The sequence below is a fragment of the Cherax quadricarinatus genome, chromosome 38 (genome assembly GCF_038502225.1).
Source record: "Cherax quadricarinatus isolate ZL_2023a chromosome 38, ASM3850222v1, whole genome shotgun sequence".
Lineage (NCBI taxonomy): Eukaryota > Metazoa > Arthropoda > Malacostraca > Decapoda > Parastacidae > Cherax > Cherax quadricarinatus.
This window is the reverse complement of record NC_091329.1, coordinates 17,840,250-17,912,338: the sequence shown is the minus strand read 5'-3', so window position 1 is coordinate 17,912,338 and position 72,089 is coordinate 17,840,250. Positions and strand designations below refer to the sequence as shown.

The 72,089-nt window shown below is 37.9% G+C and overlaps 1 protein-coding gene across 1 annotated transcript; it reads left to right on the top strand.

Moving 5' to 3' along the window:
• Nucleotides 1–28,196: 28,196 nt before the first annotated feature.
• On the top strand, nt 28,197–62,299 carry LOC128692855 (uncharacterized). The gene is made up of 5 exons (XM_053782180.2): nt 28,197–28,359; nt 40,800–41,207; nt 55,638–55,834; nt 59,261–59,408; nt 60,177–62,299. The coding sequence occupies exons 1-5, from the start codon at nt 28,290–28,292 to the stop codon at nt 60,671–60,673; spliced, it is 1,320 nt and encodes a 439-aa protein (XP_053638155.2). The 5' UTR covers nt 28,197–28,289; the 3' UTR covers nt 60,674–62,299.
• Nucleotides 62,300–72,089: the final 9,790 nt, after the last annotated feature.

Sequence of the window (72,089 nt, the reverse complement as noted above, 5' to 3'; positions counted from 1 at the left end):
TTAGCAAGAACTCATTTAAAATTAAGTCCTATAATTTTTCTGTTATACGCTTAAAGATACATTTTTTCATTAATGTTAATGTAAAAATTAATAATATTGTACAAAAATAACCTTAGGTAACTTACCTAACCTTAATATAAAAGGCGCAATTTAATTTAGCCTTATCCAGCTAAATATACATTAGATAAGCTTACAATAATAAACCAACACAATGAAATATATTTTTTCGTTATGTTCAGAATGACTTTTGCGAAATTATTGCATATACAAATTTTCGCTTCCCTTATTTGGCAAGAAGAGCGTTGCTGTTTAAGTAAAAATCGCAAGTTTTACCTTTTCGGCACGACATACACCCATGCAAACATACATATTTATATACATTCACGCAAGCATATATATTTGAATATTGCACTGTATTTGCGTGCATTGTTGTAGGGGGGCTGGGCTTAAAGAATACGGGGATCATTTTCTTCTGATAGTGCAACAACCTAAATGCGCTTGAGTGTGTATTTAACATCTGAAGGAGAAGTAATCGAAAAAACAATGTCTGAAAAGGGTACCCAAATCAAAGTTTCTCTAGTTTTATTAGTGATAAAACCGGCATTATTCTCACCCATGGTAATGATGTACAGCGTCCACTAAAAGGAGGGGTGTATGCACCCTGGGTTAATAAGCATGGTATTAGGTAAATCAGCATAAAATTATTTAGTTTAAGGTAAACGGCAGTTCGAATACCTACAATAGCATGACAGTCCCAGACAGCATTTAACAATCAGCATTTTTTCTTTATGCTTGGCGTGAGAACGGACAGAGATGTGGATTGAAGTCAAACTCATTACCTTTTCTGTATGCAATCTGTAACACAGACATCACGTATATTGCCACTACTTCGATGTAAACATCACCCGCAATCACCCTGATTATATTTGCACAATCACTCAATGTAGAAAACTAGTCGCTGTCCACTGGCGGGATGTAAATATGCCATGCAATCACCTTGATTATATTTGCACAATCACTCAATGTAGAAAACTAGTCGCTGTCCACTGTCGGGATGTAAATGTGCCATGCAATCACCTTGATTATATTTGCACAATCACTCAATGTAGAAAACTAGTCGCTGTCCACTGGCGGGATGTAAATATGCCACGCAATCACCTTGATTACACCTACATAGTCACTCAACATGGTAGACATGTTTTCAACCACAGTTTTAATGCAGACAGACTTTCAATAAAATAAAAATCAAACGTACATGCCATAGTGCATTCCCTGGCGGATGCTTTTACCTTTCACTCAAACTTTCCCTTCAGTTAAAAGGTTTTCTATGTTTAAAAATGGAATATCTGCTGCCAGTTCCTTTTCAGATTTATCACCTTTGGCACATTTATATTTCCTTCTGATTTTTTTGCTCTTCATGTTTATCCATTTTACATAATTTTACATAATTGTGGTAACGCGGGATAGGAGGAAAAGAAGTAAATGGAAGAATAGAAGTAACTGGTAATTAAGGAATACTTAAAGAATTTCCAGGACGTGGGAGTAACTGGAGTAGAGTACAAGGAGTAACTGGAGTAGAATACATGGAGTAACTGGGGTAGAATACATGGAGTAACTGGGGTAGAGTACGTGGAGTAACTGGGGTAGAGTACAAGGAGTAACTGGAGTAGAGTACAAGGGATAACTGGAGTAGAACACATGGAGTAACTGGGGTAGAATACATGGAGTAACTGGGGTAGAGTACATGGAGTAACTGGGGTAGAGTACAAGGAGTAACTGGAGTAGAATACATGGAGTAACTGGGGTAGAATACATGGAGTAACTGGGGTAGAGTACATGGAGTAACTGGGGTAGAGTACAAGGAGTAACTGGAGTAGAATACATGGAGTAACTGGGGTAGAATACATGGAGTAACTGGGGTAGAGTACATGGAGTAACTGGGGTAGAGTACAAGGAGTAACTGGAGTAGAGTACAAGGGATAACTTGAGTAGAATACATGGAGTAACTGGGGTAGAATACATGGAGTACCTGGGGTAGAGTACATGAAGTAACTAAGGTAGAGTACATGGAGTAATTGGAGTAGAGTACATGGAGTAACTGGAGTAGAGTACATGGAGTAACTGGAGTAGAGTACATGGAGTAACTGGAGTACATGGGAATAACTGAGCGCAACTATTACCCTAGCTTACATAACAGTAACTGGAGAACATGGCGTAATTGGAGCACATGGGATTAACATTGTACATGAAATAATTGGGGTAGGTGGTAGTAACGAGCGTACCTGTAGTAATTGGAGAATATGAAGGAACAAATGAAAGTCAAATAACAGAACATTACAATATTGGAAATATTACACTGCTGTTGCATATTTTTCGTTTTTAGGAGGATGTAGAAGAGGAGGAAGAGGAGAAGAAGGAGGAGGACGAAGAAGAGGTGGAGGAGGACGAAAAGGAGGAGGAGGAGGAGCAAGAAGGCGAAAGCGAATAAGGAGAAAAACGAAGAGGTGAGAGGAGGAAGAGGAGGGGAAAAGAGGCGAGGGCAAATATTGAGAAAAAAGAAGTGAGAGGAGGAGGAGGAGGAGGAGGGGAAAAAAGGCGAGGGCAACTAAATAGAAAAAATGGAAGTGAGAGAAGGAGGAGGAGGAGGAAGGAGAAAAAGAAAAAGTAGAAGAAAGCAACAATGAAAGATATTTACCTCATGATTGCATGTTCTTTATAATTACACTTTATATACAAGAATAACGAGAAAAAGGGGATAATGAGATAAAGGAAGAAAAAAATCATAGGACTAAATAGCGCAAAAAATATAAGAAAAGTTGAAGAGGGACGCAAAGAGGAAGAGGAGTCAAAAAGCTTTGTGGTCTTTAAGGTGCTCACCAAGGTGCTCATCAAGGTGCTCACCAAGGTGTTCACCAAGGTGTTCACCAAGGTGTTCACCAAGGTGTTCACCAAGGTGTTCATCAAGGTGCTCACCAAGGTGCTCACCAAGGTGCTCACCAAGGTGCTCACCAAGATGCTCACCAAGGTGCTCACCAAGGTGTTCAAGGTGTTCACCAAGGTGCTCATCAAGGTGCTCACCAAGGTGTTCACCAAGGTGCTCAGCAAGGTGCTCAGCAAGGTGCTCATCAAGGTGCTCATCAAGGTGCTCATCAAGGTGCTCACCAAGGTGCTCACCAAGGTGCTCACCAAGGTGCTCACCAAGGTGCTCACCAAGGTGCTCATCAAGGTGTTCACCAAGGCATCCTGCAAGTTGGTGCGTCAGAAGTGGAAGGGAGACTTAGTATCAAAGTGTCATTACCAGACCCTGGCACGTCGTGGCCCTGCTTCCACTGCCCCCTTCCCCAGCTCCGAGTGCATCTTCAGGTTGGTAATCTGCATTCCACCATCTTCCAGTCTCTCTCTCTCTCTCTCTTCTCCTTCTACTAATGTATCAGCTTTATCGCTTGTTCTACCTACAAGAGTCTTATCATTCATAAGGAGTAGAGAGAATTTCTCAATATGTCTTAAAATGATCTAAAATAAGGGCAAAAAATACCCAAAGCAACGCAGAAAATGTTCAACAATAGTGGGGAAAATAAGGCAAAATAATGTGGGAAGATGATAAAAGTGGACATTTACCTAAAATTTTGGATAAAATTTAAAAAAAACGTGGAGAAAATTACCCAAAACACTGAAAACAATGACAAAAAATCAGTTGAGATAAAGTAATTGCACAATGAATAATATATGAACCAAAAATATATTGAATTTCGTCAGTAAAAGAATTTTTTTTTTTTAAGGATTTTTACTATATGCATATTTTTAGATTTTGTGGGCTATGCCAATCTCTAGCAGGGGTTAATCAGCAGTATTCAGGAGCGTCATTTCAATATCTAGTCGAGTCAGCTTAGTATCTTTCAGTCAGACACGACGCAGATGCCTCCCTTCTTGAGGACACCCAGAAAACAATAACTGATAATGATACAGTGATACTGGCGAGATAGAGATTTGATCATTAGACTGTTGTGTACTTTTTATTGTGAATAGATTTCATTGTTGGGTAGGTAATATTATGGGTGGAATCGGTTGTAGATAGATGTGGTTGAAGATAAGCATAGTTATTGATGGGCAAGAACGTTGATTATACTGGTAGAGGAATATCGCAAATGTAGATGGACTCTTGTCTTCATTTTCGCTAAATGATGTTCCTGTGAAGAAACAACAATAATGGCAGAGTGGGTAATTGCAGCTAGAAGTGCACTTGGATATTGTAAGTCTAAAAGATCCCTTTATGGCCTCAGAAAATATATTTGTCAGAAATATTCTTATAACTTTGTTTTTTTTCTCATATTTCTCTCTAATAGAACTACATATTTCTATATAGAACCTTCTACCATCCATCATTGTATTACCTTCTTCATTCATCTTCTTTCGTGTCTTATTAAACGTTTCTTATCTTATAAATGTTGTGTTTTTTCCCATAAATCTTTCCAGCAATTCTTTTTCCAAGGAATAATGAAGCGGAAAGATAGTCTTCAGTCCGCGAGATATACTTTTTCTCCAGGAGAAGTTTATAATTCTCAAGAAACACAAACTTGTACAGAAAACAGACACACATACTGTTATCTCGTCCAGCCAAGACCCAGTTGATATAAAGTTGTGAAAAACTGCAAGTTTTTCCAAGGGTAATGCTGAGTACGGTGACGAGTATTTACTCCGAACGGTGGATCAGTGCATGTGAAAGTTTAGGTCTCATAGTGGTGGCGGTGGTGGGGTTAAAGGGGGTAAGGAAGGGGGGAATGAGGAAGGAGGGAAGGGAAAAGATGAAGAGGAGTCTGATGGTGAATGGGGTAGAGGGGGAGGGAAGGAGGATTCTTATGAGTCGTCAGCGGAAGACGAGTTAAAAAAGAAACATTTTTAAGTTTTCCTCTTAACTTTTTTGTTGAAAGGTTGCTCCTCAGAGTTCTAAAATTCAGGTAATTTTTCATGTTTGTCGTGAGAGACTTGTCAAAGGTGTCTTCGAGAGCTTGCAGTTGGTCCACCACGAGGGTCCTGCGCAGTGTTGAAAGGCACAAGCTGCTGCTTCTCTTCTCCTCCAGACTGACTTATGGAATGCTACCAAGGGATTCCAAAGTATGTTTTATTAAAATCTTCGATATATAAAGTTAAAGGTTACTAAATATTTCTCATAGTGTCAACAGCCAGTGCAAAATGTTAGAGATAATGGACTGTTGTATAATGCTACCTCTTTTGTCCCCGTAACAAAATATTAGTGTTACATATAGCGGCTTCAAAGCTTTTGCTTCACACAATGATCCTTCCTAGTGGCCCATGGTGACACATTGTTAAGTCTCACTGCTATTAATGTATCAAACTCAATCAGGTTCTTGCAGTTTTATAGGTTTTTGCCTTCGCATCTTCAGGTGAACCACACGCTGTTTCTGATCTTACTTGTGTCCTTTTTTCTATATGAATAAAGTAATCGGAAAGCAGAAGTATAATCAAAATATCTTGTATAAATATTTAGTTTACACTGTTTTGGACTGGCATCAAACCAGATTTTTCCATAAAAAAAATATATTGGCTAGTGGTTGACACAAAGGAGATCCCATGACTCACGAGATGGTATGACACAACTGCAAACAAACCATACCACGGGTGGGGTTTGAACCTCCCACGGTCAGAGAGTCTCAAAACTCCAGATCCATATCTGTTTGCATGGATACAAACCATATTAGACTGTTAAATTTGAAGAAAATAACATTGTTAGATGTTTTATATTTAAAGAATACATGAAACCAAAAAATATCTGCTCTTAAGCTCACGTATTATACGTGATATCATGGGAGAGTTAAACATTATGGGTTCTTTATGTTCTTGCAAGCTCTGTAGATTTCCAGCTCATAATTCATAGACAAGGAAATATTGAAGCTTATGAAACAGCATACAATATAAAATATCCATAGTGTTCCATTAACAAAACTTTTAAATTTGCCAGAAATACATTATACACACACACACACACACACACACACAGATATATATATATATATATATATATATCTATATATATATATATATATATATATATATATATATATGTCGTGCCGAATATGTAAAATTGGTCAATTAGCAAGAACTCATTTAAAATTAAACCCTTTCGAAAATTTTCTCTTATACGTTTAAAGATATATTTTTTTCATTAATGTTAATGCAAAAATTTTTAATTTTGCACCAAAAGAATCTTAGAAAACTTACCTAACCTTATTATAACAAGAGTAATTTATTTTAGCCTAACCGAACTAAATATATTTTAGATTTGTTTACAATAATTTAATACTAAACAAACTCAGTGAAATATATTTTTTTCGTTAGGTTCAGAATGATTTTGGCGACATTATTGCATAGACAAATTTTCACTTGTCTTATATGGCAAGATGAGCGTTGCTATTTAAGCCAAGATCGCAAATTCTGCCTATTCGGCACGACATATATATATATATATATATATATATATATATATATATATATATATATATATATATATATATATATTTATTTATCACACTGGCCGATTCCCACCAAGGCAAGGTGGCCCGAAAAAGAAGAACTTTCACCATCATTCACTCCATCACTGTCTTGCCAGAAGGGTGCTTTACACTACAGTTTTTAAACTGCAACATTAACACCCCTCCTTCAGAGTGCAGGCACTGTACTTCCCATCTCCAGGACTCAAGTCCGGCCTGCCGGTTTCCCTGAACCCCTTCATAAATGTTACTTTGCTCACACTCCAACAGCACGTCAAGTATTAAAAACCATTTGTCTCCATTCACTCCTATCAAACACGCTCACGCATGCCTGCTGGAAGTCCAAGCCCCTCGCACACAAAACCTCCTTTACCCCCTCTCTCCAACCTTTCCTAGGCCGACCCCTACCCCGCCTTCCTTCCACTACAGACTGATACACTCTTGAAGTCATTCTGTTTCGCTCCATTCTCTCTACTTGTCCGAACCACCTCAACAACCCTTCCTCAGCCCTCTGGACAACAGTTTTGGTAATCCTGCACCTCCTCCTAACTTCCAAACTACGAATTCTCTGCATTATATTCACACCACACATTGCCCTCAGACATGACGTCTCCACTGCCTCCAGCCTTCTCCTCGCTGCAACATTCATTACCCATGCTTCACACCCATATAAGAGCGTTGGTAAAACTATACTTTCATACATTCCCCTCTTTGCCTCCTAGGGCAAAGTTCTTTGTCTCCACAGACTCCTAAGTGCACCACTCACTCTTTTCCCCTCATCAATTCTATGATTCACCTCATCTTTCATAGACCCATCCGCTGACACGTCCACTCCCAAATATCTGAATACATTCACCTCCTCCATAATCTCTCCCTCCAATCTGATATTCAATCTTTCATCACCTAATCTTTTTGTTATCCTCATAACCTTACTCTTTCCTGTATTCACCTTTAATTTTCTTCTTTTGCACACCCTACCAAATTCATCCACCAATCTCTGCAACTTCTCTTCAGAATCTCCCAAGAGCACAGTGTCATCAGCAAAGAGCAGCTGTGACAACTCCCACTTTGTGTGTGATTCTTTATCTTTTAACTCCACGCCTCTTGCCAAGACCCTCGCATTTACTTCTCTTACAACCCCATCTATAAATATATTAAACAACCACGGTGACATCACACATCCTTGTCTAAGGCCTACTTTTACTGGGAAATAATTTCCCTCTTTCCTACATACTCTAACTTGAGCCTCACTATCCTCGTAAAAACTCTTCACTGCTTTCAGTAACCTACCTCCTACACCATACACTTGCAACATCTGCCACATTACCCCCCTATCCACCCTGTCATACGCCTTTTCCAAATCCATAAATGCCACAAAGACCTCTTTAGCCTTATCTAAATACTGCTCTCTTATATGTTTCACTGTAAACACCTGGTCCACACACCCCCTACCTTTCCTATTCCTATCTGCTATCCTATTCTCCGTCTTACTCTTAATTCTTTCAATAATAACTCTACCATACACTTTACCAGGTATACTCAGCAGACTTATCCCCCTATAATTTTTGCACTCTCTTTTATCCCCCTTGCCTTTATACAAAGGAACTATGCATGCTCTCTGCCAATCCCTAGGTACCTTACCCTCTTCCATACATTTATTAAATAATTGCACCAACCACTCCAAAACTATATCCCCACCTGCTTTTAACATTTCTATCTTTATCCCATCAATCCCGGCTGCCTTACCCCCTTTCATTTTACCTACTGCCTCACGAACTTCCTGCACACTCACTGGCTCTTCCTCACTCCTACAAGATGTTATTCCTCCTTGTCCTATACACGAAATCACAGCTTCCCTATCTTCATCAACATTTAACACTTCCTCAAAATATTCCCTCCATCTTCCCAATACCTCTAACTCTCCATTTAATAACTCTCCTCTCCTATTTTTAACTGACAAATCCATTTGTTCTCTAGGCTTTCTTAACTTGTTAATCTCACTCCAAAACTTTTTCTTATTTTCAACAAAATTTGTTGATAACATCTCACCCACTCTCTCATTTGCTCTCTTTTTACATTGCTTCACCACTCTCTTAACCTCTCTCTTTTTCTCCATATACTCTTCCCTCCTTGCATCACTTCTACTTTGTAAAAATTTCTCATATGCTAACTTTTTCTCTAACTTTTTCTCTTTACATCATCATTCCACCAATCGCTCCTCTTCCCTCCCGCACCCACTTTCCTGTAACCACAAACTTCTGCTGAACACTCTAACACTACATTTTTAAACCTACCCCATACCTCTTCGACCCCATTGCCTATGCTCTCATTAGCCCATCTATCCTCCAATAGCTGTTTATATCTTACCCCAACTGCCTCCTCTTTTAGTTTATAAACCTTCACCTCTCTCTTCCTTGATGCTTCTATTCTCCTTGTATCCCATCTAACTTTTACTCTCAGTGTAGCTACAACTAGAAAGTGATCTGATATATCTGTGGCCCCTCTATAAACATGTACATCCTGAAGTCTACTCAACAGTCTTTTATCTACCAATACATAATCCAACAAACTACTGTCATTTCGCCCTTCATCATATCTTGTATACTTATTTATCCTCTTTTTCTTAAAATATGTATTACCTATAACTAAACCCCTTTCTATACAAAGTTCAATCAAAGGGCTCCCATTATCATTTACATCTGGCACCCCAAACTTACCTACCACACCCTCTCTAAAAGTTTCTCCTACTTTAGCATTCATGTCCCCTACCACAATTACTCTCTCTCACTTGGTTCAAAGGCTCCTATACATTCACTTAACATCTCCCAAAATCTCTCTCTCTCCTCTGCATTCCTCTCTTCTCCAGGTGCATACACGCTTATTATGACCCACTTCTCGCATCCAACCTTTACTTTATATATATATATATATATATATATATATATATATATATATATATATATATATATATATATATATATATATATATATATATATATATATGCATGCAAATTTTAGAGCACACTTGCCCCATGCTCCAAGGGTCTCCGGCCCTATTGGGATGAAGTTATAGCAAGGGAGAAGGCCTTCATATTTCTGGGTCTTCTGGGTTTCCCTGTGGCTGGCAGCTCCACCCCCTTCAGCTACGGAGTATGACAAGTAGGTGTCTGCCAATGTGGCAGCACAAGTGTAGTCCCAGGCACTCTGTTTACCATCCTTCCAGGGTAGCATAGTGGCTCCATCAGGACGCTTTTGACTTCCGTCAGACCTCTGTACTTGAGGTTCTCGTTGGGCTGGGCAACGGGCTATGGCGATCTCCTCATGTCTATCATACTTCCCTTCTGATATGTGACACATGAGATCACGAAGTCCGAATTGATCAGCCGTAGCCCTGCCGCTTAAGCAGCTATGTTCGGTGACTATGGGGGCGGCTAGCGGAAGAGCAACATCAATCCGAATGGTCTGTGGGTTGAGTCGAGTGCCCATGGAGGAACTGGGAACAGCTAGAAGGAAATCTCTTGAGTGGTGTCTTCACCTCTAGGAGACGAGCTTTGTCCTTTCCTGAAGCACTGATGAGCATTGTGTTGGCGATTTTTTCCATGATCGGTTTCTCCCAGTGGGACTGTTTGTGTTCTTTGGGAGGAGTTGGTCTACTGGAAGAGTCTGCAAGGGTGTCCCACCGCACTTCAATGAACCTGGGGTCTTGAGCTCCTACCGCGTCTCTCAAGCGTTCGGGGACAATCTTCTTGACTAATCCACTGGAAGCCAAACACGAAGACAGAAATGCAGGTAAAGCTACCTGCGTTGCTTTGCGTACCCCTATACCTCCCAGTCGCACTGGGAGGGTTGTCTGATCCAATTGCTGATCTTCAGGTGACAGATTCAGTACCTTCTAAAAGATTAATCTCACGAGTGCGTCATATTCGTTGAGTGTTGGGTTGTCAAAAGAGGGTGCGCACCTCAGGAAGTGAGTCTTGGCAGAGTAAGACACCTTGTGAGGAGATACAGGGCATCATGGGCGTCAAGATCACTTATTCTCTCCTGCATTCTCTTCAGGTCATTCAGTTTGTCCTTCAGGACCGTGTCGAGAACCTGGTGACCCAGCGGTGGTCCCAAGAGGGCGCTGTTAGATGGAGTGATAGTAGAGACTTCAGGGAGGATTGTTCGCACAGCATTGATTATTTCCTGATTCGTTGTTATGATTTCACACTTGGAGGGTTTAAGGATATATATATATATATATATATATATATATATATATATATATATATATATATATGTCGTGCCGAATATGTAAAACTGGTCAATTAGCAAGAGCTCATTTAAAATTAAGTCCTTTCTAAAATTTTCTCTTTTACGTTTAAAGATATATTTTTTTCATTAATGTTGATGTAAAAATTTATAATTTTGCACCAAAAAAAACTTAGAAAACTTACCTAACCTTATTATAACAAGCGCAATTCATTTTAGCCTAACCCAACTAAATATATTTTAGATTTGTTTACAATAATTTAATACTAAACAAACACAGTGAAATATATTTTTTTCGTTAGGTTCAGAATGGTTTTGGCGAAATTATTGCATACACAAATTTTCACTTGTCCTATATGGCAAGATGAGCGTTGCTATTTAAGCCAAGATCGCAAGTTCTGCCTATTCGGCACGACATATATATATATATATATATATATATATATATATATATCTTGCCTAATAGGTAAAACTGATCAATTAGGAAGAATTCATTTAAAATTAAGTCCTTAAATTTTCTCTTATACGTTTAAAGATATATTTTTTTCATTAATGTTAATGTGAAAGTTTATAATTTTGCACCAAAAGAATCTTAGAAAACTTACCTAACCTTATTATAAAAAGCGCAATTTATGTTAGCCTAATCCAACAAAATATATTTTAGAAACGTTTACAATAATTTAATACTAAGCAAAAACAATGAAATATATATTTTTCGTTAGGTTCAGAATGATTTTGGCGAAATTATCGCATTCACAAATTTTCACTTGTCCTATATGGCAAGATGAACGTTGCTATTTAAGCCAAGATCGCAAGTTTTACATATTCGGCAAGACATATATATATATATATATATATATATATATATATATATATATATATATATATATATATATATATATATATATATATATATATATATATAATGTCGTGCTGAATAGGCAGAACTTGCGATCTTGGCTTAAATAGCAACGTTCATCTTGCCATATAGGACAAGTGAAAATTTGTGAATGCGATAATTTCGCCAAAATCATTCTGAACCTAACGAAAAATATATATTTCATTGTTTTTGCTTAGTATTAAATTATTGTAAACAAATCTAAAATATATTTAGTTGGATTAGGTTAAAATAAACTATTCTTCTTATAATAAGGTTAGGTAAGTTTTCTAAGATTCTTTTGGAGCAAAATTAAATTTTTTTACATTAACATTAATGAAAAAAATATATCTTTAAACGTATAAGAGAAAATTTTCGAAAGGACTTAATTTTAAATGAGTTCTTGCTAATTGACCAGTTTTACATATTCGGCACGACATATATATATATATATATATAGATATATATATATATATATATATATATATGTCGTGCCGAATAGGCAGAACTTGCGATCTTGGCTTAAATAGCAACGCTCATCTTGCCATATAGGACAAGTGAAAATTTGTGTAAGCAATAATTTCGCCAAAATCATTCTGAACCTAACGAAAAAAATATATTTGATTGTGTTTGTTTAGTATTAAATTACTGTAAACGTATTTAAAATATATTTAGTTGGGTTATGCTAAAATAAATTGCTCTTGTTATAATAAGGTTAGGTAAGTTTTCTAAGTTTCTTTTGGTGCAAAATTAAAAATTTTTGCATTAACATTAATGAAAAAAATATATCTTTAAACGTATAAGAGAAAATTTCAGAAAGGACTTAATTTTAAATGAGTTTTGGCTAATTGACCAGTTTTACATATTCGGCACGACATATATATATATATATATATATATATATATATATATATATATATATATATATATATATATATATAAGATCACAGTAAACACATGATATCACAAAATGCAGAACAACCACTGTGAAAAAATAATGAAATTCCAAGCGCTTTCGTGATTTCTCATATTATCACAGTTCCTTGATAATATGAGAAGTAATGAAAGCACTTTCCAACATAGTTACTATTCAACATAGCTTCTAGACTAAGATATCCTAGCGATTTTGCTGAGAAGGCGTTATTGACAGCCAAGAAGATTCTACAGGACTGAACCTAGGGAAGTACCTTCCAGGAAAAATATACTTGTTTTGCCTTACAATGAGCACATGGCCAGCCTGCGTGATGTATTAATAAAGCTCAGTATAAATATTGTCAACAAAAATATCTGGACAGTGAAGGAGAAGTTGATTACAAATGCACCATCTAACACTTTTGGTTGTGTTTACAAGGTCCCATAAAAATTACGCTCTCTGTTGTAGACTGGGCAGACAAAGTAATTGGAATCAGATTAGCCCACTATCAATCCTCGGTAAGGAGGGTTGAGCAGTCAAAGGCAATCTGTAATCCCATTAGTACTTGTAATCATCTGCCAGGGTGGGTAGCAGCTAGTTTTGTCATGGAAAGCAACATAATTGAATTTTTTTCATCAAACATGATAGGAATGCCTTATATAATTCAAGTGATGGAATGTACAAACTCGATAGCTATTTAGTAAAGTCGTGCACATCCTTAAGCAAGGATGCTATACAAAAATCTCCAGATTTCTTATTATGCACGGGTCCTCGTGAGGATTTGGTGATGTTAGACCAGCACCTCCACACCTGTCATACACATTTAGCCCGTCGGGAATCCCTTCTATATGGCCACATTACGTACTAGAGAATACGAGGAGGTATAATATGCCTAAGCTGAGCAGTGGAGACTATGCCATTAAAGCGCTCATTTTCTCTGGTTTCGTTTTGAGGATAGACTATGATAGACTTCCACACATTTTAACCAGTGGAGATTTCGGTCCACTTCCGGTAATTGAGTTGCACCTGCGGTAGTGCTGTATATGGGGAATTCCACAGTATTAGTAAGTCTGCTTAAGCCCTGCATATGACTACAGTTACACAAGTGCATACAAGTATACACTTATACACGTTTATGCGACTACAACTCACATAATACCGTACATGTGAGTTTCTTAGGATATTCAGGGGAAGGCTGTGTTAAAGTGATGTATCGCCTCTAGGGTCCTAGTATTAAGAAAGTGCAATTATCATGGTAAATATGTTGTTATAGGTAAATAATTTCCCTACCTGCACTTTCTGGAGCATTCTAACGTATGATAGCATAGGCTGACAACTAGTTAATCAAATTCGTTTAATAATGCGATGCTACATGCTCCTTGAGTTTGAAGGTATATTAACCACTTGGGTAAAATGGGCTGACTACTGCGTTTTCCTAATTTTCTGTAACTTTTTTTCTGTGAAGCTCTGACTTACCTCCACCTCCCTTTACACCGGAAGGGTTTGAGGGGTCGGGGGTGGAAGCTGAGTGGGTCGGTGATGGCTCTCTCACTCTGGGATATGGGATGCCACTGATACCTTCTGCCTTGGTTCAGAGAATGTCTCCTACCTCTTGATGTCTTGCAACATTGCATAGTTCCTGACAAAGTACGAGAGTGCGAAAGATCTAGAACTAAAGATTTCCATCCCCATTTGGCTTGGTCTGCATTGTTAAGATGGCCTGTCCGCGATTGCATTGAATATATATATATATATATATATATATATATATATATATATATATATATATATATATATATATATATATTAAGAGAAAAACTCTTTTCTCCCTCGTACGTTATATAAAACTTTATAACATAAAAGAAAACTGAAATTGCCTGTGTCTTCTTGATTGTATAATAAGGTGGAAACTTAATCTATCTTCACTCCCCTTCACCATTCTTTCGGATTTCCATATAAGATTATCGGCTTCCCCTGCATTTGACATATTGATTATTCCTCGTTGCTTCACTCACCTTGTATTATATTTTATTGGAGACGCCAGAAAAATATTTAAATAATAATAAAATTGGAATTAAAATATTTAGTAACTAAAAAAATGCAATATGCATTAGTATTTTTAAGTAAGGAAAAATAGTGATTATTATAATAAAGCATCATTAATAAAGAGAAATTATTTGTTTTCCTATGCCATAAGAGAATATAGACCTTGAGGTCTCTCTCTCTCTCTCTCTCTCTCTTTCTCTCTCTCTCTCTCTCTCTCTCTCTCTCTCTCTCTCTCTATATATATATATATATATATATATATATATATATATATATATATATATATATATATATATTTGTGCCTTATAGGTAAAACTGGTCAATTAACAAGAACTCATTTAAAATTAAGTCCTTTCTAAAAATTTCTCTTATATGTTTAAAGGTATATTTCGTTCATTAATGTTAACGTAATTTTTTTTAATTTTGCACCAACAGAATCTTAGTAAACTTACCTAACCTTATTATAACAAGCACAGTTTATTTTAGCCTAATCCAACTAAATATATTTTAGATACGTTTACAATAATTTAATACCAAACAAACATATTGAAATATGTACATATTTTTTTCGTTAGGTTCAGAATGATTTTTGGGAAACTATTGCATTATCGCTTGTCTTATATGGCGAGATGAGCGTTGCTATTTAAGCCAAGATCGCAAGTTTTACATATTCGGCACGACATATACATATATTTGTATATAATGAGAGAGAATGAGGGAGAGAGAGAGAGAGGAAAGTTCTTTTATGTACGTGGAGGCATGTAGAGTGAGCCATACGGCTGATTCCACACCACCCGCCCCCTCACCATCCCACGTGGGTAAGGTGGAAAAGAGATCCTCTGAGGTTTACGGAAAGCAAGTTACAGGATGATGTGGAAAAGTGAAAACCAGCCCAAATGCGCATCTTCTGGAATCACTATCAAGTTGTTTAGTGTAATTATGAAATAAACGCTCCAATTTTATGTAAATCTTTGTATTCTAATGGGCTCGTTGTCACCTAATATGACCATACGAAACAGAATGTTCGAGAAGGTATTCAGATGATTCCCTATACTCTAGTGAATATTGCCTAAAGACCTGTACTTCACTCGTGTACCAGGAGAGGTGCACCTCAGTCAGAGACCAGGAGGATTGTACCTCACCCAGAAACCAGGAGGGTTGTACCTCACTCTTATGCCAGGAGAGCTGTACCTCACTCAGAGATCAGGAGGGCTGTACCTTACTCATAAACAAGGATGAATATTCCTCACTCATATAGTAGGATGAATATTGCTCACTCATTCACTACGAGGGTTGTACCTCACTCAGGAGGAGGGTTGAAATTCCCGAAGAGGGCTTAACCCCACTCATATACTAGGAGGGCTCTACCTGACTCAGATACCAGGAGGGCTGTATCATACTGAAAGAGAAGGAGACATGTACCATACCCATAGATCAAGAGGGCTGTACCTACCCCATTAACCAGGAAGTCTGTACCTTAGTAATAAATCTGGGATGATCAACCGTACTTCAAATGAGTCCGACCAACACCTGGTTTTTGCTTGGAGGCTGGCGAAGGGATCTTGTTGCACTGAATTAGAACTATCCTTCCTTCCTCTGATCAAACTGATGATCTACCATATCTCCGGGTTTTGCACTTCCCATGAGTATTGCGTTACACTTTCACCGATATATAAGCAATATTCATTCGATTTCAGTCGTTATCGTAAACTTCTCATTTCAATACCGGCGAACATATCTGGCTGAGTGTGCACTGATATACACGCAACTATATTCCACGTATCCCACCGTCAAATTAAAATGCATTAATGAAACACTAAAATAACAACGTGTTTTCGTGTGCTTCTTTTGTATAGACATGCGCGTGCGGCGCGTGCGCACACACACACACACACACACACACACACTATGATATGTTATTCCCAGATGTGCTGCCACTTGCCGTCAGGTGTCCTAAGCAGGCAGAGGTGTTGCTACCTCCTTTCGGGTATAATAGACGGAGGTTCTGTCACCTCTCCTTCGGGTGTCTTGAACAGGATGTGCTGCTATCACCATGACGTCGGGTGTTTTACTCCCTTAACAGAGTTCATATGTCGGACGTCTTCAGCAGGAAGAGGTACTGGCACCTTGCCACAGGGCGTCCAGGATGGAAGTGCTGCTATCTAGTGGTGGGAGTCTTACATAGGTGAAGACGCTACAATTGGTAATCAGACATCTTAACTAGTAGGGGCCGTGGTGTCTTCTTGTAGTTAGTAAATTCGTGACAAGAAATGACTTACTGAATGCGTTATTCATCGTTAACAACGTTTCTTTCAAATAGGATGGGCGATAAATCTTGATCATAGTAAACACGAATCTTCAGATCAAAGTATTATAATTTCCACAAAATTAAAAAGACATGCGTAACACCTGGGTATAGAGAGAGACTCATCGCCCACCTGAGGATTTATTAATCTAATACGCATGAAACATTCTCTTGTCTCTTGATTAGACTGATAAATCCTCCGGCAGGAGAAACGTTTTTCAATACGTATACCAGGTGTTGCTTGTGTGTTTTATTCATTGATGTAAACACGTTAAAAATGAAATATATGTTAGGAATTATTAACATATTTTACGTATAGTTAACCACTAATAATAAAATAATATAAACAGACGAATTATGTATGAAATCATAAGACAATGTACAGTAAGTCGTGGAATTAGCTAGGCATGTACTGTTAGGTAACAAGTCTATGTTGCTGTGGAAAATTGCATTTATCTGAATGCATTATTATATACATAACAGTAAATGAACATTGATGATTATTATTTATCAGTTAGACAAGATACCTACCACTGTCGTATCCACAATTTGCTCTGGACATATTAATTAAATGAAATATACATACAAAAGGAATACTGGTAAATATATAAATTTGTGGACTGTATATTAAAAAATGATTATATATAAATTCACATATACATAACAGAAGGAAAATATATCTTAATATCACTCACCAATTTGACTGGATATTAAGTTGTATCATACTCGGAAAAACCTCACTAGCTAAATTTATGAAAACACTGGCCCGAATTATACACAAATCTAGAGAGCTTATCTGAGGTTCCTGTAGCTGTCTTGTCCAGTCGTCTGATATCTCAAGTTATGCAGGAATGCACGTCCAACAATTTCGCCTCCTATTTGAGAGGTGTCAATCCAATTTTAACCTCTAGAGCACGAAAAATTCTTCCCATTATATTAACGTTGTATTCAATTCAAAACCAAGATGGCGAGTCCCCTCCTGCGCAGGCGCAGGTCCAGTTTCCCATTTTCGATAACATACTTCTTTTAAAAATACAATATAAGGCATCTATTTAATTATAAATTACCGCATTTCCGGAAAATATACAGTATTTTCCACAGTTGCATTAAGAGGAATGAGGATCGAGTTGACTCACGAAATCGTAATGACACGATTGCAAACAAACCATACCACGGGTGGGGTTAGAACCCGCGATCAGAGAGTCATAAAACTCCTAACCGACTCGCTAGCCAGTTAGCCCAGTGGCTAGCACGTCAGTCTGGGGTTGTATGACTTTATGATTTCGGGTTCTATTCCCGCTCGTGCTATGGTTTGAGGATCGAGAATCCACCACTCCCTTTGTTGAATGACCCCCCACAGGTTTATTGCTTCACGTTGATAATAATACTAGAAATAATATAATTATTATAATGTTCCTTTGAGCGTTAGTATCCTAACTCTCTATGAGGGTTATTCCTAGCACTTGGGCAATCATGAGGGATATTTTACCAAATAGATAAATAAAACATCAATGCTGTAGGATCCTTCATGACGGTATGGGAACCTAACGACAGTACGGGGAGACAATACCATTTAACAGAACACGATATAAATAAACACACGTAGGAAAGAAATAGACTGGAAAAAGTATATCGAAAAACTAAAAGAGGGAGACCGATTGTGCTATAAAAATCCACACAGACTGTAACAAAGAAGAGTTATGCATACGAGTCTTCTGGGCCCAGGGACGTGAGCAGCGTTACCATGCCTGCCTCCTTACCTCTCTTTCTTAAATTTTCACTCTTGGGACACATGGAGCCTAGTCGAGACCCGCAAAAACTTCCTCCAGCTCCCCTCCCACACCTTTTTCTCCTCTTTAATTAAAGAGTAAGGCCTCCCATTAAAGTAATTAGTATACTGAGTTAGTGCCCGAAGAACCTACTAGTAAAATACAGGAGGGAAAAGTACGTTAAATGTCTCAAGTTTGTAGATTTAAAAAAGTCGGGATGTTCACAGGGAAGTCTCCACTTGTGGTAATACTGTAATATGGGAATTAGAGTATTTCCCAGAGGTGCTTTCTTCCCCTCCCCACCTCCCTTCCCTTCCCCTACCGCCTGGAGCGAGGGGGAGCAGAGGGAAGGGGAGAGATAGAGAAGGGAAGGTGTAAGGGAGTTCTCACCTCCACTGCCGTAAGAGAGGCAAGTGGGAAAAAAGTGAGAGAGAGAGAGAGAGAGAGAGATGGATGGACGGAAAGATAGATGAATGTGTTGGTGGTATATACCTCTTCTATTCCTCTCCCAGGTCCAAATGGTGTATCTAAAAGCCTGTCAGTGCGTTCTGATAAACTAAAATTGACAAAATAATGATGAGTGAAAACTGCCATGATCATATCGTTGAACTTGCAAATTTTAAACAAGAAGGTATTCCTTAATATGAATTTAGAAAAGGACTAATAGAAGAATTCTTTAAATGATCTGTTTATTTCTAAAATAATTATTTGTACCCAAGGGAAAAAATGATATGATCAAATGATATTCTCATTATTTACTAGGTAACAAGAAGCGTTTTATATATTGATTATTATGTTGTATAAACAAAGCCCCGAAAATTAACTATTTATTTTCAATAGTCACAGGTGGACGGTACAAGAAATGTATTTGTGTGTGTGTATGTGTACGTATATATGTATATATATATCGTGCCGAATATGTAAAACTGGTCAGTTAGCAAGAACTCATTTAAAATTAAGCCCTTTCCAAAATTTTCTTTTATACGTTTAAAGATACATTTTTTTCATTAATGTCAATGTCAAATTTTTTAATTTTGCACCAAAAGAAACTTAGAAAACTTACCTAACCTTGTTATAACAAGAGCAATTTATTTTAGCCTAACCCAACTAAATATATTTTAGATTTGTTTACAGTAATTTAATACTAAACAAACACAATGAAATATATTTTTTTCGTTAGGTTCAGAATGATTTTGGCGAAATTATTGCATACACAAATTTACGCTTGTCATATATGGCAAGATGAGCGTTGCTATTTAAGCCAAGATCGCAAGTTCTGCCTATTCGGCACGACATATATATATATATATATATATATATATATATATATATATATATATATATATATATATATATATATATATATATATATATATATATTAAAAGTGTAATGAACACTTGTTAATGCTCAATAATAACTCACATTAAGGCAGACCCTTAGGAGATTAATTTATCTGTATATTTCATCCCCCTAAAAGTTATTGTGAAAGGAAATTACTGATCCTTGTGGGACCCCACTGGTAACATTTTAATTTTAAGCAAGAATTCTTTGTCTTATTGTTCTCTTATTTTTTTATTCCTTATTTTTAAAGAATATTGTTGCATGGCAGATTGTATCGATAGTTTCTAGAAATATAATTAAATTTAACCTGACTCCTTTGTCTCTGTCATGTATAATTTACCTCGTGTTTGTGTGTGTGTGTGTGTGTGTGTGTGTGTGTGTTTATATATGTACATATTTATCTGCGTGTGGGGGGGGGTTAGTTGTGGGTGTGTTTATACACGTTGAAATTTGAAACATATCAGCTCTGCCCTTGCCAAGATATCAGCGAAAACGTTAAGGTCAATGTTATCGTATTGGCACGATGGACTTTACATGTTTACCAACGTTTGTGATGTACGGTACTATTTACATACACTAGCGAGTGATAAGTTTAACTGGCGTTTGTGCTGGCCAGAATTGACAGTCGACCGTGCCAAGCTTGGCAGTTGACCGAATCAGGATTAAACGTTGTTGTCAAAGTTAGAAACGAGGGTTAACAGAGAAATAAATTGGGATAATTCAAAACAGAACTTGCGATTATCCGGGCCAGAAATTTCGACTACTGAGTTATACATCCAAACCACTATAACTCCAGACCATTATATATTCTGGTCACTATAACTTCAGACCACTTTACCATTAGATCTCTATACGTGTATTCACATCAACAATAACAATAAATGAAGTCATGACATCTTCAAGCAAAGACCACTCATACATCCTAGACCGTAATTCCTCAAAAATGCTTCAGCCCTGATAATCTTCACCAAGTGGAAGCGTCAGGTCAGAAAATTTGAGCCTAGTTATCGCTGTCTGCATAATGATGGGAATTTGGTGATCGTGTTTCTGAATTCATTACTAAAGGATCGATGCGACACTTTTCCCAATACAATGGCAGTTTATGTTGCAATTACAAGCAGCTCGTACATCCTCTTCTCATATTAAGGGACAGGTGGGCTTCGGTAGCGTAGTGACATAACGTATATGAGAAATCGTTTACGTGTTTGTATGGCAGCGAAATACCGAAACATCAAGATTCGTTGATCCTCGGCTATTGTATTATTTATTTTATTCAGGGGAAGCAGAAAATCCGCTTGAGAATTTGAGACAATCAGTTTAGATTCAGAAAGGGATGATAAGCTCAGTTCCTTAGATCAAGAGCCCCTCACTGGCATCAAGGCCCATGAAGAGCCGACTGTTGGAATTTACCGAGGTAATTATATTAGAGTGTTGTTACTGCGGGGTTTTCTGAGGTACACAGGACGGGTTCACCATGTGGTACACATTGGAAAAAAATAACTAAAAATATATATTTTTTAATTGTTCTGGCTGTTAAGTACGCTTATGTTGTTTTCTTAGATGTCATGTTTCATTTTGTTTTCTTGATGCAAAGATTATTTTCGTTGTTCAGAGAGGTCTTGGACCAGTCGTGTGTATCTAGAGTGGCGTTAATCTTTGACCCCCAAAAAGTGACTGAAGACCCATCAGACTTTCACTTAGGTGGGTTAATTGTTAAGTTAAATGTCTCCGTTTAGTGCGGATGTCAGTAGTGGACTCAGAGCAAGTGTACGACCAAAGTGATCTCATAACAACCGTGGATGGCCAAAGTGGCCTCAGAGAAACCATTGTGGTTATAGTGGGCCAGAGTAGCAATATGTGACCACATTGGATGTTACTCACAAAGCTTTCTTCCACCTCATTGATCCGCCAATAGTTGTTGTTCTGAAACTAGGCCGTGTTACCTACCCACTGCCTCCCCTACTCTCCTACAGAACACCTCCCACGTTACCCCAGACTGGCTACTACATCTTTGTCACCCTCCTCTAGCTGCTACACGTTTCTCACCCTCCCCGTAACTGGCCAGTACACCCTCATCTACTCCATTGGCCAGTAAACCCCTGTCTTTTATACTGGCCACTACACTGTCGTCTACTCCATTGGCCACTAAACCCATGTTTTTTATACTGGTCGCTACACTGTCGTCTACTTCACTGGCCACTAAACCCAGGTCTTTTATACTGGCCACTACACTGTCGTCTACTCCATTGGCCACTTAACCCATGTCTTTTATACTGGCCACTACACTGCCGTCTACTCCATTAGCTACTAAACCCACGTCTTTTATACTGGCCACTACACTGTCTTCTACTCCACTGGCCACTAAACCCATGTCTTTTATACTGATCACTACGCTGTCGTCTACTCCACTGGCCAATAAACCCATGTCTTTTATACTGGTCACTACACTCTCGTCTACTCCACTGGCCACTAAACCCACCTGCTTCATACTGGCCATCATACCCGCCTTCAAAAATGACCACTTCTTCCTCTTCTTCCCCACAGACCTCTACTCCCTTTACATTCCCTCCACAAACTGCAGAGATATCTTCATGTTAATTCCATTTCTCCTGTGCATGAGATAAGCTATTCTGAGAGATGGCAATTCCTAAGTGAAAGTAAGTCCTAATCTGCTGGACTTCCACTTGAAGCTTCCGTAGTTAATATATCCTTCTGGAATGCTTGACGGTATCCTCGTTTCCCCACTGAAGTCTCCCAGCTCAGGCTAACAGATTTCGATCCCTTGTATTAACTCCTTGCTGCGTGATGAAATAAGTCAGGGAAACATAATTAGCTTTTGTTCCCAGTGTGTAATTAAGAAAAAAATAATTGTGATGCAGCACATTGCTGATGCGTTCAAATTTGTTTGATAAAACTGTGAGAAGGAAGTATATGGTAAATATATGTTTGCTCATACCAGTAAGCCAGGGTAACTTTTTCAGAATACTAAGCCAGGGTAACTTTTTCAGAATACTAAGCCAGGTACAGAGACAAGTGTCTCTCTACCAAACGTATCATCAAGCTGTTTTTAATAATAAAAGAGGGGGTGGGGTGTTATAACCTTAATTTACAGTAATATACACAGTTATATATTCTCAGTCACAAAGCAATGAATCGCCTCATTTGTATCTGGAAAGTCAAATGTTATTCGTGCTTATTCTTAACTCAGCTAATTAAAACTCGCAAAATCGGAGAAAAATCCTTCTAATTTGACGTCCTAGATAACGTTTCCGTATTTCCGCTGTTAGATGAAGCCTTGAACGGGCATGTCCAAAATAAATGAAAAGTTTGGACTTAAGCTTTCACTTAAGTCACGCCTTAAATCTGAACGTAAGTCTCAACTTAAGTCTTGACATAAGCTTCGACATCAATTTCTACCTAAATAAAAGCTTAAGATAAAGCAAGCGATGTCTAAAGTCGACATTTTAATCAAGATATGATAGAAACTCGAATTTTTTATTCTACCTGAACAAGATAAGCAATAAACAGATAAATAAAATCATGAAGGCCAGCGGTGCAATAAATCATGTTCATATAACTTAGAATTACTACATAGCAGCAAATATTGTAATAAATTAAAGCTAAGTAAACATTCCCACTCAAACTAATTAACGATGTTTCACAACACACATACAACAGGCTGATTAACAACTTCGTTCGCTAATGGGAAGTGAGGTGCTGAAAATCATTAACATGCGAATCGTAGCATTTCGCCGTTGTGCGCAGAATTCCCTATTTGTAATTATCTGTTTGACTTTGCACGGGTTGAGAAGCAGCTCTTGGACCGCGAAGTAACTTTATGATTGACGTAAACCTGAGCTCTTGTATTTATTTGTTTGGGTGGTTGGTTAATGAGGTTTGAAGCCTATCTACTGCACGAAGGTCATCAGCTACTCTGCTCAATAATCTTTTCATCACCCGACCAGAACACTTTAATCCCTAAAATGGGGAATAATGTAAATTCTCAGCATATATAAGCAGAGAAATACACTCCTCAAGGTATATATATTTTGTGTATATTTGAAGCTCACACTGGATCCACAATATACGTGACGCTGTCTCTCTAGTTTCATTTATTTATGCTCTTACCACGAATATCACGAATAAATTTTTCTCTACTTCTTTGTAAATCACTTGCTAGTAACCCCTTCTCCTGTATATATTACTAAATGTAAAAAGAGAAACTTTTGTTTTTCTTTTTGGGCCACCCTGCCTCGGTGGGATATGGCCGGTTTGCTGAATATATATATATATATACATATATATATATATATATATATATATATATATATATATATATATATATATATATATATTGTGTGTATGTGTGTGTGTATTTATATATGTCGTCCGAATAGGTAAAACTGGTCAATTAGCAGGAACTCATTTAAAATTAAGTCCTTTCAAAAATTTTCTTTTATACGTTTAAATACATATTTTCATATAACGTAAAAATTTTAAATTTTGAATCAAAGGAACTTTAGTAAACTTACCTAGCCTTATTACAACAAGCGGAATTTAATTTACCCTAATCCAACTAAATATATTTTAGATAAGTTTACAATAATTTAATAATAAACAAACACATTGAAATATATTTTTCTCGTTATGTTCAGAATGACTTTTGCGAAATTATTGCATACACAAATTTTCGCTTGCCTTAAGGTGACGGTATTTTATTAATGTTAGTAATAAACAGGAATCGTAATGAGCATCCGTAAGAAATATAACAACTTTCAATAGGTGGATTGTGGTATGGTCGGAGACGCGTTAGGAATTTATGAGATCCCTGGCACTTCATGGTTTTAACGAGCTCCTCAAATCGGTGTGATTTAGATGACAGACTGCATCTTATGTCAGGGGTCTGGTTGTAGACGGCTTCTGTATTTTGTCTTTGTGCTGACAATCCTGCCTCACACAGCAACGTTGTAACAAAAAGAAAGAAAAGCTTCAGGGCTTCACCTTCAAGAGTTTGCTTTTCTTTGTAAGCTTTGATTCAGAATGAACTCAGTGATTCTTTTTGCCTTTTGAAATCGTTTCGAAGTGTTTCGTCATTCGGAATCTCGATGAACTGCTGCTGTATTTGCTGACGTTCAAAACATCGTCTGGTGGGACCTCAAGTTCAGTGCTGAAAGGGTTTCTTAGCCAGGTGTATTTTACCACATTCTTTGGAATATATTAATCAAACTCTGTGACCGGTTTTGTAAATATATCCCACGATGACGTTCTGGACCTGGATGAATGAAAATGTTTAATCCTGCAAAAATGCGTTCAATGATAGAAATAATGAAGTCTTTCCAGTCTCAGCTTTACTCTTCCAAAACTTTAATTTCCCCTAGAATGCTGTTACTTTCTCTGACAACCCAGCCAACTTCTGAACGCGACTTTGCACTGACATGTTCAAGTCATTCATCTCAACGTAAATAGCATTTCAAGTAATCGTTTGAGCACTTTCCTCGTGACAGCCACCGAACCTCAGTGATACAACAGATTCACAATTTCCTAATCAAAAGCACAGCACATCTGGATCAATATCCATAAGTTAAGAACCCTAAGGTTTAGTGAAATTATCGACCTGAATGACATCCTGCATCACATTCTGCATCGCACCTGACAACCTCTGAGCAGTTAGAGTTTCAGGGTGAACTAGATAGTGAGTTCAGGGATACAGCACACGCGGACGTGCTCTTCCTAACATTGCTGGTGCACTATCACAAACACTGATTCCACTAAGATCCTTCTTCCTTGAAGAATGAGTCCACAGTGTTAGAAATATCTTCTCCAGTAGTTGTGATGCTTAATAACTGGCAGAATAACAATTTTTATTCTGTATCTTCTGGACCTTGATACTGTACTCAAGCCATGAGATGGGCATCAGCATGATCGTCTGCAGACTCGTCCAGCGGTAGACTAAGTGTCCACAAATTTTCATGGCTGGAGTAACCTGGTCTTTTATGTTACTCGACATGTACGTGCCAGTTCTCTGCTTAAAATGGCAAGCATTTTCTTGTCCATTTTCCTTATTGCAACTTTCCTGATTTTCTCATCTGTATAAGAGAAACTTTCGGGTTTTTGCTTCTTAAGCATTTATTTATTTTCTCACAGAAGATGTACTTTGCTTCATACACTGTGGATTGATGTGTGCTTTGCCTCACTAACTTGAAACTTATGAACTTGGCTTTGATTTGGCTTTAATGTTCGTTTATTTTCACAGTAAAATGCTCCTAAATGCTTTTCCTTTAGTGGGTCACCTGTGGTACCAGATGAATGGTTCAGAGAACCAACACGTTGATAAATTAGACATGTGCAACTCTTGGGTATCTTTATTGAGGAAACGTTTCGCCACACAGTGGCTTCATCAGTCTACAAATAGGAGAAACTTGAAGAACAGGAGGAGAATGAGGTAATCAGTCCCTCAACCTTGAGTCGATGTGGTCAGTCCATCAATCTTGAATAGAATACGGCATAAGTGCGGACAAGCAGCTTATAAACCGTAGGCAGGAGAGGTGCAGCAGACGTAGGTGGTGTCACATTTGTTCAATGTGGAAGTAGGTCGTGCCCAAGGGTTAGGCAAGCGAAGAATTCCCAAGTATTAAGATTCCAAGAAGTTCTCCTCCTGTTCTTCAAGTTTCTCCTATGTATGGACTGATGAAGCCACTGTGTGGCGAAACGTTTCCTCAATAAAGATACCCAGGAGTTGCACATGTGTCTAATTTATCAACCTGTGGTACCATTTTGCTATTTCTAAGGTTAAAGCAAAACATCTGCTTTCATAAACTTTTAAAAGGACTTCGTAAATGTTGATACCATGTTTATGGTGATATCCATACTTGTCCTCATTGTCTCTACTTTGCTTCAAGGACGGGAGTTCCTTTTCAATTATAGTAGTACCCTCAACTTACTTATACAGAATAAATTTAAAACAATATGGGTATCGGAAAGTCCAATAAAAGTCTTAGTATAACATATTTACTTTATATAATGTGGGCCTTCCCGGGTTTCGGGAGTGAACGCCCCCACGGCCCGATCTGTGACCAGGCTCTCCCTGGCTGTACTGGCACCATACGAATGATATTATTTCATGTTACTTTGGAACAGATAAATTATTATACACAAAAGAATTTTAATTAAAAAATCCTACCCAGATAGGGTAAATGTATCTTTCAATAAATCATAAAATTTGAATAATTTTATCCGAAAATCACCAATTGCATTTTCTCGCTGTAAAAGCCCAGTGACATACAACAACATTGCCTAAATAGCAATCAGATCACGTTAATGATTATTTTCCACCGGAAGCGGGAGAAACCACAGGCAACATCCCCCCAATGAAAAGCAGGGGTGTCACTAGCACGTTAAGAGACCATACAATAAGTGTCAGGGGCCCGAGACTGTTCAACTGCCTCCCAGCATACATAAGGGGGATTACCAACAGACCCCTGGCAGTCTTCAAGCTGGCACTGGACAAGCACCTAAAGTCGGTTCCTGACCAGCCGGACTGTGGCTCGTACGTTGGTTTGCGTGCAGCCAGCAGTAACAGCCTGGTTGATCAGGCTCTGATCCACCAGGAGGCCTGGTCACAGACCGGGCCGCGGGGGCGTTGACCCCCGGAACTCTCTCCAGGTAAACTCCAGGTAATACACCACCCATATAGTAACAGAACGTAGATTTAATGAATACAGTGCATGTAATGAAACTAAGCTGGTCCTCTTGAAGAGTTATCATGCTGTCGTGTACTGGTAAGTGAGAGATATGTATGAGACACATTTATTAAGGAATCGTTCTTCCACAAGTGTCTTCAGTCATTAAGAAGCTATAGCGAACGTTTCCCTAATAAATAGCTTGATAACTGCAAAGATGTCTCTTACCTTCAGCTTGACGGTATCACCATAACACTTTTACAACATGTATTATACATATGTGGATCTAGACACAATTGGTACTCCAGGTGGTATTTATATCTCTTCTTGCCCTTGAACTATTAGTCATCCTTTTTTGCTGCATTCTTTGTAATTGGCCAAATGAACTCAACAAACATGATAAACGGAGGAACGGATGTGACGACAGTGTCAGACGACGACAGGATATGACAATTATCACACTCGTATAAGGAGCACACTGGGCAGAAAGCAGCGGGTAGTCCTGAGTGTAGGTGTGTGGGGAGTACTTACCCCTGCATTATCGGAGACACAGGGCACAGGAGGTCTTTCTACCTACTACAGAGACACGCTAGAAAAAAGCATGAATTTCCTACGGGTGTTGGTGACAATGACTGTAGTCCTTGGACTAAGCCATTGCAGCTGGCCGAAAGGTGAGTCTCGTGTGATGAATGTAGAAAAATATACATGAAAGAGGGTGCGATAAAGGGAGGATGCCGCTTCTGATCGCCTTCAAACTTTCAACGGTGAAATATTTTACTCGTTATGAGGGACGGATTGATTGTGGGAATTGTAGGCGCTCAAATGATCAGTTTTATTTTATCATTTAAGCTGTGCATTAGACGTAGCTCTGCCATGCTTGCTCATGCCAATATTTTAAAATAAAAATAATTATTTAACAGAATTAAAGCGCACCAAAAACGTTAAGATAACAATGTGAAACTTACCATTTTGTACATTTTTCTGTAAATTTAAAAAAAACGTATAATAGTTTTCTCATCAAGAAAAAAAATATTATAAATATGTTTACTGTTTTCATTTATGAGTTTTTAACTATTTATGAGAGTTTTTTTTGTGATATTTGATGTTTTACAGGATGTATTAGTACCTGAAATATGGATATATGCAGAATGTAATCTGTGTTTCATGGTGCATTAGTCCGTGAAATATAGATACATGTTGAGTGTACTGTGTGTCATGGTGTGTTCGGGGAGTCACACACCCAAACCCATCTAGTTAGAAGACAAGTGTGGGGGACTCGCATCTCACTGACAACACAGTCACCTTGTCAGGAGGCAGGTGTGGGGGACTCGCATCTCACTGACAACACAGTCACCTTGTCAGGAGGCAGGTGTGGGGGACTCGCATCTCATTGACAACACAGTCACCTTGTCAGGAGGCAGGTGTGGGGGACTCGCATCTCACTGACAACACAGTCACCTTGTCAGGAGGCAGGTGTGGGGGACTCGCATCTCATTGACAACACAGTCACCTTGTCAGGAGGCAGGTGTGGGGGACTCGCATCTCATTGACAACACAGTCACCTTGTCAGGAGGCAGATGTGGGGGACTCGCATCTCATTGACAACACAGTCACCTTGTCAGGAGGCAGGTGTGGGGGACTCGCATCTCATTGACAACATAGTCACCTTGTCAGGAGGCAGATGTGGGGGACTCGCATCTCATTGACAACACAGTCACCTTGTCAGGAGGCAGGTGTGGGGGACTCGCATCTCATTGACAACACAGTCACCTTGTCAGGAGGCAGGTGTGGGGGATTCGCATCTCATTGACAACACAGTCACCTTGTCAGGAGGCAGGTGTGGGGGACTCGCATCTCATTGACAACACAGTCACCTTGTCAGGAGGCAGATGTGGGGGACTCGCATCTCATTGACAACACAGTCACCTTGTCAGGAGGCAGATGTGGGGGACTCGCATCTCATTGACAACACAGTCACCTTGTCAGGAGGCAGATGTGGGGGACTCGCATCTCATCGCCCACACACTCACCTTGTCAGGAGGCAGAGTAGGACTAAAGCCTCGGCACGTTCCTCCTCACAGGATCGATTTCAACTGGAATAATTTTTTTGTGTGTTTTTAAAACCAGTATAAAAAATAGTTTAAAAATTGTTACTCTAACGCCAACAAAAATACGCCCCCCTACTTCGAGGGGTAAAGCCCCCAAATTAAAACTTTGGAACGACGTACAGCCTAAAACCTGTTTCTGTGTGGGAGTGTTTTGGGGAAAGTTTACTGCACTAGTTTTCATAGGAAATTAATTATAAAATATCAAAAAAAAAAAAATAAATAAAAATTAAACAATCACTGACAAATATATATTAAACTTCAGCGATTAAATTATATTCTGGACTGGTGGAGAATAGGCTACAAGCAGCTTTAGTGACCCTCGGGTAGTTAATAGGCTTTAAACCCATTTAATCAATAAAAAAGGCCGATTTCCAACCAATTTCTGTTCATCTAAAATTTATTTAACTACATCTCTTGGGAATTTTTGAAAGTTTCTGGGCTTCTTAAATGTGTTGATATCCAACTCCTGTATCTCTTGGTATAGTTGAGTAATACTTCTTAGATCTGTTAAGGAAGGTGAGTCGCAGTTACGCCACATTTTGAGAATTTTAATATTTATCTATGTCTTTTACATGAGTTAAAGTGCAGGGTTATAGGTTACGCAGGACCACACTTTCCTCGGATCACGCTCTAACCTATATAATGCAGATGGAAAGTGTATTTGGTGGGAGAAAATGTTGACTAATTCTGTAAAATAATTCGATAAAGTGTATTGCGTACACTTAAAGTTGTAGGACTCAAAAATAGTTTAAAATATACAGAGTTTAAAAGTAAAATCAAGTCTTGCAATCAAATTATAATTTGGTTATTTAGAAGTGTGAAGTATGAAAACTGCAGGAAAAACACTCAACATAACATAGCTCACATAACATTGATGGGAACCGGAAAAGAAAAAAAAATATATTATGTGTTTGCTCAAGGATACGAGACAATAGATAAGAAAGATCTCCCTGACAGGATATATACACTAGACCTGTGTCCTGTGTGAAAATATAGATATCCGCGGATGCGGAAGTGTATGAGGATGTCTTACTCGCTTTGCGGATGTGGATGCGGATGCAGATGTGAGAAATTGTGCGGATGTTCCGCGGATTCGGATATCCGATGCATCACTAATATACACAGCGAGGTGGATATATTCCATCGGAGAAAGAACATCTGTGCATAATCACACTTAGGACACTCTTATTGGATACGTTTCGGTGCAGAGACCTCTGTCACTGCCAATGATCTTGGTACAAAGGATGAGTATAACTTATTTCGATTAGTGGTCCCAGCTCACCTGTGACGTCATCTTCAAGCTGCTGCACCTCATTTTAGTGCACATATCCTCTGGCTAACTGCTGCTGCACTGTACTTGGAGACTAATCATCTTGCACCTAGAAGGATGGACTGATTAAATCAATTTCCCTCTCCACTCCGTCTACTGCATCTTTCCCCAACACTGACGTTTCCGGTAGAGTGATCCTAAATTTATGTCTAGCCGATTGAGCCGAATCACCGAGTTTGTTCTATTCGACAAAGGTATTCTTTGCCGAACTAGAAGAGTGAATATATATTTTTGCCACAAATCAGCGAAAACCAATCTTAACATAAAGAAAAAAATGTATTTCATTTATCTGAAGCATTAATAAATTTACTCACCTATGCTACACATAGCATAGTATCGCTTAAAAAATTACATTAATTTAAGTTAGGTTATAGGAGGTTTCTAAGTTAGTTTGAATGTAAAGTTAAACATTTTATTACAGTGTCATGGGAAAAAATTATCTATCAATCTGTAATAATTTTATTTTATTTTATTTTTTTTTTTTTTTTTTTTTTTTTTTTTGGAAAAGTCAATTTTTAACGGAGTTCGGCCTCTGTGGCGTGTTCGGCTTGTTAGGTACGATATATATATATATATATATATATATATATATATATATATATATATATATATATTTCTCCATAAGTCGGCCGTCTCCCACCGAGGCAGGGTAATCAAAAAGGAGAGAAAATCCCCAAAAATAAAATACTTTCATCATTATTCAACACTTTCACCTCACTCATACGTAATCGCCGTTTTCGCAGAGGCGCTCAGAACACAACAGCTTAGAAGCATATATTTATATATATATAAAGATATACAACATATCTTTCACCTCACTCATACGTAATCGCCGTTTTCGCAGAGGCGCTCAGAACACAACAGCTTAGAAGCATATATTTATATATATATAAAGATATACAACATATCCCTCCAAACTGTCAATACCCCAAACCCCCTCCTTCAAAGTGCAGGTATTGTACTTCCCATCTGCAGTACTCAAGTCCAGTTATATAAAAATAACTGGTTTCCCTGAATCCCTTCACTAAATATTACCCTGCTCAAACTCCAACAGCTCGTCATGTCCCAAATACCACTCGTCTCCATTCACTCCTATCTAACACGCTCACCCACGCTTGCTGGAAGCCCCTCGCCCACAAAACCTTCCTTACCCCTTCCAACCTTTTCGAGGACGACCCCTACCCCGCCTTCCTTCCCCTACAGATTTATACGCTCTCCATGTCATTCTACTTTGATCCATTCTCTCTAAATGACCAAATCACTTAAACATTTGTCCTGTTTCCTGACGAACCTTACCTAACCTAACCTAACTTCAACAAACCCTCTTCAGCCCTCTGACTAATACTTTTATTAACTCCACACCTCCTAATTTCCACACTCCGAATTCTCTGCATAATATTTACACCACACATTGCCCTTAGACAGGACATCTCCACCGTCTCCAACCGCCTCCTCGCTGCAGCATTTACAACCCAAGCTTCACACCTATGTAAGAGTGTTGGTACTACTATACTTTCATACATTCCCTTCTTTGTCTCCATAGATTACGTTTTTTGTCTCCACAAATACCTCAACACACCACTCACCTTTTTTCCTTCATCAATTCTATGGTTAACCTCAACCTTCAAAAAGCCATCCGCCGACATGTCAGCTCCCAAATATATGAAAACATTCACTTCTTCCATGCTCCTCTCCTATTAGATATCCAATTTTTCTTTATCTAAATCATTTGATACCCTCATCACCTTACTCTTTTCTATGTTCACTTTCCACTTTCTACCTTTACAAAGTCTCCCAAACTCGTCCACTAACCTTAGCAACTTTTCTTTAGAATCTCCCATAAGCACAGTATCATCAGCAAAAAGTAACTGTGTCAATTCCCATTTTGTATTTGATTCCCCATAATTTAATCCCACCCCACTCCCAAGCACTCTAGCATTTACTTCTTTTACAGCCCCATGTATTAATATATTAAACAACCATGGTGACATTACACATCCCTGTCTAGGACCTACTTTTTTAGGGAAATAGTCTCCCTCTCTTGTACACACCCTAACCTGGGCCTCACTATCCTCATAAAAACTCTTTACATCATTTAGTAACCTATTACCTATTCCATATACTCGCAACATTGCCACATTGCTCCCCTATCCACTCTTATCATATTCCTTTTCTAAATCCATAAATGCAATGAAAACTTCCCTACCTTTATTTAAATACTTTCACATATATGCTTCAATGTTAACACTCGATCTACACATCCCCTTCCAACTCTAAAACCTCCTTGCTCATCCGCAATCCTATATTCTGTCTTGCCTCTAATTCTTTCAACTTTCAATAATAACCCTACCATACACTTTTCCTGGTATACTCAGTAAACTTATTCCTCTATAATTTTTACAATCTCTGTTGTCCCCCTTCCCTTTATATAACGGAACTATACATGCTTTCTGCCAATCCCTAGGTACCTTCCCCTCTTTCATAAATTTATTAAACAAAAATACCAACCACTCCAACACTATATCTTCCCCTGCTTTTAACATTTCTCTCATGATCCCGTCATTTCCAGCTGCTTTACCTCCTTTCATTCTAGGTAATGCCTCACGCACCTCCCCCACACTCACATCCTGCTCTTCTTCACTCCCAAAAGATGGTATGCCTCCCTGGCCAATACATGAAATTACCGCCTACCTTTCGTCGTTGACATTTAAAAATTCCTCAAAATATTCCCGCCAAATACCCAATAACTTCAGCTCCCCATCTACTAACTCTCCTATCCTGTTTTTAACTGATAAATCCATTCGTTCCCTAGATAAAGGTATGGAAGTTGTCATTGCATTTATAGTTTTAGAAGAGGCGTATGATAGTGGATAAGGGAACAATGTGACAGATGTAAAGAATTTTTATGAGAATTGTGAGGCTCAGGTTAGGGTGTGTAGAAGAGAGGGAGAATACTTCCCAGTAAAAGTAGGTCTTAGACAGGGATGTATAATGTCACCATGGTTGTTTAATATACTTATGCATGGGGTTGTAAATGAAGTAAATGCTAGGGTGTTCGGGAGAGGGGTGGGATTAAATTATGGGTAATCAAATGCAAAATGGGAGTTGGCACAGTCAGTTTTTGCTGATGATACTGTGCTTTTGGGAGATTCTCAAGAAAAGTTGTAAAAGTAGTGGATGAGTCTGGGAGTGTGTGTAAAGATAGAAAGTTTAAAGTGAACATAGATAAGAGTAAGATGCTGAGAGTATCAAACGATTTAGATAAAGAAAAATTGGATATCACATTGGAGAGAGGGAGTATGGAAGAAGTGAATGTTTTCAGATATTTGGGAGTTGACGTGTCAGCGGATGGGTTTATGAAGGATGAGGTTAATCATAGAATTGATGAAGAAAAAAAAGGTGAGTGGTGTGTTGAGGTATATGTGGAGGCAAAAAATGTTATCTATGGAGGCAAAGAAGGGAATATATGAAAGTATAGTAGTACCAACACTCTTATATGGGTGTGAAGCTTGGGTTGTAAATGCAGCAGCGAGGAGACGGTTGGAGGCAGTGGAGATGTCCTGTCTAAGGGCAATGTGTGGTGTAAATATTATGCAGAAAATTCGGAGTATGGAAATTAGGAGAAGGTATGGAGCAAGTAAAGGTATTAGTCAGAGGATTGAAGAGGGTTTGTTGAGGTGGCATGGTCATTTAGAGAGAATGGAACAAAGTAGAATGACTTGGAGAGCATATAAATCTGTAGGGGAAGGAAGGCGGGGTAAGGACCGTCCTCGAAAAGGTTGGAGGGAGGGGGTAAAGGAGGTTTAGTGGGCGAGGGGCTTGGACTTCTAGCAAGCATTCGTGAGCGTGTTAGGACTGAATGGAGACGAATGGTTTTTGGGACCTGACGAGCTGTTGGAGTGTGAGAAGGGTAATATTTTGTAAAGGGATTCAGGGAAACTGGTTAGCTAGGCTTGAGTCATGGAAATGGGAAGTACAGTCCCTGCACTTTAAAGGAGGAGTTTGGGATATTGGCAGTTTGGAGGGACTACTAAACTGTCGTATCTGAGCGCCTCTGCAAAGACAGTGATTATGTATGATGGTGAAAGTGTTGAATGATGAAAGTTTCTTCTTTCTTTTTGGGTTTTTCTTTCTTTTTGGGTCACCCTGCCTCGGTGGGAAACGGCCGATGTGTTTATATATATATATATATATATATATATATATATATATATATATATATATATATATATATATATATATATATATATATATATATATATATAAACACAAAACATGTCGTGCCGAATTGGTAAACCTTGCGATTATGGTTTAAACAGCACATGCAATCGAAAATTTGTGCATGCAATAATTTCACAAAAATCATTATAAATCCAACGAAAAAAATATATTTCAATGTGTTTTTTTTATTAAATTATTGTAAACTTATCTAAAATATATTTAGTTGGATTAGGCTTGTTGGATTGCGCTTGTTATAATAAGGTTAGGTAAGTTTTCTAAGGTGCTTTTCGTACAAAATTATTAATTTTTACATTAACATAAATGACAAAAATATCTTTAAACGTTTTAGAGAAAAATTTAGAAAGGACTTAATTTTAAATAAGTTCTTGCTAATTGGCCAATTTTACCTGTTCTGCACGACATTATATATATTTCTTTCTTTCAACACACTGGCCGTATCCCACCGAGGCGGGGTGGCCCACAAGGAAAAACGAAAGTTTCTCCTTTTACATTTAGTAATATATACAGGAGAAAGGTTACTAGCCCCTTGTTCCCGGCATTTTAGTTGCCTCTTACAATACGCATGGCTTACGGAGGAAGAATTCTGTTCCACTTCTCCATGGAGATAGGAGGAAATAAACAAGAACAAGAACTAGAAAGAAAATAGAAGAAAACCCAGAGGGGTATGTATATATATATGCTTGTACATGTATGTGTAGTGTGACCTAAGTGTATGTAGAAGTAGCAAGACGTACCTGAAATCTTGCATGTTTATGAGACAGAAAAAAGACACCAGCAATCCTACCATCATGTAAAACAAATACAGGCTTGCGTTTCACACTCACTTGGCAGGACGGTAGTACCCCCCTGGGTGGTTGCTGTCTACCAACCTACTACCTACAATTATATATATATATATATTATTGTAACCACAGACAAGTGGTAATGGTCAATAACGACACTGCGACTAGCCAAGGACTCAAACTCATGTTGTTTTCGCATGCCTCATGGTGAGCGAGAACCACATGACGCTATCCTACACGACCACCAAATCTTGCAAGAATCACACACCCAGAATAGCTAGGTGTGGTTTTCGCTTATCTCTGCAACTTCTCTTCAGAATCTCCCAAAAGCACAGTATCATCAGCAAAAAGCAACTGTGACAACTCTCACTTTGTGTTAGATTCTTTATCTTTTAACCCCACATTTCTTGCCAAGGCCCATGCATTCACTTCTCTTACAATCCCATCTATAAATATATTGAACAATCACAGTAACATTACACATCATTGTCTAAGGTCTAGTTTTACTGGGAAATAATCTCCCTCTCTTCTTCATACTCTGAGCCTCACTATCCTCATAACTCTTCACTGCTTTCAGTAACCTACCTCCTATTCCGTACACCTACATCTGCCACATTGCCCCCCTATCCATCCTGTCATACGCCTTTTCCAAATCTATAAATACCACAAAAACCTATTTACCCTTATCTAAATACTGTTCACCTATATGCTTCACTGTAAACACTTGGTTTACACACACCCCCTACCTTACCTTAAGCCTCCTTGTTCATCTGCTGCCCTACTCTCCGTCTTGCTCTTAATTCTTTCAATAATAACTCTACCATACACTTTACCAGGTATACTCAACAGACTTATTCCCTAATAATTTTTGCAATCTCTTTTGTCCCCTTTACCTTTATACAAAGGAATTATGCACGCTTTCTGCCAATCCCTAGGTACCTTACCTGCTTCCATACAGCACCAACCACTCCAAAACTATATCCCCACCTGCTTTTAACATTTCTCTTTTTATCCCTTCAATCCCAGCTGCCTTACCCCCTTTCATTTTACCCACTGCCTCACGAACTTCCCCAACACTCACAACAGGCTCTTCCTCACTCCTACAAGATGTTATTCCTCCTTGTCCTATACACGGAATAACAGCTTCCCTATCTTCAACAATTAACAAATCCTCAAAATATTCCCTCCATATTCCCGATACCTCTAGCTCTCCATTTAATAACTCTCCTCTCCTCATTTTAACTGTCAAATCCATTTGTTCCCTAGGCTTCCTCAACGTATTAATCTCATTCCAAAACTTTTTCTTATTTTCAACAAAATTTGTTGATTACATCTCGCCCACTGTTTCATTTGCTCTCTTTTTACATTGCTTCACCACTCTCTTAACCTCTCTTTTTCTCTTCATATACTTTTCCCTCCTTGCATCACTTCTACTTTGTAAAAACCTCTCATTTCGCTCTTCTTCCCTCCCGCACCCACTTTCCTGTAACCACAAACTTCTGCTGAACACTCAAACATTGCATTCTTAAACCTACCCCATACATATTCGACCCCATTGCCTATATACTCTCACTAGCCCATTTATCCTCCAATAGTTGTTTATATCTTAACCAAACTGCCTCTTCCTTTAGTTTATAAACCTTCACCTCTCTCTTACTTGCTGCTTCTATTTTCCTTGTATCCCGCCTACCTTGTACTCTCATTGTAGCTACAACTACAACTGGGATACCGGCTGTATCTCACCGAGGCGGGGTGGCCCAAAAGGAAAAACGAAAGTTTCTCCTTTTACATTTAGTAATATATACAGGAGAAGGGGTTATTAGCCCCTTGCTCCCGGCATTTTAGTTGCCTCTTACAACACGCATGGTTTACGGAGGAAGAATTCTGTTCCACTTCTTCATGGAGATAAGAGGAAATAAACAAGAACAAGAGCTAGAAAAAAATAGAAGAAAGCCCAGAGGGGTGTGCATATATATGCTTGTACATGTATGTGTAGTGTGACCTAAGTGTAAGTAGCAAGACATACCTGAAATCTTGCATGTTTATGAGACAGACAAAAGACACCAGCAATCCTACCATCATGTAAAACAATTACAATTATATATATATATATATATATATATATCTATATATATATATATAGAGATATGTCGTGCCGAATAGGCAGAATTTGCGATCTTGGCTTAAATAGCAACGTTCATCTTGCCATATAGGACAAGTGAAAATTTGTGTATGCAATAATTAAGCCAAAATCATTCTGAACCTAACGAAAAAAATATATTTCACTGTGTTTGTTTAGTATTAAATTTCTGTAAACAAGTCTAAAATATATTTAGTTGGGTTAGGCTATAATAAATTGTTCTTGTTATAATAAGGTTAGGTAAGTTTTCTAAAATTCTTTTGGTGCAAAATTTTAAATTTTTACATTAACATTAATGAAAAAAATATCTTTCAACGTATAAGAGAAAATTTTAGAAAGGACTTAATTTTAAATGAGTTCTTGCTAATTGACTAGTTTTACATATTCGGCACGACATATATATATATATATATATATATATATATATATATATATATATATATATATATATATATATATATATATATATATATATATATAATGTGTGGTTAGTCACGGAATTTTGCCGGGTGAGCACCCCGGCATAATGCCGTGACGAAAATCAAAGGCCTACCATATAGAGGGGTCTTTTTTCGTCAGTGCATTATGCCGAGTAGCAGCTGTTAGCATGACGTGACGGCCTGTTCCCACACTCCACAGTGACTCCTCAGGGCTCACGTGGCTGCCGTGGTGAGAGGAAATGTTGCATTTTTGTCTATCTGCCCCATCTTTTGTCCGGTGTTCCCATTGGTTTTGGAGCTATTCATGTTTGATTATGGATAAAAGGAAGTCTTTAACACCTGAAACTATAGCTCAAATCATAGGGCATCACAAAGCTGGGCACAAGATGGAAGAAATAGTGGAAAATGTTGGTGTGTGTGAGCGTTTCAGGGCTGGTGGAGGTGTCAAGTTACCGTCTCCCAAACCTCGGCCTGGCCCCTCGAAGAAGACATCTGTTCATACCTTAACTGTGTTAAAGAAGCAGTTAGAGAGTACACCTAAGATAACTGCTAGAGAAATGAAAGGAAAGAACCCACATCTTCTCTCAGAGGTGTCTGTAAGATCTGTTTACAGACGTGTGTCAGAACTGGGCTACAGTAGTCACCGCCAGGTTAGGAAACCAATCGTCTCCAAGCCACAGAAGAAACGTAGGCTGGACTGCTCAACAGTGGTCTGAAGTACTTTGGAGTGAGGAAGCAATCTTCACCGTCACCTGTAACCGTTGTGAACATGTGTACCGGCACAGAGGTAGTGACCCGCTAGACCCACGCTACACCTGTGGGACCACCAAACACCCAGACTCATGGCTTCGGGGTGGTTCAGTGCTCAGAGTGTTGGTGAACTCATTGTGCTTCCCAAAAACCAGTATATGAACCAGTATAATTACCTGGAGTTATTGTGTGACAATTTACCTGAGGCGCTTGACAAGTATGGGGCTACGGTTTTCATGCAGGACGGTGCACCATGTCATACCGCCAAATCTGTAGCTCAGTGGCTTAAGGACTGTGAAATGAGGTTCTTTAATGACTGGCCAGGCAATTCCCCAGACCTAAACCCTATTGAGAACCTCTGGTCAATAGTGAAACGAAGTTTACTGTGCAAGGATATCAGTTCCATCCCGTGGCTGGAGGTTGCTCTGCATGAGGCAAGGAATAATATACCTCCCCAAACCCTCAAGAATTAGTATGAGAGTCTTCCTACACAGCTGAGGGACGTGATTAAGTGTAAAGGACGCAGCACCAAGTATTAAAACCTCAGTAAGTGTGCAAATATATTAGATTCTTTCATGGTATGTATTTGTGTTTTGGTACGTGTGTGGGGACGGGCGGCATAATGCCATGACTAGCAACATATATATATATATATATATATATATATATATATATATATATATATATATATATATATATATATATATATATATATATTGCTGCCGCTGTGTGCGACAGCACAAGTGTCGCATACAGCACAAGTGTCACACAGCACAAGTGTCGCATACAGCACAAGTGTCACACAGCACAAGTGTCACATAGAGCACAAGTGCCACATACAGCACAAGTGCCACACACAGCACAAGTGCCACACACAGCACAAGTATCACACACAGCACAAGTGTCACACACAGCACAAGTATCAAACACAGCACAAGTCTCACACACAGCATAAGTGTCACACACTTGTGCTGTGTGTGACACTTGTGCTGTATGTAACTCTGGTGCTGTATGTAACCCTGGTGCTGTATCTAACACTGACTGTACCTAACACTGAGACTGTACCTAACACTGAGACTGTACCTAACACTGAGACTGTACCTAACACTGGTGCTGTACATAACAATGGTGCTGTACATAACAATGGTGATGCTCGTAACACTTGGGTTGTGCTTAACACTAGAGTTGTGTGTATCACTGGTGCAGTGTGTAACTGGTGCTGTGTAACGCTGGTGTTTGAGCTTCATGTGAATGACAAAACACACTTATTGAAAACTATTTCGAATTATTTTATCATTATTATCCTTTCTTTCTCTCAGATTGTGAAGTGACCTTGATGTCTCCGATGTTGGTGGAAGGGTCTCTTACTCCACCCTTCATGCTTAGTTTCATTCGTAACGCTTCTGAAGTGGAAACAAACATTACTGTTTCAGAGAAATCTAACGAATCTAACAGCTGTATTCTTATTGCTAAATATAACCCAGCTAATTTCCAGTTTTATTCCAAATGTTCAAATGACACGAGTGAAGTTATACGTGCTAAAAGTGAAACAATTTTTTGGAGTGAAATATTTATTACAGCGTTTTCTGAGGACAAACTCTGGATTGCACTGTGTCACCAGACATGTCAGGCTACAACAGTCAGTAGTATGATGCGACCGCCTTTCTCCGTCAAGATGTCCAGCAACAGCACTGTAGTAAATTTCGTCCTCAACTGTCCAAATGCAGGTAAGTGTTGAGTGATGTTATTATTTTGATGCTAGGGATGGGACAATACCAAAATTTCTGCCGATACCAGTACTCAGTTTTTCGATCGATACCAATGCCACACCTATACCATAGCGATCCTTTTCCTATATTTTATATTTCTAAAGTTATAATGACTGTTTAATATATAAAGAAACGCTTATTGCACAATATGTATTAAATAATACAGGAAGGTTAAATATTAAATAACTACTCTGAGATGACATTATTGTTACTGATAGTAGTGAAGTTTTCTACAGTATGGCTCCCACAGTTTGGCTCCCACAGTATGGCTCCCACAGTATGGCTCCCACAGTATGGCTCCCACAGTATGGCATCCACGGCATGACTTCTCAAAGGATGCCGCCTTTCGCACCTTTGATAATGACCTTGACCTCACCCTCAACCACCTCACCCTCGACCACTTCATCCTCGCTGTGCCCACGTGCCCACCCACGTCCTCGCACGCGCCCGCCGCACCCTCGTGCCCACCCGCCATGCCACGCCCACGCATTCTGCAGCGCCTTCTGCAGCGTCGTCCGGATCGCCCCCGCTCCTCGACTTTTTTCCGATTTTTTCAATTTTATTTTGAATTTCATTTTCTTGTGGTCTCCATCTCCTCGGATCAAGTTTTTGGGTTTCCCCTATGGGGTAAGCATTCAAAATGGACTCCCCCTATGGGGTTTAGAATTCCTTGTGCTCTCCAACTCCTCGATCAACACCCTCCCTCACACCACCCTCTAAACCCAATATTCCTGCTCCAACTCCTCAGTTCAAGTTTTTTCTTGATATCAATAATACAAATATTCCTACTCCATCTCCTTGGATCAAGTTTTACCCTCTATCCCCTCACACCACCCTCTAAACCCAATATTCCTGCTCCATCTCCTTGGATCAAGTTTTTGGGTTCCTCCCTATGGGGTTAAGCATTCAAATGGACTCCCCCTATGGGACATGGTACTTTCTCTTAATACAGGTCTAAACAAGTATGACCTCACCCCACATGTGTTTACTCAGCGGTCAGTGATGTCACGTGATGACCTCACACACACAGGCTGAATCTTGTCGACCAAACATTAACTTAAAATGCTGGATAACACTAACATACAATATTTTCATTTATTTATTATACAACCAATACACAATATTTCATATACATCCAACAAAAAAAACACAAATTAATTGAAAAAAGGTGCAATTCATTGACTAAAATCAACATAGAGTAATTCTTTTTCTCTTGAAGAAATTCTGGGCATTTTGTTCTGGATCTTCTTCGTCGTCACCATCTCACTCCATACACATTTTCACTCTTAACCCAGGATAACACAAATAATTCCTCATTTTCTTTAATACCCACAACAATCCACAATTTTTTACAAAATACAACACAAGATTTACTCTCCTCAAGTCTAGACATCTGCCGACTGGCGAGTCTTTGCTCTCCTCCACCAAGCCACAATTTTCACTCATAACCTACAATTTTTCTCGTTTTGACTATTTCATCAGAAAAAGTCACCACAACTCTTACAACTTATAACCACTTTTCGATAAATTCATTAGTCACAATTTTGCATATTACGAAGTTAATACCCACACACACACACACACACACACACTCAAACACACACACACACACACACACACACACACACACACACACACACATACACACACACACACACACACACACACTTTTCTCAACATCTCTGAAGAAATATATTCTCTCATGAACAACCTTTATCATCTCACTGCAGAACAACTCCCAGATTACTTCGAACACTCTCATAAATCATTGAATATTCACAAAAACACCTTTGAACATTTCCAAACAACACTAAAACACTTCCAAAATAACATTTTGAATACTCCCAAATAAGATTTGACATCTCTAATTTATCTACACTTACATTATTTCATTAAATTACAACTCATTACCCAGACTCCTCCCTAAGTCTCCAGACTTCACAACATTATCACAAAAACTAACTCAAACACTTATGACATGAGACATTTTACCAAAAGTAACACAAACACACACCCACACACCACACTTTACTTTGAACAACACCAAAAACACCATCAATTACCTTTGATTACTTCAAAAACATCATTTGAACACATTCAAAAACATCATCAAACTCCTTTGAATACTCCCAAAACAACCCCACGCCCATTTTTATAAACATTCACACAAAATACCACAATCACCAACTCCATACAATATCTAATACACTCACCTCACTGCCACCAACACACGATGTCACACCCCCACTTTTACTTCATTTAACTTAATGAGAGGAAGTTACTTGTTTCAACCTGTTATATTTCCAGTATCTAAGATCACCACAGTCAAGACGTTTACCAAATTCTATAACCCCACTGCTAAGATCACATGTTTTGTACACACATTCTCTTAAAACATCATAACCAAGATCACTAAAAACTAAGATCGCTTACGTCAAGATCACTAAAACTATCTATACTTTTACTAAGATCACATAACATTTTTGTCTTCTCTAACTCACCCAGCAGTTTACATTCTCATCTACATTTTCACATTTCATTAAATTACAACTCATCCACCAAACTCCTCCCGAATTCTCCGAACTTTACAACATTATCATAAAAACTAACTCATACACACCACGCTATGCTTTGAACAACACCAAAAAAAAAAAACATCAATTACCTTTGAATACTCCCAAAACATCACTAAATACTACCAAAACACCACTGAATACTGCTCAAATGCCACTAAAAATCACCAGAAACTAAGATCAGCACTACCAGCTAATACCCATTTTATAGAAATCCCCACATTTTTTTCTTAAATGTAATGCACATTCCTCCCTACACTCACTAAATTTCTAATAAAATCCATTCCATACCATCTCCTCAAATCCACATAGATTAATATTATACTCATAACCCACAATTTTTCTCGTTTTAACTATTTCAACAGAAAAGTCACCACATTTTCATATTGACTCAGTAATATTAACAACGTGTCACAATTTTTTAGAAAACACTTATTTTTTATGAATATATCACAAACACATCCAACTAAGATATGATATGATATAAATCACATTTTAGCCACATTCCCTCGATTTCTGTAATATGAATAAAAAAACTGGGATAACATTAGAACATTTCCAAAACACTTCCAAATTATGTTGGAACACATTCAAAAATATATTGGAACACTTCCGAAATACATTAGAGTACTCCAGAATTACTTTGAACGACTCCATTTTGGATATTTCCAAATTAGTTTTGGAGATTATATCTTAAAATCGAACATTGTTTTCTTGTTGGTAAACACAGTCAATGGTAGAAATATTTACTCGATTTCCGGATAGAAACACAATCCTCGCTCTAACGGACACCATGAAATGGTGTTCACACCCACGGTAGAAAATCACATAGTCATTACGTATCTCCTTACTGAACACCTTTGTCAACACAGGTCAGTCAGACGAGCGCCATAAATGTTATTCACACACAAGCTAGATTTAAGATAATCATCTCTTTCCAGTGCAACTGTGTCCTCTTATGCTAAAATTTGGTGAGGTCACAGGGCTGACAGACACCATGAAATTAGCTTAAATGAACTAAAAGTGTGCATGAAAGCACAACAGATATCTTCCAAATTATTTACTTAAAAGCATAATCATACTGTGTCCCCTTATTAACTTAAATGAATTAAGTTACTTTTCTTCTTCTTGTTAACTTAAACGAAGTAAACATGTATAAGAGATATAACATTGGTATTCTACCTAAATATTTTTTTCATGGTAAGGATTGATTGATTTAAAAATCATCATGTCTTAAAATTTTTATTAAATATTTCTCTTTTTAATGAATGAATCATCATATATTATTAATCTTGGTGTAACAACATGCTCTAAACATCATAAATTCTCCTCTCTAGATTTTTTCTTGTTCTTCCAAGCCCTGTCACATCCATACCTGTAAATGTTAATATTTTTTATTTCATTAGCATATAATGGGGAGAATTTTGCATCATCACCTGTAAAAGATATAAACCAACTAAAAGTTATATATTTTTTTTCACTATCCCAAACATGTCTCTCTCAAGTGTTACATCAGTATTCCTCTCGTTAACTTAAATGAACTAAGTTACTTTTCTTCTTGTTAACTTAAATGAAGTAAACATTCTCTATGGTAGAAATGATTATTTGTGTTCAGGTAGAGAGAGAGAGAGAGAGAGAGAGAGAGAGAGAGAGAGAGAGAAGGCCGAAATGGTAAGTAACACATTCCACGAAGAGGTAAATATGAGTTATATATTAGTTCAAATATATGTCTCTCTCTTCAAGTTATAATTACTTCCTCATAATAATAATAATAATAACTTAAATGAATTAAACCACTGATACAAGGTAAATAATTTTGCTTACCTTATAAGTTACACATTAGGTTCAATGATTTTAATATATTGTTTAATGTCTCTGAAAAGTTCTCTCGAAATTAATTTCCACTTCTAATTTCTCTTTGTTGAATGTACAAATCACTCTGTCTTGATTCAAATGTGTGATATTTTTTAAGAAAGGATCTTTAGCCGCTCTAACAAATGCTTTCTCATTCTTGATATATCTATAAGATTCAGCATACTTTGTGATATTCAACAATGATTTCCCATATATGGCATTATTAGTTAATTTGAAAGCTTTTGACTTGATAGGACATTATGTGCCTGTTCTCTGTGCGATATTAGTTATGAAAGGTTCTAAAAATCTTGACTGAGTATATTCATATATGGCATGAACCTTTTCCACCTCTAACCCAAGTTCCATTAATAATTGTAGCAAATCTAGACTGATCAAATAATTTTTCTGGGGTAGATGACTGGCCGCTAATTTCACATTAGATTTGGGGATCTTTCTACCTTCATTTTTCAATATAGATTCGCAATAAGGAGATAACATCTCTTCTGATATATTCATGTGTGATAATATCAAAGGAAGTTCATCAGTACGTCTAGCTACCTCAGGGGTCACGTACTTGGTATCACATTCTATCCAATAACCTTTTTGACCCTCACACAATACATTACTTAATCCCACATCGAGGAAAGCAATCTTCTCCTTATTCTGTGGAAGAGCTTCAACCATTGCACTAGCATACAAAGAATTAAAATCTAGATATAAAATATGAGTGCCCATTCCACTCTCAACATCAAAATTGGGATTAATTAAGGGATTATCTGCTTTAGAATACTGATTAATTGCACACGTAAACCCTCCTCTGAGATTCCTTTTAATCAAGTCATATAACTCATGGGAATATATCATATCTAATTTTACATTAGTTTTCAAGAGGAATGTATCCCAACTGAATAAAGGTAAACTTATATAATTACTAACATCTAGCTTATAAATATCTTTGAGTGTTTTACGCCACTCCATGAAGACATCGGCTAACAATCCAACATCTGTCTTGAGATATAACATTAAGTAATCTAAAGTCTTACATTTGCCCAAGTCAAACACTTTCAAAGCATGATCATAATCTTCCTGGCTAAAAGCACTATTTCTCAAAGAATTAATAAAATGTTCTTTACTCGGTAATTTTGTTTCATCGAGTTTTCTTTAAACTATCAATATAATCATATCACAAAACTTGTTTTCCTTTACATAATAAAGGTAAGACATCCTGAGGCACATCTTTCAGAATAGCCTCTGTATATTTCAGTGATTTACTTGCCTTGATATGCTGATCTGCTAAAGTGGGAAGAGATCCATTCAATAAAGACAGAGAATCTTGAAACCTAACCTTACCTATGTCTGCTTTCAAGAATTTGAGTCCTTGTCTCGAATGAAGTTCAATTTCATATTTATCAACCTGCAATTCCTTTAAAATTATTTCTAAATCATACGACATGTTATGACAAAAAAAATAATAATTTCTCACTCTTATCTTTACACTGCAAATTACAACGAGCACAATATGCACCAATATAATTATTGAATTTTAAAGTGTGGTCATGATATTTATGTTTGTCTTGGGCATTTTTGAAGGTGTTACTACATAATTCACAAGTTATCTGAGAATCATTTCTGGTCTTATCCTCCTCTGTCATATGGATTACACGATACTCTCTTCTAAACTTTATCTTAGTCCATTCACCACTAACATTTAAAATTAAATGATTAACAGCATCCTCGCCCTTATAACTCTTCATACACACTATTTCTCCTTTGCAATCAAATATAATATAACAATAGGCAATGGCTTTATGACGAGACTCAATTTTACCTGTCGGGAGAGCGGTGTCTAATGCACATTCGAAATCAAATACACCAATGTATTCGCTGGAATGTGTATGACTAAAATTTTTAAAGTGTACTGTTGTTCCTTCCGAGGGGAGTATGATTGATTTTACATCCATCTTCGTGGATATCTAACTCTTCCTGTGTATTCAACTTCATCAAACAACTATGACAGTGCTTCTTTACACCTTTTTCTGACATACCCGTCAAAATCTTTGATTAAAACCAAATGACTTTCATTTAACAATAACGCACACATGATGTCCTTATATTTCTTATTCCCCTTATGACACAACCACAAATGTCCCATCTTGATCCTTTCTTAATTGATAAACATATAATGACACTTTATTTTCCTTCTCTAATATACCTAACTTATCACGTGTAATGGGAAAAGCATCTATAGAAGATTTTGCATGATTAAGACATTCTTTCTTAGTATTAACTGCCTTGCAAATATTTTTCCATGACATGTTCTTTTTATGACATTGATAGGCAGCAAAAGCACGCAGTACACATAACCCATCATTAATCACTTGATTAAATACATATTGGCTCCCTCGCAGTTTCTTGGGATATGCCACATTTGATCCTGCTTGTACTCTGAATTCTACTTTGACATATTCGATACTGAAAGATTCGATTTGATCTATGATCCAACCAGATCCTTCCTGATCTTGCAACTCTGTCTCGTATCTTTCTAATATCGTTCCCACCCAACGATCAAATACTTCAGAGATTTCCTCTTCACTTACTAACTCAAACCCTAAATTTATCACAAATTGCCCATTTTGATCAACACCCGATATGTTTTGACGTAATATCCTTATAACTATAATCGCGTGGATTCTGAGCAACATTGCTAGAGGTGATCTATCATACATATCTCGCATCTGATCTATAAAATAATCCCTATAAGCATGTAAATACATTTTTAACTCTCTGTTAGCACTGTTAGTAGGCACTGTGTGCCTACCTCTAAAATTCTGGATGTATGTGATAATTTCTGGTTTCTCATCATGTGAGGTAGTTGCTCTCTCATCTTCACCTCCACTATTGTGTGCGACATTATTGACAGACACGTCATGTGAGGTAGTTGCTCTCTCATCATCTTCATTAATGGGGACAGAAGTATCCACATCCCCAGCTGCACCTCCGCGCTGTGAGGTACCAACACTAGCAGAACTACCTGCACTCTCAAGTTGTACATCATTACTCTCAGTTTCATTCACAACAGTACCAGGTGTATTTCCTGCAGAGGAAAAAGTATATCCAATTCATAACCCAAAAAGATATTTTTACATATTACGTATTAAGATTTCAATGAATAGAACAAAATCTTTCACCGTTCTCAGTTTTTACATATTATGAATTAAGATTTTAATGAAAAGAACAAAAATCTTTCTCGAGTGACTAACACAATTTTACGATAAATATTTTTTCAAAACAACAATTTTACTACAAAAGTAAAAGGCACTGATCACAATTTGGATACATACCTGTTTCTACGGCCTTTTGCTATAATACATCTATGCGATCCCACTCATTCTGTAATTCTAACAACCTCTCATCGCGATGTACACCGCCTCTCTTGATTTCCGTCGATCGGCGCCTTCTTATCGACAATCTCCTCTTCACTAATGCTTCGAAGTAATTTGCGTATATTCTTTTCTTATCCTCTGTTAAGAATTTCACTTATTAATGCACTTTTCCAGTAAAAAAAAAAAAATTCACTCGTATGCTCCAACAAAATTATCCCCAAAAATTTCCGTTATATCATTCAATTATTCCACTTGTTAAATAATATCTGTTTCATCACATATCAAGATTTCTAAGTACAACTTACCTTTCTCCATGATGCTGGGATTCACCGTTGGAAGATGAGGTCAGCCAAGCTTGATGGATGGAAGCACATTCCTAGCTCTGAGAGACTCCTTGACCTTATATGGTTCACCCCCCAAGTATTGCGACGTGATTTTTGTACACCCCCCTCCGGCGATAATCTCCTTACTGAACACCTGTGTCAACACAGGTCACACAGACGGACACTATGAAATGGTGTTCACACCCGTGGTAGAAAATCACATTGTCATTACGTATCTCCTTACTGAACATCTGTCTCAATCGGTACCATAAAGTAACTAATTTTGGTGAGGTAGTCCCGCTCCGCAACAGGAGGTTACTCTGTGTCTCCTCCCTCATTAACTTAGCTGATATATATCTTGAAAACCCATTAACACTTACAGTGTACAAGTCATCTCTCTATGGTAAGCATAATCTCTCTCGACAGTACAATGAACTTGAAAGCATACACATCTGCTGATGCTGATATATTTCGTTATCCATCAAGGATTATCACTGCCGGATATTCGAATGGTGGCAAATCTTATTTCACATCAAAATTATTAAAGTTATACCATGAGAAATTTCATAACATTATAATATGTGGGGTGACATCAAACACCCTTAGAACAAGATTCAGAGATATCCCATAAATTAACATTAAGTAAAGATATTATCGACCCACAGAATGTCATTGCATCATCCGATAAAAATACAATAATTATTGTTGTTGATCTCTTTTTAAAAGCTGGTAACAGTGAAATTATTCTCGAATGTTTTACTAAAGGTAGACATCATAATATAAGCATTATTCTGATTACTCAAAATATATTTCGCGGAGGATGATATAGTCGTACCATGGCTTTAAATGCCACACATTTTGCTTTATTTAAAATGAGGGATCTTGGACAAGTAGAGATTCTGGGGAGACAAGTTTTCAGTAAAAATAAAGAATTTGTAAATATATATAAATCTGCCATAAATCGATCACCCTTTGGTTATTTGCATTAAATACACCAGAAGCATTACAGTTGCGAACCAATGTGTTACGTCAGGATTCCTACGAAATTGAATACCAATGGAGCGAACAAAATTAATTGAAAAGGTTTATAGAGATCCTGGCTCTGTGGGATCATTCTCTGGTGTAAACAATTTATATGCAGCTGTAAAAAAGATTGATCCCTCCATAACCTTGAAAGAGATCAGAAATTTCTTAAATTCAGAAAGATCATATACTTTACATGTTCTTAAACCTAAGAAGTTTCCTCGTAGAAAAATAATTGCACCCAAACCCAAAGTGATATTAACCTGTGATTTGGGTGATATGTCTAAATTATCCAGATATATTTGCACTAATACATAACTCATATTTGCCTCCTCGTGGAATGTGTTACTTACCATTTCGGCCTTCTCTCTCTCTCTCTCTCTCTCTCTCTCTCTCTCTCTCTCTCTCTCTCTCTCTCTCTACCTGAACACAAACAATCATTTCTACCATAGAGAATGTTTACTTCATTTAAGTTAACAAGAAGAAAAGTAACTTAATTCATTTAAGTTAACGAGAGGAATACTGATGTAACACTTGAGAGAGACATGTTTGGGATAGTGAAAAAATATATATAACTTTTAGTTGGTTTATATCTTTTACAGGTGATGATGCAAAATTCTCCCCATTATATGCTAATGAAATAAAAAATATTAACATTTACAGGTATCGATGTGAAGGGGCTTGGAAGAACAAGAAAAAGACCTAGAGAGGAGAATTTATGATGTTTAGAGCGTGTTGTTACACCAAGATTAATAATATATGATGATTCATTCATTAAAAAGAGAAATATTTAATAAAAATTTTAAGACATGATGATTTTTAAATCAATCAATCCTTACCATGAAAAAAATATTTAGGTAGAATACCAATGTTATATCTCTTATACATGTTTACTTCGTTTAAGTTAATAATAAGAAGAAAAGTAACTTAGTTCATTTAAGTTAATAAGGGGACACAGTATGATTATGCTTTTAAGTAAATAATGGGAAGATATCTGTTGTGCTTCCATGCACACTTTTAGTTCATTTAAGCTAATTTCATGGTGTCTGTCAGCCCTGTGACCTCACCAAATTTTAGCATAAGAGGACACAGTTGGACTGGAAAGAGATGATTATCTTAAATCTAGCTTGTGTGTGAATAACATTTATGGCGCTCGTCTGACTGACCTGTGTTGACAAAGGTGTTCAGTAAGGAGATACGTAATGACTATGTGATTTTCTACCTTGGGTGTGAACACCATTTCATGGTGTCTGTCAGAGCGAGGATTGTGTATCTATCCAGAAATCGAGTAAATATTTCTACCAATGACTGTGTTTACCAACAAGAAAACAATGTTCGATTTTTAAGATAAAGTCTCCAAAACTAATTTGGAAATATCCAAAATGGAGTCGTTCAAGGTAATTCTGGGGTACTCTAATGTATTTTGGAAGTGTTCCAATATATTTTTGAATTTGTTCCAACGTAATTTGGAAGTGTTTTGGAAATTAATTAATGTTATCCCAAGCATTTTGTTCGTATTACAGAAATCGAGGGAATGTGGCTAAAATGTGATTTATATCATATCATATCTTAGTTGGATGTGTTTGTGATATATTTATAAAAAATAAGTGTTTTCTAAAAATCTGTGACACGTTGTGAATATTACTGAGTCAATATGAAAATTTGGTGACTTTTTTCTGTTGAAATAGTTAAAACGAGAAAAATTGTGGGTTATGAGTATAATATTAATCTATGTGGATTTGAGGAGATGGTATGGAATGGATTTTATTAGAAATTTAGTGAGTGTAGGGAGGAATGTGCATTACATTTAAGAAAAAATTATGGGAATTTCTATAAAATGGGTATTAGCTGGTAGTGCTGATCTTAGTTTCTGGTGATTTTTAGTGGCATTTGAGCAGTATTCAGTGGTGTTTTGGTAGTATTTAGTAATATTTTGGGAGTATTCAAAGGAAATTGATGTTTTGTTTTTTTGGTGTTGTTCAAAGCATAGCATGGTGTGTATGAGTTAGTTTTTATGATAATGTTGTAAAGTTCGGAGAATACGGGAGGAGTTTGGTGGATGAGTTGTAATTTAATGAAATGTGTAAGTGTAGATGAGAATGTAAATTGCTGGGTGAGTTAGAGAAGACAAAAATGTTATGTGATCTTAGTAAAAGTATAGATAGTTTCAGTGATCTTGACGTAAGCAATCTTAGTTTTTAGTGATCTTGGTTATGATGTTTTAAGAGAATGTGTGTACAAAACATGTGATCTTAGCGGTGGGTTATAGAATATGGTGAACGTCTTGACTGTGGTGATCTTAGATACTGGAGATATAACAGGTTGAAACAAGTAACTTCCTCTCATTAAGTTAAATGAAGTAAAAGTGGGGGTGTGACATCGTGTGTTGGTGGCAGTGAGGTGAGTGTATTAGATATTGTATGGAGTTGGTGATTGTGGTATTTTGTGTGAATGTTTATAAAAATGGGTGTGGGGTTGTTTTGGGAGTATTCAAAGGTGTTTGATTATGTTTTTGAATGTGTTCAAATTATGTTTTTGAAGTAATCAAAGGTAATTGATGGTGTTTTTGGTGTTGTTCAAAGTAAAGTGTGGTGTGTGGGTGTGTGTTTGTGTTACTTTTGGTAAAATGTCTCATGTCATAAGTGTTTGAGTTAGTTTTTGTGATAATGTTGTGAAGTCTGGAGACTTAGGGAGGAGTTTGGGTAATGAGTTGTAATTTAATGAAATAATGTAAGTGTAGATAAATTAGAGATGTCAAATCTTATTTGGGAATTTTCAAAATGTTATTTTGGAAGTGTTTTAGTGTTCTTTGGAAATGTTCAAAGGCGTTTTTGTGAATATTCAATGATTTATGAGAGTGTTCGAAGTAATCTGGGAGTTGTTCTGCAGTGAGATAATAAAGGTTGTTCATGAGAGAATATATATCTTAAGAGATGTTGAGAAAAGTGTATGTCTGTGTGTGTGTGTGGGTATTAACTTCGTAATATGTAAAATTGTGACTAGTGAATTTATCGAAAAGTGGTTATAAGTTATAAGAGTTGTGGTGACTTTTTCTGATGAAATAGTTAAAACGAGAAAAATTGTGGGTTATGAGTAAAAATTGTGGCTTGGTGGAGGAGAGCAAAGACTCGCCAGTCGGCAGATGTCTAGACTTGAGGAGAGTGAATCTTGTGTTGTATTTTGTAAAAAATTGCGGATTGTTGTGGGTATTAACGAAAATGAGGAATTATTTGGGTTATCCTGGGTTAAGAGTGAAAATGTGTATGGAGTGAGATGGTGACGACGATGAAGATCCAGAACAAAATGCCCAGAATTTCTTCAAGAGAAAAAGAATTACTCTATGTTGATTCTAGTCAATGAATTGTACCTTTTTTCAATTAATTTGTATTTTTTTTGTTGGATGTATATGAAATATTGTGCATTAGTTGTATAATAAACAAATTAAAATATTGTGTATTATTGTTATCCTGCATTTTAAGTTAATATTTGGTCGACAAGATTCAGCCTGTGTGTGTGAAGTCATCACGTGACATCACTGACCGCTGAGTAAACACAGGTGGGGTGAGGTCACACTTGTTTAGACCTGTATTAAGAGAAAGTACCATACCCCATAGGGGGAGTCCATTTGAATGCTTACCCCCCATAGGGAGAAACCCAAAAACTTGATCCAAGGAGATGGAGCAGGAATATTGGGTTTAGAGGGTGGTGTGAGGGGATAGAGGGTAAAACTTGATCCAAGAAGATAGAGCAGGAATATTTGTATTATTGATATCAAGAAAAAACTTGATCCGAGGAGTTGGAGCAGGAATATTGGCTTTAGAGGGCAGTGTGAGGGAGGGTGTTGATCCGAGGAGTTGGAGAGCACAAGAAATTCAAAACCCCATAGGGGGAGTCCATTTTGAATGCTTACCCCCATAGGGGGAACCCAAAAACTTGATCCGAGGAGATGGAGACCGTAAGAAAATGAAATTCAAAAAACATTTTGAAAAAAATCGGAAAAAATTCGAGGAGCGGGGGCGATCCGGACGACGCTGCAGAAGGCGCTGCAGAAGGTGCGGGTGGGTGCTAGGGCACGGCATGGTGGGCAGGCGCGAGGGCACGCACGAGGACGTGGGCGGGCGCGGTGAGGATGAGGTGGTCGAGGGCGTGGTGAAGGTCATTATCAAAGGTGCGAAAAGGCAGCATCCTTTGAGAAGCCATACTGTGGGAGCCATACTGTAGAAAACTTCACTACTACTGATTACTTGGCCTCTTGTGTTAATTAGTATTGATCAGTGCCTTTGACAACTAGTGTGTGTGTGTGTGTGTGACTAACCTTTACAAACGTGAGGTAGAGTGCTAATGTTGATATTTTTAAGCACACATGTAATATTAATATTTAAAAAGTATTGGTTGGTATCGGCCCTTTTTTCACCGACTGCGTAAAAAATGTCCAATAACCATGATACCGATACTTTGGCCCATCCCTATTTTGGACTTTTAAACCTGCAGAAATTAAAGTGTTTTCTTTTGTCGGAGATGAAAAATCTGGTAAAACAAAGAGAGCTGAAACAGCTGTGTTATGAGGTAACTAGATTAAGAAATAATGAAGAGTGAAGAAGTGGAGGAAGGAAGGAAGAGGGAATTAGACAAAATTACCGAACACGAGAAAATGAATGAAAGACTAAAAATAGAAAATGTTGAGTCACTTTCTCTCTGAACCAGAAAATGATTCACAATGAGAGAGGAGGCAAAAAGTAAATACAAAGAAATGTATGATTTACTGATATGACAGGTGAGAAAGTGACGAAATTTTACAATTCTGCAAGATTCCGTAGCTCGGCTAACTCCTCAATGTGACCTTTACAATTGCTCCCATGAATGGGATCACCCGCTCTTTTCCGACGATCCTCATTCTGTCTACATATTCCCACGTTTTCCATGTACTCCTTGTTGACGATATTTTATACATCTTATACCCCATTGCTAACTGCCTGGCAGAAATGTGCTTGAAACGAACGTTTCGAGAGAGAAAAATCAAGCAAGAGATAGAAAGAGTTCTATATATTTTGATTCATCACTGAGGCTCTCTTCATTAGTCTCGTGAGGAGGGTCTCGGTAGGTCTCGTTTTTTCTATTAACCATTGATTATTACTCTTTTATTTTTTGGAAAACAGTATGATGAGTACACATATTCACAAAACCACAGGAGTACATCTAGTTAGGTCTCATTATGTCTTCCTTCATCCTCAGGATGCCAGATGAGACGCAAGGGACTTGTTGCCAAGGGAAACAGCGGAATCACTTCGTTCTTCGTCACTGGAGGAGACAACTTTACCGGGATTAAGATTTCCACAAAACCGAGTATTGATATAACATTGAACTCCTCATTCTTCATGAAGTCCCAGTGGAATCAAGTATATGTCATCTGCACATCATTAAACATATACGTAAGTTGGTAGCGTTTTCTAAGTCGGGCAAAATGTATTCTCATGTGATCCACATTGCTGCCAGTGAGGGATAACTGACCCAAGTAATTATGCCTATCCTCCCTTGGATCGAACCTGTTTGCCTCCCATTTTCCCTTGCTTTGTATGCCTCCTACAGCTTAAACGTTTCCCTCATCCAATAAATAAAGTGTAACAACAGTCATTCGCTTCTTAGATATTATTACCAACTCAGTGATGCTTTAGTCTTATTTTGCTGTCCAGATCGTCCACTGACTTAGCGGCCAATTCAAAACAAAGTTTACTGTTACCTGTATCATTGTATTACACTGGTCAACAACCAAAATGCTTCCGAGACCAGAGTAGCAATTTCCAACTAATTTTAGATCACTGATAATGAATATCATGGTTAAAATTGTTTGTTAGCTCTACTTTTCAATATACACCTACGTGTCACATCAGGTTCCAACGGGCTTCGGCAGTGTTTCTTACTACACTCACAGTCTCACTGACCTTCATTATTGTTCCAGCAGTCAGCATATGTTGCAATGCATGAAATGTGATGAATATCAATGGCAGCTCTGTGGTGACTTTAAGGTTGTTGCTTATGTAATGGGCTTGCAGGGCGGATACACCAAGTACTGCTGCTTTCCATGTGAATGGGACAGCCATGCAAGAGATTTACACTACATCAGGAGAAACTGGCCACCTCGTCAATCATTGGAGCCTGGGATGAAAAATGTTCAACATCCACCTCTCATTGAACCAAACAAAATGCTACCACCACTACCCATAAAACTGGGGCTAATGAAAAACTTTGCAAAAGCTTTGGACAAATCCGGTCAGGGATTCAAGTATTTAACATCAAAATTCCCCTCACTGAGAGACGCTAAGATAAGAAAGGGAGTCTTCAATGGTCCTCATATTCGAGAGCTTCTTGAAGATGGTGACTTTGAATCAGACCTTCATGGGGAGGAGAAAGCTGCTTGGGAAGCATTCAAGTTAGTGGCGAAGGGACTTCTCGGAAACAAAAGGAAATGCAACTATGAAGAATTGGTGGAAAACCTCATCAAGGCTTACAAGAACATGGGATGTAACATGTCACTTAAAATCTACTTTTTGGACTCACATTTAGACTTTATTACAGCGAGCTGTGGGGCAGTTAGTGACGAACATGGTGAAAGGTTTCACGAAGATATTTCAACCATGGAAAAATGGTTCCAGGCAAATGGGGCACAAGAATGCTTGCAGACTACTGCTGGACATTGGCAAGAGATGATTCTTCAGCCCACTATGAGCGTCAAGCAAAAAGGCAGAGAATAGGTACGGATTCGAGTTTAAAATATACTGGCACATATTGTGCATTATAATAAAAAAATCAAATATTACATGTCTCTTATCTTTAAAACTATGGCCAATAAACATTTTTCAAGGTGATATTTGGATTCAGGACATGAAAATACATACGAATTAAGTAATCTCATTTAAGAAGCATACAACTTATCAAAAATTGTTGACCAGTGTATCACATAAGATGTTCTATGTGAGTAACCTGTTAGTTAATAAAGTTAAAATTCTATGGAATGGAAGTGGATCAATAAACCATCCATTCGACAATACACTATCAGAATATATTAATACTTGAAAAGGTAATTAAAGTTAATTCTCAGTGTACATACACTGAGACACCTCTCTAACTATATGCCTTGTTTATAGTATATGTAATGAGTGTATTAAATATATGGTTTGTTGACTGTCATTAAAGGTTCAGTTCACTTCGAAACTAAAGGAAAAAACCCTGAAATAATAATTTGTCTTTGAGTGAACGTCGATTTCTCAGATACGATTTAAAAGCAAATTTTTCGGAATACATTGCTTTGGTTAGTTTTGATTTGGCTATGTTAAAGCGTATTTTATTAGCAAAACTTAAACAATTACAAATATCATATTGCTAATAAATGCAATAATTCGTGATCCCCATCCTTTCTAAGTTAATTTACTATTGCAATAGATATATTAAAAATATTAATGTATATTGCCTTCGTGAAGTTGAAATAACGAATGAAAAACGATGTGCCTCTTTCAGGTAATTACCTAATCAACGCTAAAGTGTACAAGAAGTTACATTTTCACACACATTTTATTAAATTGAAAGAATATTGGGATTCAGCACTAGAAAGGCTGAATCTCATCTGAAAAGATATTAATCATAAATATAACCAGATATGTTTTGGTCGCTGAACGATCCAAGGAATGTATTCCCTTATTTCGTATTCCATAATCTCAGTATCTTGTAGCTCAGTGCAGAAATGTATTCCCGTATTTCATGATCCCAGTCTCTTGTAGCTCAATGCAAGTGATTAGAATATTAGAGTGCGATGCATAATTTAATGATATGGTTAATTATTAGTTTTAAAGATTCCGATTAATGGGAAAACATTCACAATGCGTCATATGGAAACTAATATTCAAATATCTTCAATAAAATTTGCAAATTGGGACAAAAACGACGTAAATCTTATTCAAACTTTTCAAAGAGACCAAAGACACCAATAACTTAAAAAGGCACAAGCACATTAAGCTTGAAGCCGCTCAAAAGTTGCATTATCACGGCTTGAAGCTAATCAGATGCAGCACTCTTAACTGATCGCATGATAAGCAGCATTTCATATTTATTTTCATTTAAAAATAAAAATAAATGGGACCTACACAGTCTAAAATATATTCTATTTTTGAAGTATATCCCACCTTTTTAAGAAGGTAAGTTTTATGTAGCTTTGTGTACATAATCTTTTTAAGAATGGTCTGGAGGGAACACAGATGTTATAAGCAGATAAAAGAATAAAAAAAAATTAATCTAGCACAGTCAAATATAATTAAACACTGACTTACATCTAATCAGAAGAGACATTTTCCAATTATTTCACAGAACTAATTTGATTAATAAAACTGGCACATGGTAATTCGTACAACGTAGCATCTAGAAATTAATTCTCTTGAAGAAAACACATCAGTACTAAAAAATTAAACCTGACCAGGTGATAGTTTGCACTTATTGCTCAAAATTCAGAAAAAAAATAAATTAAAAATTCCTACACAGTCTAAACCCACGATACGTTTCACCTATTTCATTCGATGCATCAGCCATTGAAGGTTGATGCCATTCACAGTTGTTATATTTTGATCAAAGGAAACTCTAAACCTCTAGGGGTCATACAACGCCTGTGGAATGGAAGGCATTCAAATTCGATAATGCAATTATAAATAAGGAAAATTTCATCAACAGTTTGCCTTTTTATTCAAAGAAGATATTTTTAATTATTATATTTCTTAAATGCTACTCGGTCTATTACATGTAAATCATTCAATGTGATATGGATGACAGGAATACTTTCATCGCCAAATGCCAGACCAGTTGTCGTCTTCTAGGTGTTGGTGAACGGCAGTGTCGTTATAAATAAGACTACCGCTGACAAAGTTGAGGTCAGTTTCGTAAGCTTCGAGGTGCAGGGTGATGGTGAAGCAAAATGGTGTAACTCCGTCGCTCCATCATTGTCATCACCATCCTGGTATCAAGGTCAGTAGAGCATTGTAAACATAACTTTCCATAACACTTAAGAATTGAGGATGAAATATATATATATGTATGTTTTACCCCCCCCCATCCCACATTCCCTCTATTCACAATCCCCCATTCCTACCGCAGTACCCCCCCTCCACTCCATTCTCCCAGTTCCTCCCCACTCCCGTTTCTTCCCCACTCCGTCTTCCTCTTCACTAACCCTTTCACTTTCTGAACTTTCAGTTTATCTTCACACCATTTTACACTTCTGTTTCCTCCTCCACTTCCTTTCTCTCCCAAGTCCACCTTCTCTCCCTACCCCATTTTCTTTCCAACGAAGTTTTCTCCTCCTTCGAATTTCCCCTCTCATCTACCACTCTTTACTTCCCAGTTTCTCTCCCACCGTACCATCCCCTTTCCACTTTGCTTTTCGTCCCCTCCAAACTTTATTTCCTTCCTCAGTTTACCTTCCTCTTCGCCTCAACATTCCTCCACACCACTTTTCTTCCCACTCCACTTTTCTTCCCTCCTCCCAATTCTTCTTCCTCACCACTCACTTTCCCTTGTTTTACTAGTATCAAAAATTTATGTATGTGAGCAAAGAAGTGTTGTAAGGTGCAATGTATCTTTCACCTTGAAGGAGCCTTTTTTTGTCATATTTCTAACGTCACTAACATCCAGTGAATCATAATCATAAAATCTCTGACAAATCTGACAACAAAAAACTTTAACGAAGTCAGTGACCTTCAATGAAACATGACTCTATAGCTTTTTATGTGACAGATTATGGCGCAGTTACGTACACTGGCTGGGTGTCGGTGGCACTGTTGTTCCTGCTGTGTCTGGTCCTCATCTGCTGTATTGCCTGCAGACATAGGAAGTCATATGTTACTATTGAGTCTTGTGCCAATCCACCCACCTTGCCCCGGTGCAAAGCTCCGACACCTGAACGAATAAGTATCACCACGTATGGTATGCCCCTAGACGAGATTTGCTTAGCCAGTGAACACATTTACGACAGCTGGATGGACCTGGAGGACGCGCAGCAAAGCTCGAGGCACGACAGCGAAAGCGGATCTTCTTGTGCCAGTAAGGCAGTGAAAGAAACTAGTTTCATGAATGGGAGTGAATCTGACGATGTATGTTCTTGTGCCAGCAAGGCAGTGAAGGAAACTAGTTTCAAGGATGGGAGAGAATCTGACTGTGTATCTTCTTGTGCTAGTAAGACAGTGAAGGAAACTAGTTTCAAGGATGGGAGTAAATCTGACGGTGTAGACTAAGGCCATAATCCTGCCATTCATTCTTGTTCCTCAAAAGTAGGATCAAGTTTTTGAAAAGTTTCTTCATGATGGTCTCTGGTGCTGGTGAGACTGTGAAAGAAACCAATTTCTGTGGTGAGAGTGTTTCATATGTTTCAGAGAAACAGAACCATTTTCGTATTATTGCCATACTTGTGAACAAGTGTGGTAACAATACCATATTTGTAGGCAAAATCTTTATTTTAAAGATGACTCTTAGCCAACACAGTGGCTACATGACGTCAGCTTATGAAGCGTACAGCATAATAGTACATACGAAAATAAAGTGAGGTGATAGACGAGGTTAGGTAATGGATGACGGAGTCTCAAAGTGCTGTTCAGTAGCACTGGAAGTCTACATATGCAGCCGCTAAATCCTGTCTCCATGTTCTATTTCTCTCTTTGATAATAATTTCATTGTCCAATCTATTAGATGCCCCTCTTTTTCCCCGTGCTTGATCCAAGCATTGCTCTGGTTGTGTTTGGCAAACTTGTTTGTATTTCAAGTATCAGTGCAGTCTCAAAAACGAACATTCTATCACACCTACCACATAGAATTCTGTAGAAGCCTTCTTCAAAGCTGGAATGGCTGTCGATCGTAGGTATGGTAATAACTGCAAGTTTGATATCACTATAGTGAAGGGTATGGGGTATTTGGATAGTGGAGTCGCCAGCAGCCGTACCACGTCACCACTCCGACATCCACTGAATGATAACGCCTAAATTCACTTCACTTTTCTTTTGTATATGTAATGTGCCTTGTATTTACTTGATAAAGGCCTCTGTGAAGACCAAATGTGTCCTGGTGTTGGTTCCTAACAAGCAGAAATATGTTTTTCAAAAACCATACTCCTAAAGAGTTAATGGAAGACAACATTCTTCAAGTAAGATAATTTTTAAGAAAATATGTTGAGTTTATGAAACAAAAGAATGATCCTCAAACACATGACCAAATTCATCAGGCAGTTAATATCAAATCATAAAGTCATGTTCTTCAGGGACATTACCAGAGGTATGGCCAATTCCTTGAATTAGTGGAACGACCATTGGTTTATTTGATTACCGAATATAGAACACGACATAGAAACTTATGTTTTTATTTAGGGGGACTACGTGGTAACTGACATTAATTAATCACACATCAATCAAGCCAACCAAACACTCCAGCCGTCTCAAATTTCTAACTGGGTGTGCTCCCCTGATAAAACTGGCAAGTTACTAATAAACGAAGTAATTACTTGCCCTCTATGGTGTCTTGGTCGATACCTAGCTCCTGGGCCAAATTCAGGGGCTGATACCTAGCACAACGGCCGGTGGCTTCACATCTGTCCTCGTGCTGCCTTCGTAGCGACACCGTGATTATCACACCCGTTAATGAACGAAATACCACGGCATATGCTAACGAGCCTACCTAACCTGAACAAGAATTGCAATTGACACTGCACAAGCTACATGGACGTTATTATTCGTCCTGGGGGATGGAGTTGTGTCTTCACTTGGACGGCTGATCGTGAGAACTTTGCTCCTCCAACCTTTTAAGAACAGAGGTAATTGAGGGTTAATAATCACTTGATTGAGTTTTAAAGGACTCTGAACTGCAACCTATAATTAGGTAGGGATTGTAGTAATATATATATATATATATATATATATATATATATATATATATATAGATATATATATATATATATATATATATATATATATATATATATATGCGTGTGTAATGTGTGTGTGTAATGTGTGTGTGTGTGTAATGTGTGTGGGTGTGTAATGTGTGTGTGTAATGTGTGTGTGTGTGTAATGTGTGTGGGTGTGTAATGTGTGTGTGTAATGTGTGTGTGTGTGTAATGTGTGTGTGTGTGTGTAATGTGTGTGTGTGTGTAATGTGTGTGTGTGTGTAATGTGTGTGGGTGTGTAATGTGTGTGTGTGTGTAATGTGTGTGGGTGTGTAATGTGTGTGTGTGTGTAATGTGTGTGGGTGTGTAATGTGTGTGTGTGTGTAATGTGTGTGTGTGTGTAATGTGTGTGTGTGTGTAATGTGTGTGTGTGTGTAATGTGTGTGTGTGTGTGTAATGTGTGTGGGTGTGTAATGTGTGTGTGTGTGTAATGTGTGTGTGTGTGTAATGTGTGTGGGTGTGTAATGTGTGTGTGTGTGTAATGTGTGTGTGTGTGTAATGTGTGTGTGTGTGTAATGTGTGTGGGTGTGTAATGTGTGTGTGTGTGTAATGTGTGTGTGTGTGTAATGTGTGTGTGTGTGTGTAATGTGTGTGTGTGTGTGTAATGTGTGTGTGTGTGTGTAATGTGTGTGTGTGTGTAATGTGTGTGTGTAATGTGTGTGTGTGTGTGTGTGTGTGTGTGTGTGTTATATACCAAAATATAATATTTTCTGTAAATCATTTGAATAAAGTGTTTGCTGTAATATTAGGAGAATATTGTTTGCTATAAAGTAACTTTAACTCACAGATCGGATGGGGTTCGATCCCATGGTAAGCCAGGCCTAAAACTAACTGGCCATTCTTGTTATTTCAACGTTTCGAAACATCAAGTGACGGAAGCCTGAATATAGCGTTTGCTACAAACAATGATAATAGAGTATTTCTCGGATGTTCCGTGTGATTAATTTACCAGTTTAGTTTTGGCAGAGATGTATGAGAAGGATCACACTCTTAACTTTTTCTGGATTATTAATTTCAAGGAATTAATTACAGGAAGATCTGGAATGTATAACCTCTGTTATCGGCATGTAATTCCCTGTTGTAAGTGCCTTGGTGCCTTGATGCCTGCAGAGGGCTCTTGATCCCCGGAATTGAACATTTCCTGTTCCTGACTTGAACCTGATTACCTTCAATTCAAAATACGCTGCATGACCCTTAGGGGTTTAGCGTCCCCTATTAATAATAATAATAATAATAATTATAATAATAATTTAAGTACTTAGTGCTTTAGATAACTAAGAGATGTATTTGATTTGTATTTAAGATAGCTGAATTATGTATGTGATTAATTTTTAAGATAATTCAGTGAAAGATGTTATTTGCTTTCATGATAACTGGTGATATATGTGACCTGTGTCATAACTGGTGATGTATGTGACCTGTGTCATAACTGGTGATGTATGTGACCTGTGTCATAACTGGTGATATATGTGACCTGTGTCATAACTGGTGATATATGTGACCTGCGTCATAACTGGTGATATATGTGACCTGCGTCATAACTGGTGATATATGTGACCTGTGTCATAACTGGTGATATATGTGACCTGTGTCATAACTGGTGATATATGTGACCTGTGTCATAACTGGTGATGTGACCTGCGTCATAACTGGTGATATATGTGACCTGTGTCATAACTGGTGATATATGTGACCTGTGTCATAACTGGTGATATATGTGACCTGTGTCATAACTGGTGATGTGACCTGCGTCATAACTGGTGATATATGTGACCTGTGTCATAACTGGTGATATATGTGACCTGCGTCATAACTGGTGATATATGTGACCTGTGTCATAACTGGTGATATATGTGACCTGTGTCATAACTGGTGATATATGTGACCTGTGTCATAACTGGTGATGTGACCTGTGTCATAATTGGTGATGTGACCTGCGTCATAACTGGTGATGTGACCTGCGTCATAACTCCCTATTAAACATATTTTAATCTCTGTATAATATATAGACTTATCTGATACTGTACATAAATCTATTAATATATAAAAATATGAATATTTATTATGAAAATAAATATGTATATTATAACTTTTAACTTCATATCCTTAATTATTATATTTTATAATTTAAAGTTATTTAATGTTCTATCGTGCAATAACAAACCGCGTATAGGTTGGTCGGTTAGGTTTAAATCCTATCGACTGCACGAAACTTACTAAATCTGTTCTTGACCTGTAACTCCACTAGTCAAGAACACTTAATGTACAGTGAGATACAAACATCTAGGTAGTTATAAACTGAGAGATACCCGCCTACATACACACACACACACACAGTGTAACTGAGAGATATACGATTCTCGGTGTATATACGTTGAGAGATACTGTCCCCCAGAGTCTTTCTCTTTTACAATACTCACCTCAGTGTGTAGCTTCTTGTCCCCGACTATGCATATACGTACTTTATTACTTAATAATTTACAGTGGCTTTCAGTTATTATCATAGACAAAAACGTTAACTATGGATATACATGTGGTTGTATATTTGATTTTCTAAATAATATAAGTGCCAGTAATGTGGTGGAGAGAATCATAAGACCACAAACTGGAATGGTTAGACGAAATGCCGGTCCTATCTCACTGTCAAGTCGTTAGTAAAAACAAAAGACTGAAGTTTAAAACGTTATTATAAAACCCTTTCATTCAGGTTTAGCGCTGAAAATGATTATTATTTTATATTTTTTTATTTTCATTTTTGTTACTTATAATTATTTTTAGTATTCATATTTTCAGTATTATTTTTATTTGTATTATTTATATTTTTTATTTAAAATTCATGGCTACTCTGAAAGGTTATAAATATCAACACGATGTTCTTATATGTAACACAGATCGTGGCAATGTTTTTGTCTTGTGTTTCCATGTTCTCTCTCTCGCTGAGGGATGTGTATAAATTTAGAAAAGCAGACATGCAGAAACGGACACGGAGATAAAAACAAACTTAAGCTCCCTTAACGCCACAGAGCGCATAAAACACCACCACAGCCATTAACACCAAGCAAACAAGCAGGAGGGCAACACTGATGGTTGCTCCAGGCATCGGCGAGAATAGTGTAAACACAGCAGTTGTGGTTGTGGTCAGAGATAGAGCGAGGAACACTGGACGCTACTGAGTGTGCATGGATCAACTGTTTGTTTACCAGGTATCTAAATGACAGCAAGTACCACCTTAGGTTTTAATGTGTGGATGAAAGAAAAGGAAAAAAGAGCAAGAAGGAACTAGGTCTTTTGATAATGTATCGTAACAGTACGCTGGTATATTCTATACGATAATTACTTTTTTCCGAAAAAAATATGGAGAGAGATAAAGGGTAAAAACGAGCGTTGGAGGAAGTTAATGGAAAATTCAGTAGAAGAAACACTGCCTAGTCTATGTTCCAAGTAGTTAAGAGCTGTTCTCCTTTAGAACAAACTTGATTACCTCTCATTCCCCAGGCACTGCATGATTGTTATGAGTTTAATAACGCCAATTACATTCACCTTAAGTAACTAATATTGAGCTTTTAGAAATATTTATTATGAATCCGAGAAGATAACTTATAAGAGATGGTCCGTGATTATATTTGAAGCTAGTCGGATAGCTAAGGTTGCCAACCGAATAATATTTCTGATTGTTTCAATATGGACTATAAAAGGTTTGAGTACACTTAGAGTCCCGTGGGGAACTAAGTGTGCAAATATATGTTGTCTGCTGAATTTAGTTACAGTTAGGTGGAAAAGGCATCAAATTTGCTTTTGTGTCTGTAATACCATCACTGGATTAACCAGGTATCCGTTTCCTAACACCTTTTTCCTATCCTACCTCTTTTGGGGTGGAGTAAGGTAAGGCTTTCTAAAGTATCAATACCTTCTCTTACACTCATCCATACGATGTGTGTGGGTGTGTGGGGAGGTATGAGTGTGGGAAGGGAATGTGTGAGTGTGTGGAGGTGTGATTGTGGATGTAGATGTGTGCGCATGTGTGTAGTGAGCAGTGTATGGATGTGTGGTTTTCCGGGGGATAGTGTGTGGGTGAGTGAGATGAGAATGTGGATAGGTGTGTAGGTGGAGAGGTGAATGTGTAGGTGAGTTGGTGAGAGGATGGGTAGGTGAGTGTGTGGATGTGTAAAAATTTTATCATTAAAAACAAGTTGTTCATCTTCTCGTTCTTTCAAAATATTCATTTTTATTTTCACAATATCTCTAACCAAAGCGCAAGTAACCATTTTTCAGCGAGCCTTTAGTGCCCATAACTTGAAACTCACAGTTTACATAGTTCTTGTTTTCCTGGCAAGCGCCCACGCAATCTCCTTCTCGCGTTGTTTATCGCGTCTTCAGAAGCAGGGAAGACACAGTAATAAAGTGACCGCCATTCACCTTTGGATGTGGTAAGTGGTTTATGAAATCTTAGATATGAGTGAAGAGAGTCACTCAAGGACACTTGGCAACGGGAGGATATAATCGACATGCAGGAAAAAAAACGGAAAAGATATTTTTTTTTCTATTTCGATATTCATCTGAAGAGGACCTCAGTTAGAAGTCGAAATATACAAACTTTGTTCTTTATTATGTCTCCATGTAGTTTATACCCTCCCACAGTAACTAAAGCTAACAATTTCTGAGGAAAGATCCCTGGATGGCAAAAATCTTTGAACAGCCTTGGAGGATACAATTGCTCTCTAAGAAAAATGCATCCAGAATCCCAAAGACTATTAGCCTTCAACATGAAGCCTAAAATAATTATTATCTTCATTTCTACAATTACATGTACAACGTATACAGACCTAGCTGACATCAGTGACATACTGTATAGAAAGCCCCTTGTTGGAAAATTAGGTTAATTTTGTCCCCAGGATGCGACCCACACCAGTCTGCTAACACCCAGGTACCTATGTACTGCTAGGTGAACAGGGACAGCAAGTGTCTTAAGGAAACACGCCCTAATGTTTACACAAGTACCGAGGATCGAACCACGAACCTCAATGTGTGAGCCGAGTGCGCTAACAACTGAGCCATGGGACACCTATTAAGAAAGGTACCTAGATGTTGGTTTGATTCTCTTATTACGTGGAAAGGGAGCTTCCTTCCTTTCATTTCATCATCTCTAATTATCTCCCAGGAGATTGAAAAGGAAAATTTTAAGAAAAATGAATTAATGACAGTATAAATCTTAGCTGCGTCTGTATGACGCAGCTAAGATTTATACTGTCTTGCAATTCTGTTTCTTAATGTTCATAAGAAAAGACACGTTCTAGTGTATTACAATATGTCTCGCGTTTCCAGACGTAACCCACTGCTTTTAATTTCGTTATTGTCAGCTAGTTATAAGTAAATTTATATTAATTTACGTTAATTTAACATAATTAATCCTAACCTAATGTAATATCCTAATGAATGACAATGTAATATTTTCAGTAAACTGTGAGAGAAATGGAAGAAGTTAACGGTAATTCTGGGGAAAACGTTGACTCTGAATAGAGAAAAGTTGGCTGGGAGATACAGGCTGTCCGAAATACGTTGCATAATAAGCGGCTTTCTATAGTATATATATATATATATATATATATATATATATATATATATATATATATATATATATATATATATATGCCAATTACCCTTAGTATATAGTGTTATGTCCTCCACTTTTTAGAAATATGTTTGTTTTGTTTTAATTGTAAAGGCATTGTCATTATATAGAAGAAGCTATTCCGAAAACCTTGCTAGATTTTCCATTGAAAGATGCAACAAGTATGTAGTAGATAGTCAGTTTCTCTAAGGTATAAGTCCCTTCGTGACATAGGCTCTCGAAGGTATCAGTCCCTTCGTGGCATAGTCAGGCTCTTGAAGGTATAAGTCCCTTCGTCGTACAGTCAAGCTCTTGAAGTTTAAGTTTCTTCGTGACATATTCAGGCTCTTTAGCCTGTTAATTTCTTTGTAAAACAATCAATCTTTTGAATGTGCAAGTTTCTTAATGACACAGTCACTCTTGTAACACAGTTTCTGGAAGATGCAAGTGACCAGGAGGGAGGAGGAGGATGTAAGTCACCAGGAGGGAAGGAGGAGGTTACACAAAAAACTTGCACATAGAAGAGAGCAGCTTGTGACGACGTTTCGGTCCGACTTGGGCCATTTACAAAGTCACACTAACGAAAAGGAAAGAGGGAGGGGTATATATAGGCAGGAGGTGGTAGTAGTAATAGTGGAGGTAGAAAGTAGTAGTAGTAGTAGTGGGGGAGGTAGTATTTTTGTGCTCCCTAAGTATGTCAGAAAGAGATCGGCCAGTTTCTCCAAAGTATTGAAGAGGACAGGAGGAACAAAAAATAGAGTAGACACCTCCCTCTACAGATGCTCCTGGTGTGTACTCTATTTCTTGTTCCTCCTGTCCTCTGCAAAACTTTGGAGAAACTGGCCGATCTCTTTCTGACAGACTCAGTGAGCACAAAAATAGTGTTAGGCTTGCCGACACTAATAATGCTCTTTTCCGTCACGTCAGAGATCACAGCCATCCTATTGACTGGTCTTCTGCTAAAACTGTCTTCCCTACTTCCAACTTTAACAGTCGCCGTCTGGTTGAATCCTCCCTAATACACAACTTTCCTTGTATGAATCTTAGTGGTGGCTTCGTCTCTGTAGATGTCTTCCTCTCCCACTACATTGTAAAATGTTCCAAACTTCACAACACTCGTGACTTAACCTGTTTCCTCCTTTTTCTTCTTCTCCCTCTTCCCCTTTCCTCTTTTCTTTTTCTTCTTTGGGTTGTCTTTCTTCTGCTTTGTGTATTTGTTACTTCTTTATTTATTTCCCGCCCCCCGTCTGTGTTCTTGCTCTTACCCTCTGTGGGAACCCAGCTCCCTTGCAGTGCTCCTCTTTCTTAGTATTAGACTTGCTCCTCCTCCTCCTTACTACCTCCCCCACTACTACTACTACTTTCTACCTCCACTATTACTACTATTACTTTCACCTCCGGCCTATATATGCCCCTCCTCTCCTTTTCGTTGGTGTGACTTAATAAATGATCCAAGTCGGACCGAAACGTCGTTGTAAGCTCCTCTCTTCTATGTGCGGGTTGTGTATCGCTCCAGTCACGGTACTATGCCTTTTTTTTGTTATTTAAGGAGGAGGATGTAAGTCACCAGGAGGGAAGGAGGAGGAAGACGCAAGTCACCTGAAGGGAAGGAGGATGTAAGTCACCAGAAGGGAAGTAGGAGGAGGACGCAAGTCACCAGAAGGTAGGAGGAGGAGGATGCAAGTCACCAGGAGGGAAGGAGGATGCAAATCACCAGGAGGGAAGGAGGAGGACGCAAGTCACCAGGAAGGAAGGAGGAGGACGCAAGTCACCATGAGGGAAGGAGGAGGACGCAAGTCGAAAGGAGGTAAGGAGAACGCAAGTAACCAGAAGGGAAGAAGAAAGCAGGTCACCAGGAGGAAAGGAGGAGGAGGACGCAAGTCACCAGGAGGAAAGGAGGAGGAGGAGGACGCAAGTTACCAGAAGGGAAGGAGGAGGAAGACGCAAGTCACCAGGAGAGGAGGAGGACGACGAAAGAGTGAAAATAACTCTAATTAATCTGCAGACAACGAGTCTTGAGATTAATCCCAGGATTCCTTGGCTTGTCGACCATTATTTTCACCACCGAGGACCTCTTCATTACCGACGCTGGTGAGAGTTGGGCTAAAATACTTCTCTCTCAGGACTATTTTCTCCCCATCTCCTGTGTGGATGCTGGCTGTGTTTACGGCTGCGCCAGTCACTTTTATTTATTTGTTGTGGTTGTGCTTGTTGGTTTTATTTACCTGTTGTGGCTATGCCTGCTGGTTTTGTTTCTCTCTCGTACCTTTACCTGTTATTTTTATGTTGTAGTTGTGTTCGTTGGTTTTATTTCTCTGTTGTACCTGTGTTGTTTGGTTATATTTTTCAGTTGTTTCTCTATTTTTTTTACCCCTCATTTGTGTCCTTGTCTGTTGATTTTATTACTCTGTTATGGTTGTGCTCGTTGGTTTTATTTCCCATTTACGCCTACGGCTGTTTGCTAGTGTCTGTTGGTTGTTTATTTGCTGTGCTTGCGTCTGTTGATTATAGTTCTCTGTTGTGCCTGAGTCTTTCGATTTTATTTTTTTCAGTTTCTCCCTGTTTTTGTTGGTATTATTTTACTGTTTGTATCTGTTTTTTTTTGTGGTTGTTGTGCCTGTGTCTCAGTTTTATTTCCTTTTTGTGAACATATATGTCAGTTTTATTTTCTTGTTTTGCCTGTGTCTCCTGGATTTATTTTTCTGTTGTGCTGATGTTAGTTGCATTTCACCTTCACTTTAGATCACTTAATAAAACCTGAAAACAAAATAAATACATCAATAAACATAAAGAATTTCATTATTTAAAATCGAAAAAGTTGACGAAAAACAGTAAAATGGAGGAAGATGAGAAATAAAAGAGAAGGCCAAGAAAGAACAATATTAAGAATTACGAGAAAGAGAATATATATTACCAGGCGGAAATAATAAATGTGTATACCACTGGGCCACAAATGGAGTGTATTTCAGGTACGCTGGTGCTTTGAATTTTTCATACCTCTTATAGTGAAGGGCCCACGAGGGAAGGGGGTAGTGGAGGAAGGGGAATGGAGGGGAAGAATTTGGGCAGAAGAGACAGGGAGGGATAGCGTGTTGTGAAACAGGGGTGAGATGGGAGGAATGTGAGAGTGGGCTGAGAGGAAAGAGGTATGGGACAGACATAAAAATATAAAAGTATAATTTCCAACCTCTGTACAATACTGAGATCCATCCTCGTGCGGCGGTGATGATCTGATCTCGAGCAGTATTGATGGCCTAAGTGCCAGCCTCGATGTACTCAAGAAACGCTTCTGGACCCTGTTTTTCCCCACCACCACCTCTGCAAATTTTGACTGCAATCTCTGTGTGATTTTCGTCTGCATCATAATAAATACATACAAATTTTAAATAAGTATTAAAATCGATAAATAATTTAGAAGTTATTCATTGATGGAAACTGCAATATTCAGTTACTATGGTATGTCAGGTCGGTGTCCATCCAGACATTATCAAGTATACTTGACACCCTAAACATTGAGATTAAAATAAACATAAGTTAGTGTTTCATAACATTAATCGTCTTACTAATCATTCATCTCAGTACATCACAACATAACGTAGTATTAGAGACATAAATAAGGAGAAGTAGGGTCAGGTTGCTGGAGCGACCAACTTTTGTCAGGAGATCGAGTCTCCCGAGACGACAATTTTTATTTTGATCGAGAGATCTGTACAACATTTGGGTACCTTTATTTTGGAGGAAATGTTTTGCCAACCAGTGGCTTCATCAGTCAAATAAAAGGAAGAAAACAAAGATGTGGGAGAGTGGAGATAAGCTCATGAGAATGTGTACACATACCAGTGTGTATGTGGGTTCATGACACGTGTGAGATGTGTATGGAGTGCGGTTGTATAATATACGAATTCACATTTTACAGTGAGAGGAGCTAATTATGTGGAATGTGTGGGATGTATGCCTATGTGCTTATGTTTGATACACAGGATTTTTTATTTGATGTGTGTGTGTGTGTGTGTGGAGATGCATAAATATGTGAAAATATACACATGTGGGCGAGGACTTGTGGATCTTTGTGTGCTTTGCAAATAAAAACTGAGGAATAACAGAACAAAAG

What these genes read in the sequence shown, in the direction of transcription:
- LOC128692855 (XM_053782180.2), top strand. Translation starts at nt 28,290, where the DNA reads ATGAATTTCCTACGGGTGTTGGTGACAATGACTGTAGTCCTTGGACTA. An exon ending in CCATTGCAGCTGGCCGAAAG is followed by an intron (nt 28,360 to 40,799) that starts GTGAGTCTCGTG and finishes TCTTTCTCTCAG; the next exon opens with ATTGTGAAGTGACCTTGATG. An exon ending in GCACATCATTAAACATATAC is followed by an intron (nt 55,835 to 59,260) that starts GTAAGTTGGTAG and finishes GTCGTCTTCTAG; the next exon opens with GTGTTGGTGAACGGCAGTGT.